Here is a 72,089-nt window from a genome sequence, read left to right as displayed (position 1 = left end):
CAAAGGAAATAAATTCAGTTCTACCTCCTGCTTTTCCAAATAGCATTCCATTGGCGATGTGCAAATAAAGTTTTAGAAATTAGGCACTTAATGGCTGAATTTGAATCAAGATGCTCCTACTGGGTCCATATGTACTGGCTTTAATGTATCTTGAAAAATCTGAACTCAGAAACCCCATAGCTGCAGCCTTCTCTGGCATACAAATAATACAATTTACATCTTTTTATCACAGCTACAGTTGTACTTATGTTTCTCTCATTCACCAAGGACAAGACAGAGCTAAAATTGAAGGGCAGTTGATCTAAGTACTGGTACTAGACAGGAAGGTCATCGTGTATTCACTATCATCAGGTTCACAGAATAGAAATTGTGAGAACCCCTAAGTAGTACAGCACACACTTAATGTGCACAGAATCCTGTGTCTCTCCCAAGCAGCAAAGAAGCAAATACATAGAAGCTCACAAAACACATGCATGCCTCAGAATATTGTGTATACAGATATTTTTGTAGCTCTTAAAAATATGGATAAACTTCTTTGGGAAGTTCAAAGGCTCCCAGAGGTCGCTGAAGGGGGAGAACAGAAAACACAGGCCTTTAACAAGGTAAATCCTGCTATTTGAAATAGGGCTTTGTCAAAGCTAAATAGTGAGATGAGAATAAAAGATTCAAGATGTTGGCAGGGCTCTTTGCTTTTCAATGACATTGAATTCAAAAGCCTTACTCCACAGATGGGTCTGGCTATTTTAGTATTAATTTTAAGAAGGACCAGGATGGCATGCCCAGTATATTCATATTTACATCACTGAAAAACAGGGCAGTAGAGACCCTCTACCACACTCTGCCTTCAACTTTTATGGAGAAACAGGACGGCAAATTATTCTGTCCTTTCAACATTTTCATTAATGAGCTGTCCAGGTCACCATTGTAGAAATGACTGTATTAATTGGGCTTAATTAATCTCCTTCTGAGTTATCTGTTGATGGGACAAAGAGCATTCCTTCAAGGTCAGAGGGCATCAGCCATTAAAACTTTTGCCAAGAAAAAAAATAAATAGAGTATTTTGTCTGCCCTAATTACAAAAATTACTGTAATTCACAGAATAATCTGAAACAACTGGTTGTATATTTAGGAGACAATGTCACACTACCACATAAAACCAGGGGGCCAAGATCTCTGCATCTGCATTGACTCCAAGTTGGAACAGCTAGGAGGTCGCTGTTCATGTAGGAAGCAGCCTGCTGGTGCCAATTTGTATACCTCACAGGAGGAATGTTTCAGACTTCCAGACAGTGAAACACTGGAGCAATTTTCAAGGTCTTCCTTTGAAAATCTCTACCTCTTTCTATGACCAGGAAAGACAAAGTAATCATTCTCGGTGCCTGCAAATTGAGGGATGAATGATTACTTTTTAAGTATCAGCCAAGAGGGATTAGACTTTTTGCCAAATAATCTTGGGTTTTGCAGCTTCTGAGGCCCTTGAACTCCTTTCAGACCTAGGGATCTCTAATGAAAGGATGTCACTTGAAAAGTTACTGTGCCAGAGTAGGCAACTCTAGTAAGTAAAGGCTGCTGTTTTGTACCACAGTGCTTGTGGGAACTATACAACCGTATTTGGACAAGTATATCCATTGTTGTCAAAAAGCTTTGTTCTTGACACCAAAAGAAAATGCCAATTAGGAAGTTCATCCCCAGGGGAGACTTATTCTCCTTCTCTGATCATTCCTTAGTTGCCTGTGGTTCTTCATCTAGGGATGGGATGCCCTCCTGAGGTTTTCTCCTTCAGTGTCAGGATGTGTATTGATGCTTTCCTGTTCAGGTCTTGTTTATGCATCCATATCATTGAACTATCATGGGTCATTCCTAGAAAATAGTATCTCCCAGCATATCTCCTGTCCTGACTCTTACAGTCTTTACACTCTCTTCCTGATGTTCCCCCTGAGCCTTAGGTGCAGAGTTGTGCTGTAGTTGTATCCACTGGGGCTGGGCACTCCATTATCCCTTTTTTTTTTTTTTGTTTGTTTGTTTTTTGTTTTGTTTTGTTTTTTCTTTGTGTTTTGGGGTTGGGAGGTTGTTTTGTTTTGTTTTGCACCCGAGTTTATCTGTTGCAAATAGAGGCTTCTTCAGTGAAGCTATACTTGTCTGTGGGTATAAGGATAAGTATTTAGCATGAAGTTTAGGAATTATACTGACTTAGAAAAGTTGTTATAGTGGGTTCTCCTCTGAGGTTCATGACCCCACTAGCCTGAGGAAGGTGGCTAAGTTTCTAATACCAGGCATTATTTCCCTCCTGTTGAGCAGGCCTTAAGTGCAATTGAACAATATGTGAGAGCCACTATTGGGAATATCAGTGCTGGCTGTTGTTATTTATATATGCATGGCAACATTTTCAGTGTGTGCTCAAGGTTTATAAAACAGAATAGAAATGTAGAACCACCTTATTCCTATAACACATTATAACTCTTGGCATCCCTATAGCTCACTGAGGAGTTACTTAGATGAACTCAGAGCAAAGGGCCATACAATTGCTTCATTTAAATCTTCCACTCTAGAGGAACTATCTGAACAGGTACCATGACCATCTGTGCTTTAACTTAGTTCTGTTCAATTAAAAAAAGGAATAAATTTATATTGCAAATAATAGTTCATTGGAAATGGACTCTTGTCTCAGACTCAGCTTATTTTTTAATTGAAGCTGCTGCCTAACTACAGCATGTCATCCTTATGGCTTCTATGATGGGGAAGAGCTTCACTTAGCTACAGAGAAAATAAGCAGGGTTCATTACTTCTTAAAAATCTAAACTTCAAAGCAAAGGGAACAGCCATGCAAGTTTCATGGGCATCACATGACATACTAGACAGATGATCCTTCAAGGCAGAAAGATCAAATGATTACACGGGACACATAGGTAAGATTTCATATACGTGAATAACAATGATTTTTTGAATTCTAAGTTTGGTTTCAATGTTTGCAGTGTAAGAACAAATGAGTGATGAGAAGAGCCATCACATGCTGACATCTTATCTGACTTCCCTACTGCATGATGGACACTACAAAGAATCTACACCCTGTCCCACAACTCTAAACACCCCTACTGAGGCTGGATCCCTCAGTCACTTGTGACTAAGAACTATGCCAGCACTAGCAGCTTCCAAAAGCAGCCCTGTTATCACCTGCAGACATGAAGCCTATTGGTTCATGTTCGTCAGCAAAGGCCATCAGCACCCCATATGCTGTAAATTGCCTGACATGAGCAGAGCCTACAAAACTTAAGCACACTAAAAAAAAGAATGATTATAACCAACAAAAGTTATATACATATTCAAAATTGTTACAATAGAATCCATTGTTACATACAAATAATAAACAGCAATAAAAGTAATATTCAGTGAAACAATCAGGTATCTATCTTTTCCTTTCCCTTAGGTTTGATCCTCAAGTCTTAAGTTCTGTTGGGAAGAAAGAAAAAGAGAGGGAAAGGGGAAAATATCTAGAAGAGGGAATAAGAAAAATAATCAAGTAAAGAGGAAGTTTAAAAGGGAGGAGGAAAAGAAAGAAGGGCATATCATAGTAGGCCAACTAGACAGGGAGAGACAGGGTTCAGCTTATCTACTCACTGAAGATAGCCAGCATAGGCCCAAGTCTCAAAGAGAAAATTAGTTTTCTCCAACAGAATTGCACTGGGTATACAAACCACGCTGAAGGGCAGCTGGCCCCTTGCCCAGGAGTAGATGGCCAACACAAAATGAATTCAATGACATTTGCAGAGGTTCTTTGTCTCACAATGCTTTGTCTGGGCTTTTGTTTTTTAATCTTACAGATCTTTTGCTTACATGTTATGATTTCTGGTTTTGTTTTATGAGGGTTGTGTGTGTCTCAGCATCTGCACGTGTTTATTGTAGTTTTTCTTCAGCAATTTTTTTTCTCTCTGTCTCTTTTGTCTTATTCTACTTTGTTTTACTTTGTTTTATTTTTAATCCTTATTTTTATATGTTTGTATTCTAATGAAAGAAAAAAATAACGAATGTGGATTTGAGTTGGTAGGGAAGTAGCCAGGAAGTTGGAGGAGTTGAGGGAAGGGAAATCATAGTTGGAATATATTGTATGAAAAAAAAATCTACTACCAATAAAAAAAGCACTCTTGTATAAAATGCCTAAAAATTATAAATAAATTCCTGACAATATATTGAGTGTTCTGTGACTCAATCAAAGTCTTGAGAAAAAGAAAACTATCTGAGCTGGAGCTAAGAAAACACTGTATGAAGTGAAGTGAGCACCTTCTGAATTGATAAATCACATACAGACAATTTCCCTGTTCTTGAAGGGTAGAAAGGTGGAGGGAATGTGCCCTCCAGTAGTCATTTAGTGACCTCCCATGCTTCCAATGGTGCCTCCCATGATCTCAAAAGTGCCCCATTCTTTCCTTCTTGAATAGATGATTTACTATAAATAATTAATAATAATGATTGAAAAATAATAATTTTTGCTCAAGTGAGCTTGGGAGGTTTTTTTTTATTTACATATTTTTATGGAAAAAAAAGGTCCTTTCCCACAGTTGCTGAAAACACCACTGCAACTCTCAAACATGGTGAAGTTGAGCTGGTGCCTACATTCTAGTGTCTTACAGAAGGTACTCTTCTTGCTACCAAAAGAGAAACACCAACCCAGCCACGAACATTTTGATCTATAGTGGTGTCCTGCCTGCATGAGATGCTATGGCAATGGTAGTTCAAAACTTGTAGGAGTAACCAACCAATATCTGATTTGATTTAAGGCCCACTCCATGAGATGGAACCCATATTTGATACTGTTTGGGTGATCAAGAACTAAAGACTAGATAGCCCAGGGACCTAAAGTAAAACCAAATATTATTGGCCTAAACAAACAAGCAAAAAGTAGCAATAAAATGACTCCTAATGACATTCTCCTATACTCATAGATCAGTGCCTTTTTCAGCCATCATCAGAGAAGCTTCCTCCTGCAGAGATAGGAACAAATACAGAGACTCACAGCCAGACATTGAACAAGGAATGAGAGACCATAAATCATCCAGGTTTGCCCTAAACAGATGACTATCAAATCCCTCCCATCAGGGAAGCCTGTGGAAGAGAAGGAAGAAAAGTGTAAGACCCAGAGAGGATGGAAGACATCCAGAAAGCAAGGCCCTCTAAATTAACATGATCAAAGTTCATATGAACTTCCAGCACAGGGCCTGCACAGGTCTGTGCGAAATCCTCCCTTCCTCTCTCTCTCTCTCTCTCTCTCTCTCTCTCTCTCTCTCTCTCTCTGTGTGTGTGTGTGTGTGTGTGTGTGTGTGTGTGTGTGTGTGTGTGTGTTTTGGCTTTCAATTTAATATTTTTATGGGTCTCCTGAGTGTGTGAACAAGTAGATCTCTGATTCTTGTGCCTTCTCTTGGGCTCTCTTCCTTTTATTTATCTTGTCTGACTCCAGTGTGATAGTCTTTGTTTTATCTTATTATGTTTTATCATTATCTCTTAGAAGCCTGTTTATTTTCTAATGAGAGAAGGAGTGGGAATGGATGGGGGGGGGTGACATCAGGAGGAACTGGAGGAATAGAAGGAGGAGAAACCATAATGAGGATATATTATATAAGAAAATACTATTTTCAATAATAGGAGGGGGGGAAGAAAAGGGTCTTTTCAAGTTGGCAGTAAAAAGATAATTATGGAGATACCAAAGACAGACCCTCTCTGTGCTTGCAATACCCACTCCACTGAAGGCTGAGACCCTCAGGTCAGTGAATAAGAGTATAATAGACTAAACAGCTTCATTAATATCACCTTTAAGGGAGCTGGGAGACTGAGAATACACTTCACCCAGTTTCTAGATTGGCTCCACTAGTTCCCTGGTCTAATTTGCATGCACACACTGAGACAGGCATGAGCAATTGCTAATGGTTGTGGGCCAGCATGAATGTCAAACTAAGTCCCCAGGAAAGCACTATATTAATGGCCCTTCACTGCTTAGGCTTAAAATAAGATACAGAAAGGAAAACAGGATAGCCCTGGTTCTTCTGGAGGGACATCCAGCCCACACTCCAGGCCTGCTCCTAATGGAGACCATGATGGTCCTAAACACTAGCCTGTTGTTCCTAAGGGCAACCACTAGCAGAGAGGCAAGGAAGCAAGAAGAGAAGGGAGGACAATACTTTATGGAAAGTCTGTGAAATTAGCATACAAGAAAACGGTTGCCAGAAAGGAACATTGAACTCTCCCAGGCCCCTAGAAAACACCATCATGAGCCAAACAACCCACAAAAGGTGAATCAAAGTCCCTATCCTTTGCACATCATTGCCACTGACCTTCTAAACTTTCTCCAGCTTTGAAGTGCATCTTTTCTAATAAGCTATTCCTGTTTCTGCCACTATCCAGGTGCCTCTATCCAATTAAGTTTTGCTGGGACACAAAAACTTAGAGCCCCTCAGGGGATTCCCATGGAACCCTGATACCAGCCAAAATCTGAAACATCTACCACAGCCCTCAACTCACATACACCAAGTCTTGAATCTAATCCAGCATGCTACCTAGAGCCAAAATAATGGCTGGAGTTTGAAAATGTAGCAGGACATAAGAAAGGAAAAAACGCAAAGATGTCCAGTTACAGCCATCTCTCATAAACATTCTGGGTGTTTTCCTAAACTAGTATACTAGTAAAATTTCAATATACTTCTCTCTGTTTAGCCTTTTAGGCAGAAACTATTCTGCTGTCATGCTGAAGTGTCTTCACTATTCCCTGATTCCTCTTCCTGGTTGTGTAGGTCTTCCAAACATGCTCCCCTAATCAGAACCTGTTTTTTTGTTTGTTTTTTTTTTTTAAATGCAAATTCTCTGCTCTCCTCCAGGTCTCCTGAATCAGGAATGCTGTGTCGTATATTAGACTAGAGAATACAGAGTCTCTTTTGCAAGTTAAAACATGGACTCAGAAGGAAACAAATGGACAATTCTATGAGAGAGAGGAAGAGGAAGAGGGAAAGAGGGAGAGGGAGAGGGAAAAAGAGAGAGAGAAGAGGAGGCAAACTGTAGCAGATCTTGATACCATCAGGTAGTAGCATCTTGGTAGAAGCTGAGAGGAAGGAGGAGTCAAAGGTCCAGAAAACAGGCAGGCTGGACAAGGGAGGTTATCCAGAGCTGTACTGGTTGAGGGCTGAGGGAAAAGAAATTGATGTTTTCTCAGAACTGAAACAAGCGGAGAGACTTAGCAGTGGGGATCTGTAAGCATGCAGAGAGGTAACAGTGGGATCACACGGTGGTCCTAATTTTAGTTTTTGAGGAGTTGCCCTCCTGATTTCTACAGTACTAGTTGGCATTCCCAACTAAGGCTCCTTTCTCCCAACTCTCCATCCTAATATTTGTTGTTTGTTTTCTTGATGACTCCCTTTCTGGCCCAGGAGAGATGAACTTCAACTGATTCTGATAGAAGACAAGACAGGTTGGCCTCGTGAGTTTTAAAATTTGCTTTATTTGGGGGAGAAAAAAAAAAGGTCTAAAACTCAGTTCTACATAAAATTCTTAGTTCAACTCTGACTTAAGGTCAAGTGGCAATTTATTAACAATGTGGGGTCAGTGGCTGGAAAGCTATTTAGAGGGAACACGAGGAGAAAAGAGGATTCTCATTAGACAAATGCAACAGCATTCTTGCTGGAGGGCAGTGCTAATATACTCAGCATGGTCAGACACTAGACTGATACAGTGAGACTCAAGATAAAATTGGATTCCACCAGGACACAGAATGAAGTCCAAGGTCAGGTTCAATCAGGAAAGACCCAGGATAGACTGGCAAAGTTTTGTCAAGTAGAGTCTTGTCACCATTACAAAGAGGAATGACCTCACTCTCTTGAGCCCAAGGGTAGATCTCTTCATTAGTGTTCTGTCCTGCTCTGTCATTATGAAAGCAGTTCTGTCATCCAACAGCTAAAGTGAAGCTGTTCCATATTATGTAGGGAGCAGCTTTTCACTCATCACTATATCCACTTTGTCACCCAGGGCCACACACACAGACATCTCTAACACCTGCTGGTGTGAAAGTCCTAATTTCCCAAAATCTCAGACTGTAACTGGTTTTGAGAAGGGAACAGTAATAAGGGGATTGGCTTGTTGAAGCCTTGAGAGCATTAAGGCATTCTGACTGCTGTTCTTATAATAGATAATCAGCCCAAAAACATGCAGAAAGATCATGTAAAGTCTCAGGGAGGAGTGGCTGCCTACAAGTTAAGAAAAAATACTTCGAAGATAGCTGTCCTGCTGACACCTCAGTCCCAGACTTCCAGAATCCAGAACCAGAAGACAATCCATTTCTATTATTCAAGACACTGGACACTGTACCATGAGGGCTAGCCATCCCCCTCATGAGAGAGCTGGCTCTCACACTCAGGAGAGATGGCCCTATCTTTCACCACAGGTATAGGAGAGCTGGCCCCAATGCATGGGCCTAGGAGACCTGGCTCCACCCCTCACCTGAGAAGCTTTGTCCCAATGGCCCAGACTGACTAGCTCAGATACTAGCCAGACCCACATCCTGGGCTTTGGGTTGGCCCATCCTAACATTTACCCCATCTATGACCTGCTGGTGTGCTTAAAGGGCCTTGTTCTATGGAATGATGTCCAAAGGATCTACAGGTCTCAGGGTAATTGCAGGATATCCAAGAGGAGTTTCAGTGAGGGTCCAGTGATAATGGCATGCAGGCCAGAGGCCTTGAACCAGACCAATGACTCATTGCAATAAACATTTTGTAAGTAGGATTGATTGGACAAAAGGTTTTTTGCATGACATATCTCAGCTCCAAATGCCACTAGGGTGAATGTAGAGGTGTTGGAAAGATGGAGAAGGAGGAGCAAAGTTGGTTTCTTGTTTGTTTTGTTTTGTCTTTAATTAATGTTTTTCTTTGGGGGAATTTCTGAGAGGGAGAATGTTACAGGGGTGACAGTGGATATGGAGGAACTGGGAGGTGAGTGGGGTTGAGGTTCATGATGTGAAATTCCCAAAGAATCAACAAAGGGTTATGTTTAAAAAGAAAAAAAGGAAAAAGAAAAAAAGCTGTGCTCACAAGGTTTCAGAGGATAACAAGGAATTGGATTCGAAGTCATTTGGGCAACATTATGGTAAAGAATCTGGCTACATTTTGCCTGAGTCCAGGGAATCTGATTGAGGCTGAATGCAAAAGTAATGGACTGATTTATTTGCAGAGGAAATTTCAAGGCCGCATAGCATTCATGGGGTGACATGATTAATTCTTTCTGATTTTAGCTGTACTTATATAGGAGGGAGCAAGATGCAGAGGAAAAAGATATAAAAAGCATGCAGTAAGAAAGTGTAGGGATGTATGAAGTTGCAGACAGAGGAGGCACAGAAAAAGCAACTATAATTTTTAAAGAGCTCAATACAATTTAAAAGAAACACTGCTCACAGCACTAGGACAATAGGAAAAGTGCCCTGCAGCAAAACATAGCATGGTTCCTGTGGTGCTGTTTTGTGGTCATGCAAAATTCAAGACTTACAGAATCACATCAGCTTGAGTCGAGGCTCTAGAAAAAAAGCCAGCAAGTCCAAGAGTTTAATCCATAGCAGAGCCAGATTCTTTGACTGGAACTTCTTGTCAAGCAAAAATGAAGCCTAAGCTGCAATGGAGATTCCAGGATGGTGGACATGTGAGGAAATTAAGGTGTCCAACAAGGAAATCTCTAGGCCAGGCAGTGGTGGCATATGCCTTTAATCCCAGCACTGGGGAGGCAGAGGCAGGTGGATATCTGTGAGTTCGAGACCAGCCTGGTCTACAAGAGCTAGTTCCAGGACAGGACAGGCTCCAAAGCCACAGAGAAACCCTGTCTTGGAAAAAAAAAAAAAAAAAAAAAAGGAAAACTCTAGGCACCAAGAAAATTGAGCCCAAATGAGAAGCACTGTGTGTACATCCAGTCATAGCACCATGGAGACAGGGCTAGCTGAGCACATTGGAGCACAGATGATGCCACCCTGAGGTCCAGATGCCAGACATGGATTGCCTTAGTTCCTTTTTCATGCTGTAATAAAATACTTGGACAAAAGCAACTCAAGTTAAATAGGTTTAGTTTAGCTCACAGTTCCAGGCTATATCTATCATGTGAAAGTCAAGGCACCAAGACCTTAAAAGAGCTGGTCACGTTATGTCCCCATCAGAGCAGAGCAATATGACTGTATATCTGTGATCAGTGTACTTGCTCTACTTTAGACATCCCACGGTCTCCTACCCTGAGAATGACCCTGATATAGGAAGATTAAAGTAGATTTCCTATATCAATTAAGTTAACCAATACAATCCCTCCCTCACTGACATTCTCAGTGGCTAATCTTAATCTAGACCATTCTTCACGAAGGTGCCTGGAGGCTTGCTTCCTAATTGTCCAGTTGACAATTAATACTATCTATCACATGCACCTACACTGTTTGATTTTGCCCTGCTGGATTTTGGCTTTGCATTAGTCCAATCTTTCTTTACTGTCTTCCCATTATTTCTTTTTAGAATGGACATTTTTATTTCACATCTATTTCTATTAAACTTTACTGTAAGGAACTTTCAAATAAAAACATTAAGAAAAGAGATTAGATAGTGTTTCTATTCTGCACCATTGCATAAGTATATAACTTTCTTTTGTATTGCACACAGTTTCATAGATGTTTAAATTTCTTCTTTTTATTTTACCTTTTTTTTTTCTTTTACTTTTTGAGATTATTGTGTAATTACATTTTACCCTCAACTTTCCTCCCTCCAAAATCTCCAAAATACTCTTCCCTACTCCCCTTCAGATTCATGGCCTTTGTTCATTGTTATCCCATACATTGATGTATATGTATACACACACACACACACACACACACACACATACAAAACTCCTGCTTGGTCTGTATGATGTTGCTTGTATGGTTTCAGTAATAACCATTTGGCACTGAACAACGAATTGATATTCTCTTCCCTGGGAAAGACCACGTCTCCTACTCCCAGCTTTTCTCAGTTGCCTATAGTTCTTTGTGTAGGGTTGTGGCCTTGTGGGATTTTCCCCATCTACTTTGGCATACCTACTGACATCATCATTCAGCTCATGTTTGGGAAGTCATGTTGGTGAGACTTTATGGCTGTACCTTTGATATTACTAGAAGAAACAATCTCACTGGCCCTTACAACCTTTGCGCATAGTCTTCTGAAATAATCCCTTAGGTACGGTAGTCTTTTGTAGATGTGTACATTGGAACTGGGTTCCGATGTATTTTGATCAGTTGTGGTTTTCTGTAGTGTTCTCTGTCTGTTGAAAAGAGAAGTTTTCTTGATGATGGGTGAAGACTACATTTCTTGGTGAGTATAAGAACAAATGCTTATTTGTTAGGGATTATGCTGGCTTAGTCAGTTCTTGGTTATAGATTCTCCTCCAAGAACCACAGCCTCACTAACAATGTGTAGTTAGCTAGGTTTCCAGTATCAGGCATGGTTTCCCTCTTGTTGAATAGTTCTTAAGTCCACTTAGAGATCTGCTGGTTACCACCAAGGTATATGTACCACTACTAAACCCATAACATCCGTAACATTATTGTGCCATACTAATCACAAATGCCATAGCTGGATAGGGTTGTTGATTGCCACCTTAGAAAGTTTGTATGGTGCTTTCTGGCATTGTGAAATCTAATCCTTAGGAGGTGGAATTCAGTACAGTCCCGGCTCAGGGGTCTCTGGGAACCTTCTGAAGTGCATGCCGTTTTCAACAACAGGGACTATATTGCACTTCTAGATGGTAGCCAAGAGAAACAGTGATAGACTGCATGCTTTGAGAGTCTCCTGGACTGCCCTGGCCAACAACAAAAGAGAGATCCTCATGTCTAGTTTTGGACTTTTGTTATGTGGTCTTTGGCTCTTAGAGGGAGCACCATCAACCCAGAAGGAAAAGTTCATTAAAACTATACATGTATACTTAACACTGAATTATGAGTTTTACAGGTGGATTTTTTTGCCCTTAAAAATGTCTCCCTGATTATTTATAAAAGAGGATAGTTTAAATTTAACATTTCTTATTCTTCACAAGACATCTAACAATGTCATATATGCTAAATTTCATGGCTTTATTACAGAACATCATGCAAAATAATTGATTGTCAAATAATAAATTAGTCTTTAAAATGCCTTCCCTTCACAATATCTCTTAAAAAAAGAAACTTTTTGATTGAAAAATACTTTTTTTCATACAATACAGTCTGATCATGGTATCTCCTCCCAGATTCTCTCTACTTCCCCACCCATCCAACTCCATGCCTTATTTTTCTCTTCCTGTCTCTTTTCCACCCTCTCTCTCTCTCCTTTCTCTCTTTATAAAACATACAGGCAAACAAAAAATTCAAAATAAATACAATAAACAAAGAGCACAAGAAACATATACACATACACACACATTCACATACACACAAAAAGGACATAAAAATATAAAATCAGAAACCATAATACAAACAAAACAAAACAAAATCAGAAACCATAATACAAACAAAAGACTGGTAGGATTTTTTAAGTGTCCAAACAAAGCAACATTATATAAAAATAAACAAATAACCATGCAGTGGTGGTGAATGAATGTCTTTAACCTCAGCACTTGGGAGGCAGAGGCAGGCAGGTCTCTGTGAGTTTGAGGCAAGCCTGGTCTATAGAGCTAGTTCCAGGACAGCCAGAGCTGTTACACAGAGAAACCCTGTCTCAAAAATGAAAAGACGATAGGATAGATAGATAGATAGATAGATAGATAGATAGATAGATAGATAGATGATAGATTTACAAAACTACCCTTAAGTTTGTTTTGCGTTGGCCATCTGATGCCAGCATAAGTCCTGCCCTTAAGTGCGGTATGTATATATGGAGCTTTGAGCTTTATCTTTTGCTTCTTGTTTGGGTAAATAGTTAATAGTAAGATTCCTTGTAGCTTTTTCAGACATCCTCATTGTTATTCCACCCTCCTCCCTCTACCTTAAGTTTCAGAAATGACTTTGGACAATGTACTTTTGAAAGGTGCTAGATGTAAGGGACTCTTGAAATTGAACTGAAGCTTTTTGCATTATGAGATAGCCATCAACATATGGGACCAGGGGAGGTGAGATGTGAGGAGGTAAGAGAATAACCCACTCCTGCCCCTGTGTTCTCTAAGTGAGGAACTTCAATCACATGTTCTCACCACCGCATTCTGCCACACCTTCTTCAGTGTTGCAGACTGAAACTGTAGGTTAAAAACGCAGCCTTCCTTTGATGAGTTGCTGCTGTATTTTGTTACACAGATAAGGAAAGTAATATACTAGGATGCTGGCCTTCCACGTCTCACCTAAACAGTATTACTGTACAAAATCTGAATGTAGTATTTTTCTGTTGTCTCATTTAATTGTGTGATGGCACAGCCCTGTATTCCTAGTACTCAGGAGGCTGAAGCAGGATGATTTAAGAGTTCCAATCTGATTCAGGCTACATAGCAAGACTCTTGTCTTTAAAAAAAAAAAAAGTCACTGGCATTTAGAACAAATGGGGTCTAAGCAAGCTCATTATGGTGGCATCATTTGGAGGAATGACCTGTTATCCCTTCCAGATTTCCCATCAGTTTCCAGTTTCCCATCATGCCCTTATAACAGCAAGTTTTTGCAACATCACTGATCAGTTAATCCATTTACTTCCAATTTAAATATAACACACCCTCTTTCTATGTTCCCATTGCTGCTTAGACTCTAAAGTACTTGTCCCATGATCCAAGAACTGGTTAATATTCCTTATTCCCACTTCAGTTTCTAAAGGAGATGTTTTTCCTACAGTGCATGGAATCAGACTCACAAAGGTACACAGTGAAAATGAATTGAATCTGTCCAGGTAAGGTTTCATCGTAATTCAAGAAAATTCACATGCCCCAAATTACTTGCAATAGATTCTGTTACTGTTGTTATACAGAATTCACAAATCATTAATTTCTTTCTGTACAGATTTTAGAAAGTGTTTTCTGGAGTATTCTGTTTAGTGAGACAAAATCCAAAGTGCATTGTTTTTACCTTCATTAATGAAACACTCTGTTGTCCTAGCAAACATCTGCTAAAATATCATTTATAGCCCAAGGGACTGTTCCTATTGGCTGTGGAAGAGCAAAGCCTGTCAATCATAAATGATTAATCTCTAATACCAAGAATAACAATGCAAGTGTCCCTTCACCATGGAAGGAGATCTGACTATTATCACTAAACACATGGCGAGGACATTCCCATCCTCTGCCCTGTTAGTTTGGACAAAATGACATCCGAGGAACTTGGAAGCCATGCAACAAAGATGACATGACTAGGAATACAGTTCCCTTAGGAAGAACTTGCGAGGACTTTCTCTGTACTAGTGTTGCCATGCCCTGAATCTCAGGCCTTCCTCTGTTGCATAAAGAGAAAGTGAAAGGGATATTGTAGCCAAAGAAGAGCTCTGACACAGCTCTGTCACTAAGTGACAACTGCTTTCCCCTTCCTTTGCCATCTAACTATTGCATTCTAGATTACGATTTCTAGTCATTATCTAGGAAGAAAGAAAAGAAAGGAATAATTTTATATTTAATTGTCATGTCTTGAGCTTCCACATTTAAGAAAACAAGTGTCACTAGTTTTCAGATTGAGCCCATGTGTGTCTTAGGAATCAGTTATGCTTGAATATAATCATGAGGCTGTTTATAAGGAGATTTTTAAACATACATAAATACATACATGCATGCATACACACATGTAGATGTACAAATATATTGTTTGGTCCAGCCCACTAGTCCAATTCATACCTGAGAAAGGGAGTACTGTGTGGGGAAAAGAACAGGCTAGTGACAGTAGAGTCACGATGCCATACAGCGAATATTGGGATCTGCCCTAAATTTGTTGCTCAAAGTTCTTATACACTCCAACCAAAAGGGGTGGGGGGGGTAAGGCAAAGGGACTTCCTTACCAATGGTACAAGGAGCAAACAGATGTAACTACTTCCTTAATTCCCAAAGCATCCAGTAACCACACCTTAGATCAAACCTCCTGTTACTTGCCCTTGAGGCTCTAGTAACCACACCTTAGATCAAGTATTCTGTTATCTAGGCAAGACATCCAGTGGCCATACCTTAAGTCAAACATCCTTAGTAGCCACAGCTTAGACCTATAAGTTTTAGGCCTTTAACTTTGAAAGAGCAAGGATAGGTTTGAACTCTCTGACCTTAAGTCAATTTAAAGCAGGGTCACTTCTATGGGCCCGGAAAATATATATGGATATATGTATATCTACTTATATACATATATTTATATATATATGTATGCATATATTAAATCTATTATATGAACTAACATAAAAGTATTAGGTGGATAAACTTACAGCCTGAAAAGCATCTTGGAAAAGAGCTCATCTAACAGAAAGAAACAGAAAGCCAAGGGCACTCTCAAAGCTGCAGGTTCCATACCCTTAATAGTTACATATACACAAACCTCTTAAACCAGCATTCCTCCTTCCAGAGATATATCTTACTAGAACCATATAGAGCTTGACCTCATGCTTGCATTAACCAAGGCATTACAACAGGATGAGTATACTCAAACAGTTGAAACCAATCTTTCTCTCTCCTCTGAGTGCTCGGTAGATAACTATGCCTACACTATGCATTACGATGCAGCCTTGAAATAATTATCATAATGTTTTCCATGGATTAATTTCACATGAGATATTGTAAAGTAATGGAAATTGCAGGATACTGAGTAATTTGTGTGCCCTGGCTCTATAGGCAAAACTGTGTACTAAGCCATGCTCAGATATCTGTGAAATATGTCATTTGTGCTACTGCTCACACAGTTTAAATGCCTAATCAGATATCCATGGAAGATATGTCACTTGTGCTACAGTTTATGCACTTTATTTATTTACCAGGTGTCTCTGTAAAATATGTCACTTTATTTATTTACTTTCAAAACACGGTTTCTCTGTGATGTCATGACTGTCCTGAAACTCACTCTGTAGGTTGGCTGGCCTCGAACTCAAAGATCTGCCTGAATGTGCCTCCTGAGGGCTGAGATTAAAGGTGTGCACCACTACCCAGCTCAGTTTATGTACTTTACAACAATGGGCATATATATTAAAAGACCCAACAAATGGAGGTTGATGTGTTGCATTGGGAGAACACAGAGATGGGAAAGAATAAAGTTGGTGTGCCAAGTTAAAGTTTCATTTTAGAATCTTATGAATATTTTATAAAAATCAAGAAGCAAAAACAAAACTAAATATTCAAACCTTAAAAATTGGAAACAATTGAAAGCTAACTCTTCATTTTGTTTTTTTGTCAATACTGTGAAGTATTATTTTAAGTAGCTTAAAACAAATTATTTTTGACTCAGAAACCTCAGTAGAATATGACATCATTATAAGAAGTACAATCATACTACATTCACTAGCTTTTTGTTAGTAACATTAGTACATTTATACAAAAAAAAAATGTACATTGTGTGGCCACAACAAGTAAATACTTATATCAAGTATCAATAGAAACCATTATGCACATGGAACCAGCTTCAAGTAAAACTCAAAATCGAATAGAACCTATGTGATTTCAAGTTTGCGTGAATGGTATATGGGCTCAGAACACAGACTTGCCAAATGGACCTGTACCTGTATGTACTCATGCCCCCTTGACATCTGGACACAAAATAAAGGGCCACAAGAATACTCAATTAACAATGTGTTAGTTACTTTTTTCCTATGATAAAACACAGTAACCAAAGCAATTTATTGGAGAGTTTAAAGGGAGGAGCTTGTGATTCCAAGAGAATAAGAATTCATCATGGCAGAGAAGCATGACAGGAAGCATCAAGCATTATAGCAGGAGCAGAAAGCTGAGGTATCATACCTTCTAACAAAATGATGAAGTGGACACAATCTAAAGTAAGGAGAGGCTGTATAATCTCAGAACCTACCCTAGTGTAATAATTCCTCCATTAATGCCAAGCCTCCCATACCTCCCCCAAACGGAGTTACCAACTGGGCACCAAATGTTCAAATGCCTGAGCCTACGGGTACACTTCTCATTCTAACCGCCACAGGCCATGTTTGACTCCAACAAATTGAATGTGGGAATATGCTGTGTTGCTAATGAGAGAAACTGAGTGAAATCAATGGAAGTGGTAGTAATCAATCATTAGCAGTAAACCTGACATTGAGAATAAAATCACTATGTATTAAAGATTCCTGCTATTGACTGGAATATAGATGACATTGTTCATGAAAGTTCAGAAGTACTGACCTCCTCTCCCAAGCATTAGCTACCTAACAAGAGAGGTTCATATAGTATTTGTGTTATTGATATAAACTTTACAGGACTGAATCAAAGTTCCAGCCTTCATGTGGCCCTCAGAAGAAATTCAGGTGATCTATAGTGACAAAGCTCATAGCACTTCCTAGGCCCTGCCTTCTATGTTACCATGACAGCAGAAGCAGTCTTTCCTCCATTGTTTGGTGTTGTTTCCCATGAACTGGTGGATAGACATCTGTTTTGGTTTTTTTGTGTTTGTTTGTTTGTTTTTCTTTACTTTTTTGTTTTGTTTGTTTGTTTGTTTCTCAAGACAGAATTTCTCTGTAGCTTTTTTGAAAACTGTCCTGGAACTTGCTCTGTAGACCAGGCTGGCCTTGAACTCACAAAGATCCTCCTGCCTCTGCCTTCCAATGTTGGGATTAAAGGTGTGCACTACTACTACCCAGCCAGAAATCCTATTTGTTTCTCCTTCAGAGTCTACTCTGAAAAGGAACTGACAGTTCTTGACCACAGATCCTCACCTATTGTCATAGTCCAAAGGCAAACCTCAAAACTTCCTAAAATCCCCAAGGTGGTATAATTTTATATTAGATGTCTGTAAAATCCTTAACCTAAATGCACAACTGGAATCTTAAAGTGTTGACTATGGGAAGAGTTACATAATTTTCATGTAGATAAATTTATTTCTAGGAAGTCAGTTGCCTGAGAATTTGAGTTTGAAGTCTGAAATACAGTAATTGTGGGTGGTATGGTGTTGTTTGATAGGTTGATTGACTAAAATTAGAACTGAAAATCTGTCGTACTAAGTAAGAAAAGACACTAGGAGTTTCTAGGTATAATAATTTTCAAAAAGAAAAAAAACCCAGTCATTGGGAGACAGAAATGCAAATCTACTTTGCTTTGCTTTTTATCATAGTGGCCTCATTTCCAACTCTACCACATGAAAAAAGAGCACTGGACACAAAACAGCCCCATATTTGAGACTGAAAAGTCCTCCAAAGGTAGGAATCAGCAGGTGATACCTTACTCATAATTGTATCTGGCCTTAATAAAGATGATAATTTCTCTGGCTGATATAGGCTTGAAACTGGAAAAAAAAGATGGCATTATTGTTGTCCAGGGCAGCCAAATTGGGATGGAACTCAGAAATGACCAACTAAAGGTATTTGGCAGAGGCTGAGAGCGATTGAATATGGTCCCAGAAACTAAAAGCTAACATCAGTCTTGGTGAATGATATTTCCCTTTTATTTGCATAGTATATTCTAAGAGTCTCAGTAAATGCCTGCCTCCACCACCAGCACTGGACATTGTATATCCTTTGCTTCTCTGCATGCATACCTGTAATAAAATTTAATGACACAGCAAAAATAATAACAGATTAAAAATAACTGTAGTGGTTGTGCTAGAGAGATGGCTTAGCTACTAAAGGCTTGGCTCACAACCAAAAATAACTGTGGTAGTTAATCTTGTTACCCTAGTTAGACTGAAATTAGTAAAACACATTTGTAGATGTACATGTGAAGACATTTCCAAGAACTTATTATCAAAGGATAGAAGAACAACCCTGAATGTGGGTAACACTATCCAATAGTCTAGGGCCTTGGATGGAATAAGCAGAGAAGTCAGACAAAGCCCGTGAGTGCAGGCATTCTTCACTCTCTGGATAGGTACCATGAGGTAAACGCCTCTTCCCTAGCTTTATATCATGCCTTCCCAGTCAGAATGAAAAGAGACCTCTGGAACCATGAGTTAAGTCCTTCTTTCCTTAAGTTGTTTTGCTTGCTATTGTGTCATGGTGACAAAAATATTAATAATATAAGGTTGACACAAAAAAATATGAGTTTGACACAAAAAATATGAGATTATCTTCATGATTACTAGATCTCATGGGAATGATTTGTGGGAATAATTCGGAGAATTTTGGATATGAGTTCATGCTAGAGAATCCCTAGAATGATGTAAGTAGAGCATGACAGGAGAGTCTAGAGGGAGCTCACAAGGCCAAAATGTTAATAAGAACAGAGGGAGTAAGGTTATACTCATCCAATTTAAGATAGGAACTAGGACTCTATGGGGAAATAGAATGGAATCCATTTGTATTACATTTTAGCAAAGAACTTGTCTAAAAATTCTCCACACTATGATGAGTCAGGTTAGAAGTGACAGATAAGTTTGGCAAAGTGAATGTCAAGGCAGTCCAGCATTCACCTTATAATATGATTATTGCTATTTCTGGCTGTTTTACACCAGGTTTATAAGAATGACTGTGAGAAAAAGGATTTGGAAAAGTAATTTAGCCAGAAGTCTATGTAAAGTAGGGGCTAAGAAAGACTTGGTTTATAAAAAGATTAGCACCATTAAAAAGACAATAAGTATTGTGCAATAAGGACAATAGAAATGATGGCCTGGTAGGGACAGACAATGTCTGGCAAGGTCAGGATACCTGGAAGCTCCTCCTAAGAAGGCATGGAAGAGTGAAGGAGAACCAAAGTAGGCATGGACATCCTAGGAAGTTTGAGATGCCAAAAATGCAAAACATTTGTTAGGAGAAACTGCAGGTCATAAGCAGAACTAACACAACAGAGGGGACAATTGGGTTACTATCATCAGTCCACAGAGATGGAACTGCTCAAGCCTGTGGAAGTTAAGATCAAGCCACCATATGCCATGGAAGCATGAGAATACAGGGTTTAATGTGTATTGTCCTGGATTCCAATCTTTCTTTGCCCTAACCCTCTTTTCTGTACCCCTATCATTTCCTTTGGAAACAAAAATCCTCGCTTACCTCTATATATTAGAATCACTTAACTTGTTTGGTTTTGCTGGCTTATAATTTCAGAAGTTTACCTTAAACTGCAATAGAAACTTTGAACTTGGCCTTTTGAATAATGCTTGAGCTGATAGAACTATGAGTCTTACATCTTAGAGAAGGATAGTGTGTTGGGCATTATAAGATGGACATGAACCTTTTGGTGGAGTCAGTGGAGTAAAGAGATATTTGGTATCAAGTCAGCAAGGAATGGGTTTGAAATAGCTAATCTTAATTATTGACATAATTGGACTCAGAAATGACTAGAAGGTTGAGAATCCATAGCTTTGCCTCACTTCCCGATTTCTCTCTCTGCTTCCTATGTCTGTTGAGATTTGATTTCTCATCTTCCCGCTTTTGCTGCTTGCTGTCATAAAGGACTATCATCTAGAACTCTAAGTCAAAAATTAACTCCTCTTGAGTTAACCAGGGCAGTGCTGTAGAGCTCACCCTGGTAGTGATTAGGGAAAGCTGGCAGGCTGACAAACCCAGTTACTACCCAGGCTCAGACCAGAGCATTGAGTTGTCTCATGCCAGCATCCACCCCATCTGTGAACCGTTAAAACACCTGAAGAGGCCAGACACACATATCCAAAGCTGCAGGATCTCCATGATACAAGGTAGCAACAACATATCCAAGAGGAGTCCCAGGGAAGGCTCGGCATAGCAGAAGCTGGAGGCCACAAGCCAGACCAATGATTTATTGTAATGAAAACTGGCAAGTGAAGATGTTCTAGCTAAATGGTATAATGTGTGACCCACTATATCACAGCATAGCTTCCACACTGAGATTTTTTGTTTGTTTGTTTTTGCTTTTTTACTTTATATTGTTTTATTTTATTTTATTTGAGGGGGGTGGAAGGTTATAAGGGCAGAGGGCTAATAAGAAGGGGTGGTAAGATGAGTAAGATTGGGATACATGATGTGAAATTCACAGAAAATCAATAAAGAGGTTTTTAAAAGTTAACTCTGATGGGAGATGCCATTATGTATATATGTTTCTCATACTGGTTAATAATAAAGCACTGTTGGCCAATAGGAAAGGAAGATAGGAGGGACTAGGAGACAAGGGGGAAAGAGGAAGTAGGAAGGAGGAGCCAAGAGGGAGAGTCTGGAGAAAGCAGTATGCCGCCGGCTCCCCGGTAAGAGAAATACATAGATCAGCAGAAATGGGTTAATACTTAAGACAGAGCTAGCCGATAAGAAAGTAGTAACTTGCCAACAGTATAATATCTAATACAGAGTCTCTGTGTATTATTTGGGGCTGGCGCGGCGGCAGGACAAGACTGGCGGCAGGCGGAAAAACCATACACGTTACATAACTCCTCTACTGGGTTCTTTTCATCATGGCATTTTAGTAACAGAAAAGTGAGTAATACAGGCTACAGTAACACCATACATTTTTGGCCCTCTTATCTAAATGGAAAGCATTTCCTAAATGGTCAGATATTTTCTCATTAGAAAGATATATGCAGGAGGAAGGAAAAGGTGGTGGGAAAATCTCCATCTCTTTCAAGCAAATCCAGAACTCTTTAGAAGACAGCCTGGGTGAGTGAAAGCAAGTGAAATTCTTACTGAAAGTTACAGTTGGTCATTAATATATGGATTTTGAATGTTCAAATTCAACCAACTGAAGATTAAAATATTTGCTGAGGAAATTGTGATGAACATGAATAGACTTATTTCCTTGTCATTACCCCTTAAACACTACAGCATAATACAGTACAGGTAGGATAAATAGGCTAGTGATGAGTTAAAGTGACAGGGAGCTCTGCATGATAACATACAAGTACTAAGCCATTTATATAGTCCAGAGTTGAGCATCCACAAATTATTTTCTTTGGGTTCTGGAACCAGTTTCCCATCAATACCAAAGTATCACAGCACCATGGATCTTCTTAGCCTTTTCCAAAGAAATATTAGTCACCTTCAAAAGTAACTAGATATCATGATAAGAGAGATAGACAATTCAGAGATAGTTGGAGGCGGGGTCTGTACTGATACTATCATAGGCATATCAGAATATCCTTGTGGCAAATCTATTTGAAAGGACTTTCCATGAAAAGTCATCCATGTGCTAATCTTCAGCATGGAAGGGCAACCCCTCTGCCCTTCACTGATTTGGGAAATAAAGGTATAGAATTAGGAGGTAAAAATGGGAATGGCCTTTGATTTTACCTCCTTTGTGCTCCTTCTGATGTTTTATTTCTGATCTCAGTCTGGACATCTCAGTACTAGAGGGGAAGAATATTTCAATTAACCAATGGAGTCCATCAAAATGGAGACTGAAAATTATTAAAACAGTGGTTTTTGACCTTCTTAAAGCTGTGACCTTTTAATACAGTTCCTCATGTTGTGGTGACCCCCAAAAGTAAAATTATTTTCATTGCTACTTCATAACTGTAACTTTGATAGTGTTATGAATTGTAATTCCTTGCCTCTTCTACATTTTCTTGCATCTCTTCTACATTTTCCTGCCATCTCTTCACCCTTGAATAAAGGAAATTAGTACTGTGATCTGAGTACCAGTCTTCCCTCAATCAGGATATAGGAGTAGTATTGCCAGCTGAGGATCTTAGGACATGACTAAGTCTTGAAAATGGCACCCATATGTGAGACCAGTGCCCTCATAAAAGGTTGAAGGGAGTTGCTTCTCCCCTCCTAGTAGGTAAGAACCCAGAGAAGGTGTCATTTTGGAAGCAGGTCTTCATTAGACATTAAATCTGCCAACATCGTAAGCTTGAGTTTTCCAACTGCTAAAACTGAGATGAGGGGAAAGTCAATTGTTTACATATTTTTCTAGACTAAGCAGAAATTTTCTATTAACTTAATCAGACTTGACAGCCCTTACTAAAAATAATTCCAGTGACAACCCCACATCAATCATCTAGCACATGAGCTCCCTTTAAAACCTAGACAGATCATTTTACTGAAATGGCTTCAGTTAGCAGGTATAGTATCCTTGCTCCTATGCACACTATCTGTTCTTTAGTGCTCCAGTCCATGCTTAATACCATTGGTTACCCACCCCAAGTAAACATCTCAACCTCACAAATTTCTGTGACTGGTCGGTTCTAAGTTCTATTTATAATTGTTATTTTTTAAGCATATTTTTTTTTCTTGGGAGGTTGTGGTGGTTTGAATGAAAATGGCTCCCATAAAGTCCCATATTTTAATTTCTAGTCCCTAGTTGGTATACTGTTAAGGGAAGGATTCGGAGATACGGCGTTGTTGAAGGGGGTATGTCACTGGTGGTGGGCTTTGAGGTTTCAAAGAGTCCACACCAGATCCAATGTCCCTGCTTTCTGCAGATTAGGATATAGATCAGGACATAACAGCTCTCGTTACCTTCCCAACACCATGCTAGCCTACAGTCCTTGTCCAAAACATACACTGAAGGTTAAATGGAAGAGCTTTGGGTTAATGGCTCTAACAAGGAAGATTTCATGACAGCCTAGTACTGATGTGGTCATTAGTGAATGGTCTTATGCAGATCTACATGAAAGGGAGCAAATGGGGCAAACAAAATAGCAAATGCACAGTTTGAGGAGGAAAAGAGCACCCTGACATGTAATGTTAGAGCCAAGAAGCCAAACTTTATCTCCTGTGCTCAAGGAGATAAAGTGTAAAGAAAAGCTTGATGCTAAATGGAATAAAAGAAGTGGTACCCTGGGGCAAGACACTACCCAACTAATCCTGAAACCTGTGAAATTAATAAGCTTAAAGGATTTCCTCAGTCTAGACCATCAACAAGTCAAAGCTTATGCAAATATAAATCAATGAGGTAGCCAATTCCAATCCTAGCCAGCAGAAGAACTTGGCAGCTTTAGCAAAGTTCTGGCTCTAAAGGAAAGGAATAGTGGAATTTTTCCTCAGAGGTTAAAGACAGTAGCAGATAAGTCTTAGCATGGAAGCCCAGAGAAGCCATTGATTGAGACTGTGAAGGTGAAGCTTGGATTGCGTTGGAGACCCCCATATAGAAAAGATGCCAGAGCCACAGGATACCTGCCAAGAGTAATAAACAGGGTGTGGAGCTAGTCTAAGACAGAGAAGTGTGCTGCAGCCACCAAAGCTGGAAAGGAAGAGCCTTATAATACAGATTTTGGAATTTGCTCTGCTGGATTTCAGTCTTGCTTTGGTCCAGTATTTGTTCCCTTATGGAATGGTAATATGTGCCACTGTATGTTGGGAGTATGTGATCTGCTTTTTGCTTTTTTCTTTTACAGGGGATAACAGTTATTTCCTCAAGTCGCAGGAGAGACATGGATTTTGGACTTTGAAGCACTGTTGAAAATATGAAAGACCATGGGGAGTTTTGAAGTTGGACTGAATGTATTTTACATTATGATATGACTATAAGCCTTTGGAGGACAGGAAGTGGAATGTGGTAGTTTAAATAAGAATGGTTCCCTTAGGCTCATATATTTGAAATGTCTAGTCCCTAGTTGATGGACTCATTAGGAAAGGGTTAGAAGATGGGGCCTTGTTGGAGTAGGTATATAACTGGGAGTGGGCTCTGAAGTTTCAACCTCTCTCTCTCTCTCTCTCTCTCTCTCTCTCTCTCTCTCTCTCTCTCTCTCTCTCTGCCTGCTGTCTGTGGATTAGGAAGTAAAACTTCTCAGTTATGTCTCCAGCACCATGTTGGCCTGCTTCCCATGAAGATGTTCATGAACAACCTTCTGAAATGGAAGCGAGCCCCCAGTTAAACGCATTCTTTTGAAAGAGTTGCCTTGGTCATTGTGTCTCTTAATAACAATAGAACAATAAGAACACTAACTAAGACTAGCATACACTATGTTATTGGGAAGTAAGTAAAAGCCTTCCTAAAGAAGCTCATGTACGCATACCTCATGAAGGAGCAAGAAATAGAACAGAAAGAAGGGAAGGAAGACAACATTTTTGATAGAATACATTTTTTGAAAAGTTGAAGAGTATGTTTATATTACAAGTAGTTAAAGCTTGGTAAAGCATCTACTTCGAAGCAAAAATAGATAACAGATGTAGATGAGTACAGGACATACAGAGTTTCCAACCACCACACTATGTGCATTTCATAAATAAAGTGATAAGTAGTAATGGGGGGGGGCTTACAGCTAGGGGCTACTAAAGGATACAGTTTAAGAAAATCATACTTATTATCTTAGCTAGGGTTTTTATTGTTGTGAAGAGATACCATGACCCTGGCAACTCTTACAAATAAAAACATTTAATTGTGGTTGCTTGCTTACAGTTTCAGAGGTTTAGTCCATTACCATAAACATGGTGCAACATGGTAGCATACAGGCAGACTTGGTGCTGGAGGAGGAGCTGTGAGTCCTACATCTTGCAGGCAACAGAAAGTCGACTGAGACACTGAGTGGTATCCTGATCATAAGATAACTCAATGCCTGCCTCCACAGTAACACACTTCCTCCAACAAGGCCATACCCACTCCAACAAAGCCTTACATTCTGATAGTGCCACTCCCTATGGGCTTATGGGAGCCAATTACATTCAAACTACCACACTTGCTAAAATGAGGGAATGGAAAACCTTGGTCAAAAATTGAAACAAAAGTACCAACATGGAAGCTCATGTGGCTACCTGGGAAGAAGATGGTGCCAGATGGATGAGAGTAACAGAATTCTTGTGGTACACAGATGTTAGTACCTGGAAGTAGTCACCACAGAAGGAATATGATGAGTATATTAGTAGTGTTATAGAGGTATCCACTACAGAACTACATGACAAGAGCTGGCACTGTAGAAACTGTTACCACAAGTAACAAAAGAGCTGTTTCTGATCCAGCCACAAAGCCACTTTCTTTACTAGCTTTGTTCTTTGCTTTGATAGGTGAAAGTGGAACACTTATCCTAATGATGCTTTCACAAGCATCAGAAAAAGAGAAGACATTTTCTCACACAAAAGCTGGATGGTATCCCGTGTTGTTTATTCAGTGACATTCTATTCCATATCACTATGTGTCAGCTCTCAATACCCACGAATTCTGCATCCAAGAGCTCCTTATCTCTATGTTCAATTACCCACAGATTGAACATATTTAAAATAAACAAATGGTACCAATACTGAACATGCACCAACTTTTTTTTCTTAAATATAACAGTAAATGGCTCTTCACAAAGCATCTCTAGGACAGTAGATATTCCTGGCGATTTGGAGATAACTGAAAGTATGCAAGAGAGCTGTGTAAAGTCTGTGCAAATACTATCCTATTTTACAAAAAGATGCAAGCATATGTAGATTCCAGAGTCCATGGAGGATCCTAGTAAGGATTCTGAGGGTTGATTGTATTTACAATTATTCGAGGCATCCTTAGTAAAGAAATGCTCCTAGTCAAAAGATCTGCCCCTTCTCCCCTTAAAGCTCCAGCTCTGGGCCATTTTTCCCCGGCCACCAACCAATTGCTTTTGAAATTCAAATTCCAATAAACATCATGATACAGGATTGTGTCTCCCTCCATGGATTATTTTATAATCTGGAGACACATTTGGTTGTCACAACTAAAGAGTGAGAGTTATCACAACTAATGAGAGGGCACCAGGGGCAAGGGAGACTGCCAAATGTCCCACAGTGCACTTGGCAGCCTCTTCTCTCAATATCAAATCATTTGTTTCCAAAATGTGAGTAACATGAACTGTGTCTTCAAGCTTGGACTACTCGCTTAGATTTTAGGTTACACATATGGAAGAAAGGAGCCATTCAACTTTAATGAAATCATTCTCAATTCACAGGGGGAAAAAAGTAGTTTAACACAACCAAGTACTTTACATACTTGTTAAAAATGCATCTATTTAGTTTTGGTCTCAGATTCTTTTCCTCGGCTTTTTAAAGCAATGAGATGCTTTCTGTGTGGAATCCAGGCACTGCAGTGTGTCTCATGAGTCTGGGATACATCTGCAGCAGAGCTGTGATCATGAGGTGCCTGTCTCCTTCCCATTTGCTCATGTGGCTGCTAGTTAGCTTGAAAAGAAGCCATATTACTCCAGAAGTCAGCACACAAGCTTTCAAGGCACAAGAACGCATTTCAGCATCCATGGGCCTTTCTTTTTACTTTATTTATTTGTTGGTTTTCTGAGACAGGATCACTCTGTGTAGCCCGGACTGTCCAACTCACTTTGTAGACCAGGCTGCCCTCGAACTCACTGAAATCGCCTGCCTCTGCCTCGCAGGTGCTGGGGTGAAAGGCGTGCACCACAACTGCCTGGCAAGGGCTTTACTTTTTATCCTATGTCGTGCTGCCTATCAGGTTGCTTCAAAATAGCTTGAGAAACAAGGAGACTATATTTGTTTTGTACAATGTTATAAGCAAGACACTGTTTGACATATAAGGAATCATGCAGGCACAGGCTGTTTGAGTTTCTTCTTTCATTGCTTTATGGTCTCATGTCCCAAACTGGGTTCTAGGAAATGCCTTTCAGATAAAAAAAAAAATGAGTGCCAGAAAGAGGCTGCAGCAAAAGTAAAAGTTACAAACACGTGTATGAAATTCGCTGAGAGAAATCCAGAAAATATGATAGCTGATTACACTCTCTAAGAACCCCAAGCATGGGCAGGCAGATGGATAATTATGCCTCTTCATCTAGCTCAGGCTTTCCTGGGTGACTTGATCAGCAATCCCATTTTTTTTTTTTTACAAGAATTAGCAACCAGAAACCTATTGTTTGACAGTACATCACAAATGCTACTCAGAGACATAGGAAATGCAGACATTACAATCTTCCTTCTACAGCTGAGAAATTTTGGACTCAAGCCACATGACCTAGCTCATTGTCACTTAACTTATTAAGATTTTCACTGTCTTCCATTCAGCATTTCTAGATCCAGAATTCTCTCACCTTCCACAGCTCATATTTTTATTACCCGTATCTCACATTTGCATAGATTCTCCTCCATGAGGGCAAATCCACACACTGTCAGGGTCCCTCTTTCCTTAAAACTTCCAATCACAAAACCCTGAAACCTTCTGATTGCAAATCTGGACACCAGAGATAGACTCACCCATACTATAAAAAGCAGACTGATTCTTGGTTTGCTCCTCAAGAATCACTTTAAGATGAACATAGAGAGTGAGGAGCCACCTGTAGAAGTTTTAAGTCTCAACAAGTTACCAGGGCTCTTGGTTAAACCTTCCAATTCTTTCCTCATTGAAATCACTGTTTTACTGTTATGTGACAAGACTCAACCTAAAGAGACTCAACACACACATCTACTAAATCCAGATAGGGAACCCATGATGTAATTAATCTTAATAAATTCAATTGAAGGAATAAGGGTGAGGGGAAACTTATAGGATCAAAGACAACTGTTTCATCAAAGGCTACCCCAACATTGATGACAAAAGCCTGGGGCACAGTACACAGACTGCTGCATGGAGTGCAACAGGCTGGAGATGACCTTTCCAGGTGGCCCACTTGTCCTTAACCTGGCCTCTGCTTCTTTCATCTGTTTGGCTGTTCTCTTTTCTTCTCTGTAGCATGGCTTGTCTGAGAATGACTCTCACTAGTCTTTACTTTTTACTATTGGGAGTCAGGTACCTAGCAAAAATCTTCAGTTTCAGGGACTTCTTGAAACTTCTTGTTTACTTTCTTTCTTAAGGAGTTGGAGGATGTGATGCTTCCATCTCAGAAGAAACACAACACATTCAGGTCTATGGCAATGCTCTTGCTTGCCTGAGTGTCTACTACACATCCCCTCACTAATTCCCATTTCAGAATTGTCAGGTGATTCTGGGGCAATGCAGGAATTCTGCCAGTATTCTTTAGATAATGAATATCCACAAGATACCAGATTATCAAAGGTGTGGTCCTCTGGACTATGGTGTTACAGAAGGGTGATTGAAATTTTAAGAAGTCTTGGTTGCCTACCACAGCTAGATGTTTAAGAGCTGTTGCTGAACATCCCCAGTACTGCAGTTTCAGAACATAGAGAAATCCAGTTTGAACTAGCCTAGAAACTTCCTTCCTGCCAGCTAGATTTAATAATACCAGAAGATGCTATGTAGACTACTTGAGGAGAAAAGGCATCAATGGGCTGACCCAGAAGTGGGGCCCTGCTTACCACATACCAACCTTCCAGGCAAATGTGCTTACTGGTACAACAGCAATACTGTTATGGGGGTAACAAGCCACTTAAAAATTTCATTTGAGGCCTGCTTCACAGAACTAAAAGCCAGGTCTAAAGCTCACATCCAGAGAAGTCTTAAACCCAAGGGAGGGTTTTATTCCTAATGTTTCACTAAATAGAAGTATCAGCAGACTGCTTTGAACATCTATTTATTTCCATAAATTAGTCCTGCTCTCCACCTTAGTTAAGGAAGCTTCTTTGAGAAGTGGTTGGTGGTCAATGAAGAGACTCAGAACTGGTCAAAGTGCTGAGAATGAGTGACTGTTAAATGCTCAGCCCTAGATGCAGCATCTGTTCCAATCCACAGACCCTCAAGCTCAGGAACACCTCGGAATAAGGGACAGAACGAGTGTAAGAGCCATTAAATGGGGAGAGTGCTATGAAATTGTGTCCTGTGGATGTAACATGACTATTGTATTCATGAAGTCACAGAAGCTAGACATAACCTGCACAGGATCAAGCCAGTCAGCATTCTTATATGGATTTATATGGATGGGGAAAGATGTCATGAGGTTCCACCCTCTGGCTAAGGAGCAACTTGCAAGAGATTGATGCTGGAAGAGGGGGCTCATTTTTTTTCTTCAGGAGTGTGAGTGCTGGTGAGTTGCCCATGCTCCAGTGGATGACACCATACCTATGTGTATGCAAACCACACTAAATGCTCTGACTCAAAAGAGGACATGAAGGTGTCAGAGTGAAGTTGTGGATGGATCTGATAAAGATACATTGTATACACGTATGAGCATACAAAATTGTCAAATAATAAGTGAAGATGAGCTTAAAAAATGAAATGAGATACGGGGATAGGAATTTAGGTACATGAGTGCATGCCCTTGAGAGAGATTCATGAGGAATTAGGATCCTGTCACGTTTTCCACTCTCTGTGTTTGTGGCTGCTATGAGATGAGCAAATCCCTCCAATACTCATTCGTGTAATGTCTTGCTGTACCACTGCCTCAAAAGCAATGAGCAATTCAAAACTATACTAACATCTCTAAAAAACAAACAAACAAACAAGCTTTGTATCCTTAAAATTTTATCATCTTGAGGGTTTAGGTGTAATACTTGAAATATGATCATGCCCAGACCAAAAACCAGGACATAGTTCATACCTTCAAGACTTTCTATGCCAAGGACATTCCAATTGCTGCTCACCCATGTTTTCTTCATTCATAGTCTCCTTTTTATTTGTTTTTATTAATTTTAAATGATGTGTGTGCCTCTGTGTATGTCTCTCCCTTCCTCTCTCCCCCTCTTCCTCTCTCTTTCTCTTTCTCTCTCTCTCTCTCTCTCTCTCTCTCTCTCTGTGTGTGTGTGTGTGTGTGTGTGTGTGTGTGTGTGAACATGAGTGTGAGTGCATGCAGAGGCCAGAAGCATTGGATCCCCCCTGGGTCTGGAATTACAGTTGGTTGTTAGCAACCCAGTATAAGTTCTGAGACTCAACATTGGGTCCTTTACAAGTGCAATACTTGCTTTTAACCACTGAGCTATCTCTCAAGCCCTTACACATGGTCTCTTGTCTACTAATCTACCTACCACCATAATAGACTGTGACTTTACTTGACAGCCACTGTTCACTTGAGGAAAGAGAAGTCCAGGCATGAACAGGCTAAACAGGAAAGGCTTGCAGGGAAATATATATATATATATATATATATATATATATATATATCCTCACTGTTATTGTTTTTTATAAAATATGTATTTTGTTATGTATTATGCATGTGTATTTGTGTACCTGTGTAGATTTATGTGAACCACATGTATGCAGTTGCTCACAGAGGTCACAATGCATTGGAATCTCTGGAACTGGAGTTGCACGTGGCTAAAGGCACTTGATATGAGTACAGCAAGCACTCTTGATCTCCAAGCCATTTCTCTAGCACCTGTTTTTTAATGTATTTTATTATTTATCATTCATTCACATGTATGGGTGGATTTATGTGTACCATGTGCATGTAGATGCCTGAGGAGGCCAAGAAAGGGCATCAGATCTCCTGGGGCTTAGGTAGAAGTGCATGTAAGCCATCCAGTATGGATGCTGGGAACTAAATACAGGTTCTCTGCAAGAATAATAAAAGCTTGTAACTGTTGAAACATCTGTCCAGCTCCTCACTACTCCATCTGAGACCTGAAATGCCTGTCCTCCAATGACCCATGAGTTTAAGTGTTAGTCTTTGCCTGAAGAAAGCCATTTCCTCTCTCTTTTTCTGGGACTCTTAAAGGATTCCTGACCATGGGACTCCAGGACTTATGCTGGATCTCATGCCTTATACCTTGGGCAGGTTGTACTATGAGATCTCCTAATTCTGAGGCCATCTATTTTGAAGTAGGATATATTGTCAGGATCCCAGCTCCTCCAAGAATAGATAGCCTATTGCAGGACTTCCCTTCCCCATGATAACACACACAATTCCCCTAATAACTTCCAAATATACACCTATATATCCTATTGGCTCTATGTCTGTTGAGAACCCTCCCACATTGGAGATTAAACAATCTCCAGAGTGTGCAATAGGAGGTAGGAGGAGGTCTTCCTGAGGGTGAGCCTGTGCCCACTGACCTACTTATAAGAGACCACAAGGCATGGGACTCTGTGATTTGCAAGCATTTTACTTTTAAAAAGGGGTGGGGGATGCCTTAGGACCAAAATATAGGATTCTGTGAAAATGAATATAAACTTTGTGTGGATACATTTCAAATGGTGCCAGTAGAAAAGGCAGAAAGAAAAAAATTAAGGACAGCATGTATTTGACATAGCATAGAACAATCTAATCCTCCTTTTTAATAACCCCCATCTATTCTGCATTCTTTTGGAAGAACACAATAGAAGAAAACAAACAAAAAAAGCCTTATTACATTATGACTATGACTAGCACGATTCAAAGTGATCAGGGCAGAATGCTTGCCAGGCATTACAAACATTTAAAACTATGCATTTGTGCCAAGTGAGAGAGGCTCATTCTATTCTTTCCCAGCCTCACAAGAAAATATGCACTTGCTTAAAGGGGTCATTCAGCTGCCAAGGAAATAATAACCTCAGGTTTTCAGAATAAATAACACTTTAGTCTATGTTCCAATTCACAATATCAAGATCAGCAATGTGTGCCCTGTGTCTACAGAAGAACTCGCAGCGCTTACACACAAGGTCTAATTTACCGATGTAATAAAGCAGGAGTGGGCGCTTCAAAGTCTGCTTTGCAGGTGGTAAAGACATGAGGCAGAAGGGTGTCGGTATTGTTCAAGGTCACACAGACCCTCCCACTCCCAGTGCACATAAATGCCTGCTCTAGCAGGAATCCAAACAACAAAATAAAATGGCTCTTTAGTCTGGAACCAATCATTTGCTGGCCCTTCACAACATATATCTCTGTTCTCTTTCTGCTAGAGTAATTATTTGTATTTATAAGGTAATTTTATTTCCTTATCAATCATAGTTCTCACACACATTTAAGAATTCCCTTGAAATGGTATTCCACTGCCACAGAGAAAAGAAATTGATTATGATTTGTTTGAAAGAATTAGGTGGCCAATTTAAAAACCAATTATTCTCATTGACATCTTATTTGGCAGAAAGCTGGGAGATGGGGCCCAAGGCTGTGGGAACAGAGTCCTAGCAAAGACAGGCAAGGGGAGAGTTTCAAGACAGGAGGCAGCTAGTATGCTAAAGCAAGCCCTCCCTGTGCTGGTGTGTCCTGATCCAAATATATACACGTTCCTGTCCACGTCCCACGCTCCCCACAACACAAGTGCCTGGGGCTTCAGATCAAGGTGATTAGTTCTGCTGGATTTTCAAGAGAAACAAGAAATTAAGTTGTCTACAGGGAGTCTCCAAACTTGTTAGTGCCAATTTTCAATTAATTTTCAGAACATCCTTTGGCCAAACCAAACCCAAGGGCAGATCAAATCTTACAGGTCCCCAGTATGCAACCCTTGCCTGAGATCAAGTCCCAGCTCAAGCTCACTGATTCCCACTGTGGTTGATGCTGGAAAAGCAGACTATTGGCTTCTCTCTATAGGATGTCTGATGTGAGGATAACCCTTTAACAGTAACAGAACTAGAGAGTCCCCTTGGTGATCCACAGGGCAGGTGACTGATTTGTCTCCTATAACCTTAATCCCTTAATTCAATGGTCCTTATCTGGCTCCCCTCCTTAACATGGGCATGGATGAAGCACTCTACAGAAGAGACCTTGCCATTCTCATCAGTGTGCTTCCATTTCCTGTGGTATTAGGTTGACCTTTTCCAGCATGGTACAATCCGACTCTGTTCAGCAGGTTACAGCAAACTTCAGATGAATGTGTCTTACTCTCTTGTCACCTGGGCCACAGAAATACCAAAGATAGGGCATGCAAACAAGAAACACAAGTGTCTAGAGGCAGCAGTTAGACCTGCCACAACCCAGCCTAAGGAAATGTTCTGCTCATGTTGCCAAGCAAGTGACAGTGTCATAAACTCACTCTTCCCATTTAGACTCAAGTAAGCCAACGCTCTTACACTGGACTTGGTCAGCTACCCTGTGACTCCACCCACCGCCACTGCTGCTTCCTTTGTTCACTGCAGGGCCAGTTTCACAGGCCCACACTCTGTCTTCAATTTCTTAATTCCCTCTTGATCCCATCTTCTTTGCTCTAAGTGAAATACACCGGGAAAACAAAAGATGGAAACGAGCAGAAAAGTCATGTGGAAAAAAGAGAAAACTTCGTATTTTTGTACCTTTCAGAGGGGAAAAAATTTCTGTTATATATGCAAGCTAGGGAGACCTAGTTGAAAAGAAGCTCTCCGAAATGCCTTTTCCTCGTAAGCTTAGTCTAGCCTTGAACTCCCTATGTAGCCGAGGATTACTTAGCGTTTCTGATCATCCTGCCATTACCACCCAAGTTCTGTTATTACAGGCACGGGCCATGTCACCCCTTTTTTCATGGCAATTCTCCAGTTTCCTACAGACACCAACTGGCTGTCTTACCATTTAATCCAACTCTGGCAGAGCTGATACCAACCCTACAGGGAACGGCCAGATTTGCCAGACTTCCCCCGTTTCAGGTGTCAAACACAAGGAAGACTTTGTTTTTTTACATAAGGCTGAGGGAAGCCAGGCCAGGAGTTCAAGGCAGCAACCTGAAAATAAGATTTTTCCTTTTGGTATTTTTTTTATTTAAATTTGAAACAAGCTTGTTGTACATGTCAATCCCAGTTCCTACACCCTTCCTTCATCCCCTGTTCTCCCCACCGACCCCCATCCCTTCCCCCGCTCTGCTCCCCAGGGAGAGGACTTCCATGGGGAATCTTCAAAGTCTATCATATCATTTGGAGAAGTACCCATGTGTCTAGGCTGAGGGAGTACCTCTCTATGTGGGATGGGCTCCCAAAGTCCATTTGTATACTAGGAATAAATACTGGTCCATTACCAGAGGCCACATAGACTGCCCAGTCCTCCAAACTAACACCCATGTTCAAGGAGTCCTATGCTGGTTTCCCAGATGTCAGACTGGAGTCAATGAGCTCCCCCTTGTTCAGGTCAGCAGTTTCTGTGGGTTTCTCTAGCCTGGTCTTGACCCCTTTGCTCATCACTCCTCCCTCTCTGTAACTGGATTCTAGGAGTTTGGCTCAGTGTTTAGCTGTGGGTGTCTGCTTCTGCTTCTATCAGTTACTGGATGAAGGCTCTAGGATGGCATATAAAGTAGTCATCAATCTCATTATCAGGGAAGGGCATTTAAGGTAACCTCTCCACTATTGCTTAGATTGTTAGTTGGGGTCATCCTTGTAGGTCTCTGGACATTTCCCTAGTGCATTATTTCTCTTTAAACCTATAATGGCTACCTCTATTATGGTATCTCTTTTCTTGTTCTCCTCTGTCTTTCCCAGACTCAGTCTTCTGGAAGAGAACTTTGGTCTGGTACCCAACAGGAAAGGGATGGGTGGACAACAGTGAAAAAAATATCTTAAACAGAGACCGTGGCGGAATGCATTTTACTGGCTTCCCCCCTTAGCTTGCCCAGCTCTCTTTCTCATACAGCTCAGGCCCACCTGCCTTTGGATGGCACTGTTCACAATGGACTGGGCCCTTCTGCATCAATTAGCAATTAAGAAAATGCCTCACAGACATGGCCACAGGCCAATCTGATTGAGGCAATTTTTCAGTTGAGGTTTCCTCTTCCCAGGTGACTGTAGGTTTGTGCCAACCTGACAGCTGAAGCTAATTATGACACATACCATTACAGGTTTATGATAAAGGGCACAGTTCCAGAGCAAACAAATGGTGGAGATTATCTGGGCAAAGTGGGGGAGGGAGTTTTTAAGGTGCACATGGAGGTTTCTAGTACACCACCTCTTAGCTTAAGCCTTCAAGGAGTTTTCTGCTCTGCTTTGGACATGTCACTCAAAGGCCCATGTGGTGAAACTCCATCGCTAACTGCCTTAGCTTAAGCCTCAAGGAGTTTTCTGCTCTGCTTTGGACATGTCACTCAAAGGCCCATGTGGTGAAACTCCATCGCTAACTGCAGGTACTCGTGACAGGTGGCGGAACCTATAACAAGAGAGGCCTAGTAGAAGAAGTGTGACCTAGGTCAGCCTCATGTTTCTCTCTTTGCTTCTTGGCTTTTGTGAGGCAAGTATCTTTGTTCCACAATGTGTTCCACCCCCTTGATATGCTTCAAGACCAAAAGCAATGAACCCAGCTAAGCAAAGATTGAAGCCTCTGAATCCAAAGTAAACTCTTTCCCTTTCACTAATCTCAGGCACCCTTTCCTGTGTGGACAACTGACTAAGATCAATTACACACAATATGTCAGAAGAGCCAATGGCTACCAGCTCCCAAGATTTTCTCAGTTGCATCCACCCAGAGAGGGTCAAGAGCAGCTTATTACAAATAACCAAAGATGTTTCTCTCAACTCTGCCTACTCAGGGAATCACAGGGGTCTCTGAAGCTATATACCAGGAACCAGGGGCAGCACTGAAGAGATGTTTTATTGGCTGTCACAGCTCTAACAGTTTCCTTGTCTGCTTCAGCAGGAGGCCCAGCATTTTCATTTTGCAGTGAAGTTCACAAATTAGAAATCATGTGTGACCTACAGAAATTGCCTTGTGGCTTTGGCAGGCCAAAAGAGAAGATTCCAGCCTTCTTAAACACAAACTTCAGCCCTTAGACTTCACCATGACTTATACCATACTCACTGGGTAGGGAAGCTTGTTCCAAAGCCATCTGAAACTCAGGATCCTGTACAATGCTCTAACCTTACCAAGTGTCAGAGAACTCTAAGGGCAATATGTCTCCATCTTTACCTTTTCCTCTCCCACTTGTGATCTCTCTCTCTCCATCTCTCTCTCTCCCTCTCTTTCTCCCTCCCTCCCTCTCTCTCTCTCTCTCTCTCTCTCTCTCTCTCTCTCTGTGTGTGTGTGTGTGTGTGTGTGTGTGTGTGTGTCTGAGAGAGAGATATATAGATAGAAAAAGGCTATGCAGTGAAAGACCTGGCCCTTCAGGATCCAGGCCCCTCTCATTGGCTACTACCCAAAGACAGTCATGGCAAACATTTGCTCTGTATGCAACCCTCAGCCTGCTAAAGACACATTCATAAGGGCGAATGTATATTTTAAGGATTTATGGGGATATTGAATTTATTAAATTTGCTTTCCTCGAATTCCCATGCTCTCTGTGTGGGAAAGTACCTGGTTTACTTTGATTACATCTTGTCTGTCACTAAACTCTGCCTCTGAGCAACACAAGAGAAAGCAACATCCTGGGTTACCTCTTGGGTAGCATCTACCCAGCTGGTTGTCTTTATTTTCCCCAACCATGATGGAAACATGCCATTTTTGAAAATTCTGCTTCCAATACTGCCCCCCCCACCACAAGTTCCTCAAATACTCCTGGCACTTCAGCTATAGTCTTGGAAATAAGCACTTTTCTGCAGCACCCAAACACCCAACCTACACGCTGACCCACCAAAGAGCCTCAGGGAACTTTGACACCTACCTGAAATGTGTTTGTACAATTTCCCACGTGTGTATGCCCACTCACATGTTGTTCTAGAAACAAATGTTGCTTGAATACGGAAGAAAGAAAGAAAGAAAGAAAGAAAGAAAGAAAGAAAGAAAGAAAGAAAGAAAGAAAGAGGGAAAGGAAAGGAAAGGGAAGGAAAGGAAAGGAAAGGAAAGGAAAGGAAAGGAAAGGAAAGGAAAGGAAAGGAAAGGAAAGGAAAGGAAAGGAAAGAACTAGTCAGTACACTCTCCATTCCAGAAACAACTACAATCAATTCTGCCACAGGGTAGAGAGAGTCAGGGGCAAAAGGCTGTTACAACTTTCAAAGCTAAATTGTCCTCATGAATGCTCAAGTCCTCAAAATACTTAGGAAGAGACTCCCATCTGCTGCCCTGTGGTAGTGGGAAAGTTAGATTAGCTCTCTCAGCCTATTTCCCCATCAGTAAAGTGAAGCCATTAGCACATTGCAGGGAATGCTGTGAAAATGTAATGAGACAACATTGTATGTGAGTCACCCTCATCCCCAGGTCAGGGCCACCATGGGCTTGATACATGCTAAGTCCTTGACCCTCCAAAGTGGGGATTCTTCCCTGATTACAAGTCCTCACCACCTATGTTCTCCATGCTGCTGTGCTTTGCAATTTCCAGCAGTTTTAGCAGCATGATCCTCCAGCCCAGAGATTAAGATGCCATGGAATTGCCTCTGCTGATGACCCATGGTCCCAATTTGATATATTACTAACATTCAGCTGCTTTGCCAATGCTAGCAGTCCCATCCTATGTACACTTCCATTGTGTCCCACAGCTGTAAGCACAAGTGCTGTCCTGTCTCGTCTGGTTGTGAGTCCATACTACACAGCCACAAAGACACTCAAGTAAACTAGCTCTGCAGTTAGCCAGCTCCTTGCTGGTCCTCCTGCCCATCTATAGCCCCACAAGAGTGTTTGCACCCTAAATAGCAGACCCTCGGCTCCTGAGATAGAAGGTGCCTTTCCATGAGTCATGCCTGACTAAAGCTATTCTGGGAAGGTCCATTTCTGGTCTCCCATGTAAAGGTCTTGGTCTTGAGAAAGCCATGGGAAAATGGATTTTTCACATGAACCAGTCTCTTGTTATCAGAGAGCTCCACATTCAGTCCCCTTTAAGAGGTGTTGCAGGACAGAAACATGCAGGTCCCTCCCTCTATGAGACCCTGGCTCTCAACTTGAAAACACAAAGTACTGGTTCTGGTCAGGCCTCCTGATTCAGAAATGCTGGGCTTGCTCAAAGGGTCAGAACAAAGGACAATGGTCCTAAGTTAGCTTCTAATATGTCATCTGGGTCTACTTGGCATCTCTCCCTTCCTTTCCCCCACCCCCGGAATCTGTAACATTTCTTCAAATATACTTTGTATCCCTTTTCACAGATGCAGGACATTCACTTACCAACTGCCACCAAGACCTGGAAACCCACTGAGATTCTCCAAGGAGGCAACTTGTTCTATTATCTCTGGTTCTTAGAGAGTGATGCTATGTTGACTCAAGTCACACACAAAAACTAGAAGCTTGTAGTGAGATAGTCCTTCTGTGGCACTGACCATGCCCATTGGGGGTGGAGCCATGGACGGAAGTGACCTGTGGAAGGAGGTTGGAGGAAGAGCCGGGAAAAGCTCTCTTGATGGCAGGACTCAGACAGGAGAGCATCCAGTGGAAATTGCTGGTGTTCATCTGTCTAGGCTGTAAGTTATTTCTCCCTGAATAAACATCTATTCGGCCTATTTGTTTATCCTGATCCTTATTTAACTGCAATAGAAGCTCAAAGAGTACTGCCCAGGCAATACCAGTTTAATCAACAGTAGATGGCAGAGAGAGATCAGATGTGTCATTGATTGGCATGCTTTAGAGCATATATATATTTCCAGTGCTGCTGCAAACGTGTTGTCACACATGTGGTGCTAAACAGAATTGGATTATACCACAGATCCAATCCCAAATTGTATCTATAAATCACATTACCATCTCCAAGTCACTAAGAATTGAGCTTAGCCATGGCTGACCATTTTGGATTCCAGTCTTAACAAGCATAGGCCTGGTTTCCTCTTGTCCCTAGCACAGCCTGGTGCCTTTATTTGCTTCGCTTCCCTATTATCTCTTTACTTACCTGCTGCCTTCATGCCAAATGTGTACAAGCTGGCACATACTCTAAGTAGCATGTTCATATCTTCTCTGTGTGTTTCTCTGTCTATCTCTGCCTCTGTCTCTGTCCGTCTGTCTGTCTCTCTGTCCCCATCCTCCAACCCCAATCATACGCTACGGCTCCAGAAGACAAAGAATCTTATAAGTTCTATTCATTCCTATTCTTCCAAACCGAGTTCATGATTCCTTTCAACAGATACTGGCTTTCTGGAGTCTACAGCTTCTCTAACTGGTGGGGTACCCTCAGGACTAGGACCAGGGCAGATGGCTCATATCATCCATCCTTAGGAGCAGTGGCTTACCCACAAGCCTCATCTGGATGAATTGTCTCTCCTCCTAGTGCTGCTGCATGGCATTGCTGATCACAGGATACAACAGTACAATTCAGACTTTCCACATTAACATCTTCAGTGTGCTTTGGGTTTTGACAGGGACTTGCTATGTAGCCCAGACTTGCTTTGAACTTGTGATACTCCTGACTCTACCTCACTTCTCTCTCTCTCTCTCTCTCTCTCTCTCTCTCTCTCTCTCTCTCTCTCTCTCTCTCTCTCTCTCTCTCTCTCCCTCACACACACACAGAGTCACAGTGTGTTTCATATTGTTAGTGTGGTCTACTGATTTCCTAATGTGTTACCCTTTGTATCTATTGCAGATCGTTTTATGATTAATGCCTCATGCAATGGGCTTATGAAACCTTTCTGAATTCCCTTAATGTGCAATCCTGATTTAGCAAGTGTTTTGCCACTGTAATTGCATAATTATTACCTGAGACAGTTTGGGTCTTTTCAGCCTGAGTTCTTCTATCTTTTGTTCTATTCTTATTCGAGCATTCCAGGCTTCTTTGGATGCCTGTCCTCTTTTTTCTACCCCTTGCTTTTGTTCTCAACAGCATCTAACACAGTGTGGAGCAAAGAGCCTAATGTCTGACTGTCTCACTCAGAACATTTGCCACTGTGGAAATGCTGGCTGGTCCTGTTCAGCCTACACATCTGTGAGCCTGGGGAAGGTCTGATGAGACATGCAACACACCAGCACCTTCCTAACTGGCCACCAGCTTCCTGCAGACAGGGCTGAGTCTAAGTCCACATCTGATTGTCTGGCTGGGAGGGGCAATGCAGTCACTTGTCAGGTACTGGCTGTATCTCTTCACAGTGGCTCCCTGCATGGTGACTACCCAAATAAAACAGTCTTCTATTATGTTGTGCTTGCTTGCCAGGGCCATGAGCAAAAGACACAAACCCACTTCTGAGAAGCTGTAGTCTGCTTGACCTGAAACCTAAAGATAGGCATTTCTAAGCTATATTATGCTCCGTTTGTACCTCGTCTCTCTTTTATGTTCATGTTTCTATTTATACATTTCACCTAGTTGTATATCATAGACACGTAAATAAAGAGACATACACAGGAATTCATTATCATTGTTCATAACAATTTCTCCAATAAATAAGATTAAAAACAGGCTAAAATTGGTTGGTAGTACATACCCGTAATCTCAAAACTGAGTCCAGATGATCAAGAGTCCAAAGTCAGCCTGAGCTGTATAGTAAGATCTTTTCACAAGCAAACAAACACAGGAAGGTAAGGTTGGAGGAGTTGGAAAGAAACAATAGAACAGTCAGCAAGCTACTTGCTTCCCTCTGACAGCTCTCCACAGATACACAGCTCTCATCTTCCAGCACATAACTGGTATTTCTCCTTTGGTGCAAGGATAGAAACAATCCATTATAAGATTCCAGGATCCTCAAGACAAGAAACATGACTTATGCTGACATTTAGACCTGAGAGAATTCCTTCTTTGGGCCATTATGAATGGATGCTGTGCAAAATAATAGATGCCTCTAGCCTATATTCATGTATTCATTACAGATTTATTGGTTTACAGTTTTTTATTCCTTATCTGAAAATATTAAAATGAAAATAATAACACAGGGAGATTTTCTTTCCTCTAGTCTCCTCATAATCTTCAGCATCTCCCTTTATGCAGTGGAAGGTTTTAACCCGAAAGCATATTTTTCAAATGAACTCGACTAGTCATTTTTTTCAGGTCATGACTTCTTTTTGTGCTTCTGTTAATATTGTCCATATCCATGCCCTGACAGCAAATGTGCTGGCTTGTGATTAGAAGGTTTGGGGGATTAATGCTGTTTGAATAAAACAGCCTTTTATTTCAAATGTATATGGACATCTTTTCATGTGTCATTTTAGTAAAATACAAACTGCATGGATCTGAATATTCCTTTTTCCCTTGTGTGCTTTTCGACCTTCATTTAAGTGGATTCTCTGAAGGAACTGCCATTTTCCAGAGCATCAACACCTCCTGCTATGTCTTCCCTTTTCTCATTTGCTTTGGATTCATTCAACCCCAGATGTGTGAGAAACATGCACACATGCATGCGCATGCCTGTGAGCATGCCCAAATGCACACACATCACACATGCATCACACACACACACACACACACACACACACACACACACACACACTGACTGGAGCAGGACTGAGTGCCTCACAGTGAGTCAGACAAAACAAAACAAAATAAAAAGAATATAAGAGATTTGCCCTTAAAGGATTATTAGTAACAACAATCTAGAGCCATTAGTGGTTTTTAGCCCTGACAATAAGTAAGGTTTAATCTGATGGCCACAAAATTATTACCTCCAGGACACTACTCATTTTCAACCTTCTGTCTCCGTAGCAGCACAGACTTAAGAGTCAGGAGCATACAAGTGCTAGAGCTTCATTTCATGATGGAACTTCCTGTCCCATGGTTTAGGAAAGGCTATTTCTATTGAACAAGTGATTAAGTATTTCCAAGTGAAACATTTTTGAAAACGTAAGTGTGATGTTCTTTCCATCTTAAGCCTCCTTTGCTCAGTTTCTGTGGTTCAGCAGCACCACCCAGTGGTAAAGCATTTCCGTATGGAAAAAACACTCCCTTTTGCCTTGTGAAAGTGTACCTGGACGTGTGATTGAGCATCACAGCATGGAGTAATCTCTCATGAGAAGGAAGTGGACATTCACAGAATGGATAACAGTATGTCTGGGCAGTTAAGAGAAGTTCTTACCTAATGCCACCATGGTCACACATTCCAATACAGTTAATAACAGGGAGCAAGCCAGAATTATCCCAGTGTCATGTACTCAGTAACAGCTAGACAGTGAGAGCCATAGAGACAAGATCATCTGGATGACAAGTCACTCATTGCTGGGCCAGATGCCAGAGATGATGTCTTTCACTTCACACATGGAACAAAGACTAAGAAAAACTGCACACTACCCACAAATCCACAGCTAATGACCTCGTAGCTTAGATAAAAGTGTATACACAGCCAGGCGGTGGTCTCACATGCCTGCCTTTAATCCCAGCACTCAGGAGACAGAGGCAGACAGATCTCTGTGAATTCAGGACAGCCTTGTTTACAAAGCTATACAGAGAAACCCTGTCTCAAAATACAAAAACAAGCAAACAAAAAATTGTGCACCACTTACCTCCTAGGTCATCATTCTCCACCAAAATGTCAAAACACATGATGACCTAGTTTGACAGTGCATAAAGAAGTATATGGGGAAAGGTAAGAATAAAAACAACTGAGAGGCAGAGGCAGGAAGACCTCAAGGAACCAGCCTGGGCTACATAGTCAGATATTATCACCAAAAAATGAAGAAGGAGGAGGAGGAAGAGGAGGAGGAAGTGTAGGAGGAGGGGAAGGAGGAAGAGGAAGGAGAAGAAAGTTCAGAATTAGCAGAGTTCTATGTATAAGATTAATTAGAAATAAAATAATGTTCTAGAAATAACTTGATCTGATGCTTAAAATGAAAGTAGAGGCCATGGGTATTAAACAAATCAAGAGATGCTCTGGATACTCTCAGGCTAGTTCCTTGTTCTATAATAATCTTGTTTTTGTATAGGAAAGACAGCCCTTGATCATACCAGGGCTTAGACATTTGCTTTCCCAACAGTAGTTAAATGTGTCCCACTACAGTTTTCCATAATGCTCAGGGGGTGTTTTGTTTCCTAATTCGTGAAAAGCAAGTGTTGTAATGGAATCTAGCGACATGGATATGAATGGAAGCCTCTATTGTTCGTTACTTGAGTAGGTGGTCAGCTTCCTTAGACATCCTGTTTCCTGGTGGCTTTAATCTTTTAACTATGTGGTGTGTGTGTGTGTGTGTGTGTGTGTGTGTGTGTGTACATACATGCAATGCATGCCAGAGAGTGTGTATGTAGGTAAGAGAATCAAATCTCTTTCCACCCTGTGTATTCTGTATATAGAACTCAACATGTCCAGCTTGGTAGCAATTGTGTTTACCACCAGAGTCAAATCACAGGCCTTCTTTCTGACATATCTTTAAATGTAGCAATTAATGAAAATAAGAGCAAGTTCAAGGTACCCAGTATTCAACTGAAAATTGTTTTTCTGAAATTACCCTGAAAATATTCTCTAACATCTGGGAAAAAAATTAAAACATTTTCCTATATGCATATACCATCTCATTTCCACAATTATTTTCACCACACTGGATTTAAAACAATACATATGTACCTACTGTACCCATTCACTGATAAACCTATGTTTTTTTAAGTGTACCTCAAAGGCTCAAACATGAGTTATCTTCTAAATAACATTTTCTTTTGCAGATAAAATGTACATGTAAAGAAAAACTGTGTGTGTGTGTACATGAGTACATGAGTGCATGTATGCATGTGCACATGTGTGAAGATGGGAGCCAGAGGTCATTCCGCAGATCTGTCCACCTTGGTCTTTGAGACAGTCTCTTACTGGAGCTTACCAATAAAGCTGGGCTGGTTGAACAACAAGTTCAAATGATCCCCCGACTCTGCTTCCACAGCACTGCATGATGGTAAACTCTTACCACTGTGCCCAGTATTTTCCTATGTGGGTTCTGGTGATAGAATCCAGGTCCTAGTGTTTGCACAGCAGCATTGTATGACAGCACTGTCCCCTCTTCCACACAAATAACTTATGTGTGCCATCTGGAGAACTCTAACAAATACTCATACTCTGCAACCCAAGCCTCTGTCATGGTACCTGGAACATTAATGCCGCCCTCTAGAATGCTTCCACATGACCCCTTCTGGTAAACTCCTGGCCCGACAACAGAAGCACAGTGGCCACCTTCATCACACATTACTTTTGCTCTCTTCAAAAACAGACCCCATGGGACTCTGAGCCTGTGTTCTATTAACTGAAGGCTCTTATTCATTAATCAACAAGATTATACGCAGACAGGTGCAGTCTCCATTAGTGGTGGCTGCTATCTTCCTAAGAAGTGTCTCATCTACAAGATGACAAATGCAATCCCACATATAAATCAAGACTCTTGTGGAATAGTACATCAGTCTGTCTTTTTTTCTTTTCTTTTCCTAAGATATATAGATATTGATATGGATATAGATAGAGAAAGAGATAAATATAAATACGATATGGATATGATAGAAATAGAGATGATATAGATGTAGTATAGATATGGATATGGATATAGATATAAAGATAGAGATAGAGATATACATATAGATATAGATATACATATAGATATGGATAGATATAGATCACTACCCTTCCTCACTACCCTCCACTCTTGGTGATTCTCTTCCCAGTTTGTCCCTGTTGTTATTTTCATGTGTTCTTTTCAACCTATCATTTTTGTATTGGCAATGAATAGTTCAACCACTAGATGGCAGGAGGAATTCATTGTTTCCTATCGGCTTCAGTGTTTGATCATTCCCTGTTCACCTATCTTGACATTTAATTAAAAACTTAGATGCAGACAACAACCAAGAGTGGCCATATTGATGACTAGAATTTGTGCACGGGAAAACTAATAAGCAACTGAAGAAATCCACAGAGGAGGCTAATTAACAGATGAGAGATTCTTGAGTGTCTGTGCACCTGTTCTAGGGCTCTGGGCAGCTTCAGATGGGGTACATGGTGTGCTATAGATTATATGCCTCCGAGGACTGCTCCTGGAGTGCTGACTTCAGTCAGATGGTGGTGGCTAACAGTGTTCAGAGAAAGGACTTCCACATCAGCTTTAAAAAAAATACTGTGAAAAGCTAGCATGCTCACTCCATCTCCACTCTCTCAAATAATGTTTTAAATTCCTAAGAAAATAGACAAAGAGTGAAAGGCTTGTATTTGGACCATCATAAATAACATTAAATACATACAAAAATGATTGAAGAATTCAGAACACCCAGAGAGAAGTTAGGGGAAGGTTCAGGGGCCAACTCACAATTTGTGACATTGATAATCAGGTTTGCAATATAGGAAAACTAGTTTTAGCCACCAAGGACAGGACTAATGTGGTGGTTGTCAACCTTCCTAATGCTTCAGTTCCCTTAGTACAGTTCTTCATGTTGTAGTGACCACCAAACATAAAATCATTTTCATTGCTACTTCATAACTAATTTTGTTACTGTTATGAATCATAACGTAAGTATCAGATATGCAGAGAGTCTTAGGCAACCCTTGTAAAGGGGTCACAGGTTGAGAACCACTGCTAAGCAGAACAAGAACATATTCAGAGGGCAAAATGTCTTGCCAGGATTAGAAATGTGTGTTCTAGTTTGTTTTCTGTTGCTGTGATTAAACACTATGACCAAAAGTAACTTGGAAATAAGTGCTCTCTTTCATCTACAGGTCAATGGAGGAAACTCAAGTCAAGAGCTTAAAGCAGAAACCATAAGGGACCTCTACTTATTGGATTGCTCACAGGTTACCATCATTATATAGCTCAGACCCAAGTGCCTAGGGGTAGGAACACCCACAGTAGACACACTATCCCACTCTTGGCCCTCAGCAGCTGATGAGCCTCAAATAACAATCAGGAAAATGCTCCCACAGACATTCCTGAAGCCCAAACTGTCGGAGACAATTCTTCAGTTGAGATTCTTTCCTCCCAGGTGTGTCAAATTGGCAACCAAGATTAACTGTGCAACAGTGTGACAAACTTCCTTTCCTGTATTGCATTTCCTTTCCCTGAATCATTCAAGTGCAAGGGAGAGAAAAAGAAAGAGGTGGTTTATCATGAAAGGGAAAGCATCTCACCCAATGGGAGTAGTAACTCTTAGTGCAATTTTGATTGCATGAACAGTAAGTCCATGAGGTGCTCATTGCTCAAGAAGGATGACTTATGGGCCTGTCTTCTTAAGCAGGGAATCCAACATTAAGGAAGTCAGCTCTGTGACCACCTCTGTTAGAAAGGTCTGCATTAACAAGACCCTGAACAATGGAAATATCAATAGATTTAGTCACATGGAAGGAAGAAAGGCTCACAGGGTCCCACCCATAGACAAAGTACTATAGGCAATGAATGCTGAGAGAGATAATCAGCCTTTTCCAGAAATGAGTCCCCTGGTTGGTTAACCAATAGGGAGAGGTCAGCTCTGAAATCGTACACACACAGCTCTGAAACCAAACAACAAGAAACATAGACTCAGCGGGTTATGTTTATATATTTTGCCTATAGTGCAACAATAATCATCAAATAAAAAAGCTATCAAATCGAGAGTGATGGAGGCATTGGAGGAAGGAAAGGGAAGGGAGAAGTAATGTAGTTATATTTTTATTCATTTTAGTTGAATAGAATTATATCAATTCCCCCTCCTTCCTCCAGCCCCTTTCATGCCCCTACTGTCGAGTTGATAGCCTCTTTTTGTTGTTGTTACAGATATGTCTGTGTGTGTGTGTGTGTGTGTGTGTGTGTACAATGTATATAAATACAACCTGCAGAGTCTGGTTTTGTTTGTTTGTGTTTTCAAGGCTGACTATTCTGTATTGGACAATCAATAATGGGCTCATCCCTGAGATGTCCTAATTTTCCTCTTTACAGCATTCGCAGCTGCCTGTAGTTCTTGGAAAGACCCCATGAATCTTCCCTCTTCTACATTAACTTGCCCATTGATATCACCAGTGTCACAGTCTTGGTTTTTAAGCCATTCCTAGCCGAAACTACTTCAAGCAGACTTCTTGCTATTACAATCTTCCGGTATCCATTGAGGGTATGCTCCCCACCATCCACTGATCTTGCCTTATATCCAGTTGTGATTTTCTCTCATGGTCTCAGCTTGCTGCAGAGAGAAGCTGCTTTGATGAGGAGTAGCTACACTTAGCTGTGGGAATAAAGATACGATTTAAAAATTAGATAAAGAATTATCCTGTCTCACTCATGGGCAGTTCTTAGCTCCGATGTAAGTAACCTCAGAAATCAGGAAAGTGTGAAGGAGCCGTGTGGAGGGGAGACTTGAGGGAGTGATAGAACAAAATACAAGTGACATGAAAGTTGAAAGGGGAAAATCAGGGCAGAGACTCTAATTGGGAAGATGAAGGAGGGACAAATAATACTGAGGTCATTTGATAGCACATCACGGTTTTAATGGTAACTCCTTGTTTGATTTATGCTAGACACTATTTCATATTTCATAATGAATTATGAAAACTATAATTTCAGTTCTGTTAATATTAGAGATCTTCCCAGGAAACTTATTTACAAAAAAGTTTGCCTTCATTGGTTCTTTCCTTTTCTTTGGTCTTAAGACATTTGACAAGATTACCTTGCCTGTTGACTTTGTCACTGCTGACAAATTTGATAAGAATGCCAAGAATGGTCAAGCTACTGTGGCCTCTGGTATACCTGCTGGCTGGCTGGGCTTGAACTGTGGTACTAAGAGCAGAAAGAAATATGCTGAGGCTGTGGCTCGCGCTAAGCAGATTGTTTGGAATGGACCTGTTGAGGCTTTTGAATGGGAAGCTTTTGCCAGGGGAACCAAGTCCCTCATGGATGAGGTAGTAAAAGCCACTTCTAGGGATTGCATCACTATCATAGGTGGTGGAGATACTGCCACTTGCTGTGCCAAATGGAGTACAGAGGATAAAGTCAGCCATGTCAACACTGGGGGTGGTGCCAGTCTGGAGCTGCTGGAAGGTAAAGAACTTCCTGGGGTAGATGCTTTCAGCAATGTTTAGTATTTCCTGCCTTTTGGTTCCTGTGCACAGCCCCTAAGTCAACTTAGTGTGTTTTCCACATCTCCATTTGGTGTTAGCACAAGATTCAGCTAGTGGCAGAGATGCAGCACCAGGAACCCTTAAACAGTTGCACAGCATCTCAGCTCATCTTTACTGCATCAGGATTTGTCTACATTCTTCAAGATCCCATTTAAATCCCTTAGTGGCTAAGTGCATTCTAGAGTGCATCTATTTATATTATGCCTGTAAACGAAAGTGAACTGTAAAAGCTTTGACTAGCTTCTGGTTAGCTTGGTCACTGTTTATGATGCAGCATGGAAATAAGATGAAATTCCAGCTGCAGGTTTGGGGAAGTGGATTTACTGATTCTACCTCCGTGATCTATTTCTGACAGTCTCAGCACCATTATAGTCATCACCTTAGAGCCCTGACTGGCCTTCTCACACCCCCTCCCTAAACCCAGGCCTTCCCCTCATTGCCGCTAAACAAAGCATTATATAACACTTGTCTGACCAGGCTCTTTGCTTAAATATCCTCAATGATTTCTCTTTGCCACAAGGTGGCACTAATAATAAAACATTTATGGTCACAAAACAGAAATAAGAAGTCATTAATAATAATGCATGGTGAATTTACCAGTTAAGATGTTTTAACGTGGTTAGGACTGAAGACATACAATATTTTTTTAATGGAACTCAGTATTGAAGGTTTTATTCAACTGATTAATTATTCTAAACCAGAATGTCATCTTTTTATTTTTTCCTTTTTAATTTAAATTCGAGACAAAGTTGTTTTACACACCAATCCCAGTTCCCTCGCCCTCCCATCCTCCCCTGTTCCCCCCACCAATCTCCATCCCATCCCCTTTCTGATCTCTAGAGAGGATAGGGCCTTTCATGGGGGGGGTCTTCAAAGTCTGTCATATCATTTGGGACAGGGCCTAGGCCCTCCCCCATGTGTCTAGGCTGAAAGAGTATCCCTCTATGTGAACAGGCTCCCCAAAGTCTTTTTTTATTTTTTATTTTTTATTTTTTTTTTTTTTTTTTTTTTTTGGTTTTTTGAGACAGGGTCTCTTGTAGACCATGTTGGCCTCAAACTCACAGAGATCCTCCTGCCTTTGCCTCGTGAGGGCTGGGATTAAAGGTGTGAGCCATTACCTCCTGGCCCCAAAGTCCATTTTTTTTTTTTAAGATTTCAAGTACTTTTTTTTATTTAATTTTATATAACAGTCCAATTAAATGAAAACAAACATTTATACACAATATTTGGGAGTTTGGGCATCGTTCTTTCCAAACTACTTCCTGCTGGTAAGGGGCGCTGTCTTGGGGGGTTCGAAGAAGATTCAGATATCCTGGCTGTAGTCTGTAGGGCTGTTTTGTCCAGCTGTTTTGAATGTAGGATCAGCTTGTACTCTGTTTCAGGCGGTCTGGCGTGATCAAGCCACATTAGTCTGGAAGGAATCCACATCTTTTCATTTTCTGTGGAAACAAAAATAGAAATCCATTTCCCCAGTAACTTGTCCTTCAACTTAAACCCAAAGTCCATTCTTATACTAGAGATAAATACTAATCCATTACTAGAGGCCCCCGCAGACATACAATCTTTCAAGTTCAGCATATAGAGCAATGTATACCCAATTGGGTATGTATGAGGACTGTGAAAAGTATGGCAAGGCAATAAAGGTGAAGGCAGAGGCAATGATGGCCTGTGATGTCAAGTTAAGGTGAAGCCTGAGTATCCTCAAAAACTCAGCCTGGTACACCCAGGGATAGGGAAGGCCCTCCTGCAGCTCCCTCCCCTGGTAACATATGAAGACAACAAATACCATGTAGATGAAGTAAAGAGCAATTTGGACAATAAACATGCTTCTGCCTCTGGGTTTGAAAATGCTGAGAGCAAAAGACAAGGGTATGGTAAAGAGCTCTGGCCTTGCTATCAACTGGAACAAGATCACCACCCACAAGCATAAACCAAGAAAGCAAACTCCCTGTGCTCTGCCTCTCTGCTAGGACATGCCCATGCCTAGAGTGCTCTCCTGCTGATGGTCTAAAGTGATTTGACTTGCTGTTGATGTCAGTAGTTTGCTGCCTTTGTTCTTCAATAGTACTACCATAGTTTGCCCTCAAAGTAGGAGATGAACCTCTATCTTTAGGGCAGTCTATAATCTTAATTATGGTCTGTTCTTCCTTCTACTTCCATCAGAATCAGATGCTGTCCCATCATCTCCCCATGCTCTGTCATTCCCCACCTCCGGCTGTTCTGCCCCTCTCAGCAAACCTTGTGGCTTCAGAATCCTTGCATGTGCTCCTTATGGAGCCAGAAATGGCCACTTCCGTTCCCTCTTCTGAGACTGACTTTTAGAACCAATAATTTGGAATTTTAGCTTTATATCATCTTAGGAAAGAGGAATGGCCCAAATTAATTCAAACATTATTTGGATACCTTACTTTTTCCTAATAACCATCATCTTTATAATATTTATAGTATTTAAAATTATATTTAAAAGTGTACTTGATTACAGATGCATTGAGTTGTCATTTAACTTGGAGAATAAAAAATAGAATTTGTTAGCACAGAAAGAATGTACTAATGTCTTTTCCAATTTGGGCCCAGCAGAATGGCTCCCACGAAGAAGGGTGGAGAGAAGAAGGGCCGTTCTGCCATCAACGAGGTGGCGACCCAAGAGTACACCATCAACATCCACAAGTGTATCCACGGTGTGGGCTTCCAGAAGCGTGCTCCTTGGGCATGCAAAGAAATCTGGAAATTTGCCATGAAGGAGATGGGGACCCCAGACGTGTGCATTGATACTAGGCTCAATAAAGCCATCTGGGCCAAAGAAATAAGGAATGTTCTGTACCATATCCGTTTGTCCAGAAAACGTAATGGGGATGAGGACTCACCAAACAAGCTGTATACATTGGTAAACTGCGTGCCTGTTACCGCATTCAAAAATCTACAGACAGTCAATGTGGATGAGAACTAACCTGCTGAATGTCAAATAAAGTTGGAGAACTGCCAAAAAAAAGTACTTATAAAAGGTTTATATACAAAACAATGTTTGAAAATAATGAAAAAATAATATAACAGTATCCTCTGTCGTAATTAAGCATGAATTTCAAAGACTGGCAGGAAAGAATTTTAAAAATATAAACAAAGCACAAGAAAAAGAAATCCATCTTCTAGATGTGCTCAGCAGGGAAGGTGAGAAGAGAAAGGTTCAAATTAAGTTAGCTGTCACTTTTTGCTACATCTTAACATCATAAACGAAGTGTCCAAAAATTTATCGGTGTCTGGTTCAAGGAAAATCCAGGCATAAAGATGACACTCTCATCTGCTCTGCTTCTGGCGAAGAGAGGCCACAGCAGGAGACTGACAGGTGGCATTGGCAGTCCTCCAAGGCTGGGGTTTCAGTACCACATCATGGCTGTCTCCTTGCAGTGTGTGAACACAGAGAAGCCCTCCCCTACCACCTCCAAGAGGGTCCTCTCTAGCTGCGTTAGGCATGTGGTCCATGTTCTGTAGTCACTCAGCCAGTGGCAAGTGGCCAGCTACTTGAGATTGAATCCAAAAGAGATCAGAGTGTGACTTCACAGCAGGATCACACCAAGAAGAGAGGGCACTTGCTTGGAGAATTGAACTTGCCTCTCACTGTAAAAGAATTTTAATCCCTTTAAAGCCTTGATCCAAGGAATTTATTATACATGTTGTAGCAAAATTAATCAGATAAATGAAATGTTTGGGTTTAAGTAGAAAGAAGAACTTAGTTGTAAAGTCCCTGTGACAATTTGTAAATTTAATATTCTACCACCTTGCATCCACTAAAAGCTGCCATTAAAGAAAAATTAAATAAAATGATATACATAGGCAAGGTTGTAGAAAAATGAGAACTTTTGTTTACTGCTAGAGGTAATAAAAAATGACATAGGTCCTAACTATATGATATCATAATGTTACTTCTGTGTCTATTTCTAAAATAATTAAAAGCAAGAACATATGAAGATCTTAATACACACACACAACAGCTTACTCAAAATAATACGCACTGAGTGTTTAAAAGACAAATGGAAAGTTACATTATGCAATTTACAGCTTTGAATGTTGCTTAACCTACAAAAGAGGAAAATGCTGGCAGCCTGACAATGGTGCTACAACATGGAGCTATTTGGAGGACAAAAGGCTAATTAAAATAAGCCAGTATCGGAACAAAAACTGTATCATCTCATGTATTACAAGTGTCTAGATCCGTCAATTGTCTAGAGACAGAAGGCAGATGATAAGGACCAGCAGTGAGTGACAGGAAGAAGGAGAGTTATTGTTTAAAGGTGTTGTATCAATTACTTTTTGGTTGCTGTGATAAGACACCACCACCAATTTATGGCAATTTATGGGAGAAAGAATAAATTTTGACTTACGGTTTCAGGTGGATAAAAGTTCATTATGGGAGGAAGGCATGGCAGCAGGAACAGAAAGCTGAAGGCTTATATCTTAGTCACAAGTACAAAACACACAAGGGAAAACAAGGAAAGTCACCAGACTCCTAATCTCAAAGCCCTCCCACAGTAACCTACTTCCAGCAGCAAGTCTGCACCATCTAAACCTCAGCAAAATAGTGTTACCAACTGGGTATCAAGTGCCTAAATGCCCAAGACTATAGGAAGCATTTCTTCTCTAAACCACCACAGGTATAAACTTTATCATGGTGACAACTTTGGCATATAAATAGGGTTGATGGTAACACACCTAACTATGTAAATGCTATTAATGTCAGTGAAATGTATGTTTCAGAATGAATAAAATGCTGTGACAGTTGGAATTATCTGAAGAAACAGAAAGAAAAAAAGTGTGTATGTGTGACCGGGATGAAAACATCATGGAAGCTAAGTCCTAAAATCTGAAGTTGTCAAGTTGGAAGGCTGATAATGTAAATTTCAACCCAAAGGACACAGGCAGGCTTCAGACCCAAGAAAAGCCTATGTTTCCTTCATATGTCACCACGCAGGAAGAATTCTATTGCTGGAGAGCAGGGGAAGCCTTGTGTTCTCTTCTGCTCTCCTGCTGATTAGATGAGGCCTGCCCACAACCAAAAAGGAACATAAACTTCTCTCATTGTCATCATTTAGATGACAGTCTCATCTAAAAACACCCTCACAGAAACATAGGCCAAATATGAAAGCCCTACCTGACGTTGTCAAGTTAACACACAAAGTTAGCTGTCACAGATAGAAACTTCTGTTACATATATGTGCTTTATCACGATTAAAAACTTCTTTTAAAAATAAGTGAAGCTGCCAAAAGAAAATAGAAACCAACCAAAAGACAAGACAAAGAAAGTATCACATAATGGAAAGGCTAAGAGACAATGTAATTTTATGTAAAGATTTTACTAAACAGTCTCTCAGTTGCTTTGCTCTGCTTTCTTCAATGTCGTAAGTTCTAGTTTTGCTTCTATTACTATAATAAAATTATACTCTGACAAAAGGCAACCTTGGGTAAGACAGGTTTATTTGGCTTGCAATTTCTCCCATGAGGGAGACATCAGTGCAGAAAACAGAAGCAACTAGTGGAAGTCAAGAACAGAGAGAAATGTATGTGTGTATGCTTGTCGGTTTGCTTATACTCATCTTAATCTCTTCCTCCAATGCACCTGCTGCACACACCCATAATAAGCAAGGTCTTTTCAAATCAACTAACTAAAAGAAAACAAGAAAGAACCCACAAACATTCCCACATGCCAATCTAATGTACACAACCCTTCACTGAGATCTCGCCATAAATGATTCTAAGTTGTGTCACGTTAATAATTAAAGCTAACAATTATAATGTATTTATGTCTTGGTTGCTTGGTATATTTGAACAAATCATACAAGTCAAGTTAGAAAATAACAAGCAATCACAAGAATCTTCTCTGCAGTTTGGCTTGTCTGAGAGTGAGTCTCAGCAGTCTATTGTTTACTCAGGACATGAGGGCCAGAGAGGTGGGTAGTAAATCTGCTCACTTTCAGGGACTTCCTGGAAGTAAGTTGAGTTGTTAACTGCTTTTTAAGGTGCTCCATGGACAGTTTAGCTGTAGGCATGTTGTGACTCTGCTGAAAGAATATACCAAGCATGATTTCTGTTTTTCCCTCCATGCTCAGCTGGCATTTAGGTAGTCTTATGTCACAACCACTAGCATTCTATCCTTGTTCTTGAGCCAACCATAGCTACTCAATCCCAAAGTCATATGGTATTCTGTACTATTGTTACATAAATTCTGTCATGACCCATAATTTCAGGCCTCCCCTATTCCTCCTCTCTAGCACATTTTTCCTGCCTGTCTTCCAGGCTAACATTCTGCCACAAAGTGGATGTGGGTATGTATTCAAAATCAGATACTATAGCATGAATTCTAATTCATTTTATTAATAAAAAAAATCCAGAGTCAGATATAGGGGTTAATGCTAAAGATCAAAGAAGCAAAACATCCAGTCAATAGAGAGTTCTTATTTCTACCAATGCTCAGATAAAATGGGTGATCCCATCCTCAGGCTGCATCCTCACTGATCTGTTCCTCAGACTGCAATGCCCCTCACACTGCTATGCTCCTCAGACTGCCTTTTATTCTCTCTCCACACAGCCATATTACTCCTGTCTCCCTAGTGCTGGAATTATATGCGTGGGATCCCAAGTGCTGTAATCACCTTTATGTTCACTTTGTTTCTCTTTGAGACTGGATCAATTTTATGTAACTCAGGGTGACCTTGAACTAACAGAGATCTGCCTACCTCTGTCTCCCAAGTCCTGGGATTAAAGGTGTATGTCATCACTGCCTGGCCTCTGTGGCTAACTAGTGTGTCTAGGTTTGCACTCTGATCTTCAGGCAAACTTTATTTGGTAGATCATAAACAAAATATCACCACAAGACATAAAATGGGAGGAAAGGACACGTGATCCAGGAGCAGGCCTGGTCTTTCACTCTATCAAGGTTGAAAGCATCACCAGGGACCAGAGTTGGCCTTAAAAGAAGGCATCCAGCCAGCATGTTCCCATGTTCACTGGAATGCCCTTGTCCACAGTACTAGCTGGTCTTTGCAGTAATTTTTCTTCCAGATGTTTGACTCCAGAGCACAGAAGCAGAAATTTCCATCCCTTTAGTAGCAGTACTTGGCTGTGTTTTCTACACTGTCTCTGATATTCTACTTGATTCCAATATCTCCCCTTCTTCCAGAGTCCTTGAGATGAGAGTTTTCAACTATCTTTGATTCCCAATCTAGAAAGTCAGTTTGTCTATAGAAATGGTACAATGAATAATGACTACATGAGGAATTAGTAGCAGGGACAGCTTTTAAAGAATTCATGACTCACTCTTTGGAATTTTAGGAGACTTTTCTATCATTTTTCCATTACAGAGTCAAAGATTCTAGGACATTTTAGCATAAATTATGTTGGTCATGCCATCTGCTCTCTATCCACTCTGTTCCAACCATCGGTCTCTGGGGACTTGGTCACCTTTGCATCAGTTGCTTATGTTTCGACTTTGTTAATTAAGCTGTTTAGAAATGAATTCTTCTGCTAATCATGGATGCGTGGAAGAGAACCCAATGTCTCAGAGGAGACGCCAGCCCCATCCAGTATCTTAATTGTAGCCTTCTGACATCCTTAGCTTAGGAAATGGCTAAGCCATTCTCCATTTTCTGACCCACAGACACCATGAGATAACAAATATATGTTGTTTAAGCTGCTAAATTACAGCAATTTGTCACATACAATAGAAAACAAATACAAGCAATGAGCAATACTGTATCATTATAGTAGAGACTTTTATTCCATGAAACTCATGTACAAAAGTGTAACTTTACAAACTTAATCTCTATTTGAAGTACCTCTATTTGAACAATGATAAATTGTTCAAATTAAACCTGAGTCACTCGAGATTTCTTGTTTATTCCCTATATTTCAGTGTGATAGTTAACATTATGTTTAAAGTTTAATCTTACTATGCTTGGGGGAGCAAAAAGCAAAATGCCTCTATCATATACAAGACCCTGGCTTGTACAAGGTGTACCTTAGTAGCCATCTTCTTTTTTCCCAAATGTTGAAGACTATTCCTAAAATTGACTGATCCTATAAAATTTGCTGGTTTTGCGAGATAGTAGTTCAAAAGTTTAGCTGCTATTTCTGCTTTTGTAATCAAGCTTGTTTTCTCTGCTTAGAAAGATAACTAGGACAACTGCAAGACCCTGCCTACACATAGACAGAATACATGTAATCTTGTAGGGTTTGCCTATATAAGCTGCACTGGGCTGATAAGGTTAACTGCTGCATCTGGGGAGCATTCTCAGGTGCATTCCTGGCACCATTTGAGCAGGAGGCAGAATCTAAATAAAAAAAAACCTGTCATTAAAATATCATTCATTGTCAGATTCCTGGATCTCTGAGTCCCCAACCCAATAATGCCAGTAGCACTGGAAATGGGGCTGGGCCTATGGGTAAGGTATTGGTATTTCTGTTGGATAGCTGATCATGCATGTTCTAGAGGTGTCTGACCTCCATGATGAAAGCCAGAAATGGTGCACTTTCTCCATCACACCGCCACAATGTCCCCTATCACTGCCCCAGACCTCACACGTGAAAACTGTGGCTCCCTCCTGAGTTTGGGGCCAAGCACATTCTTTTTGGCCTGTGCCTCCCAAGCGGAACATCTGGGGTTCTATTCTTTGACGGAACCAATGATTAGTGAGTAATCAGCAAAAGACTTTCTTTCTGCCTCATTTAGTCAGTTTAAAGAGCAATTACAAGTATGAAGGAGACAAGGGAGATCTCTCTCTCCCTCCCCCCCCTCTTTCCCTCTCTCTGATGGGGCAGGTATTTCTGCATGGTGTGAATATATATTGCTCTTATAGGTTGGTGAATAAAGCTGTTTCTGCCAATGGACAGGCAGAATTTAGCCAAGCAAGAAATCCAAACAGGGATAGAGAAAAGTAGTAGGCAGAGTGAAAAAGACATCATGTAGCTACTATAGCTACTGGAAAGTAGGACTTGTGGGCCAGTAAACCAAGACCATATGGAGATACATAGATTAATAGAAACTGGTTAATAATTAAGAGAGAGCTAGGCAATAAGAAGACTGTGCCACGGGCTAAACAGTTTATAATTAATAAGTCTCTGTGTGTTTATTTGTGACTAAATGGCTGTGGAACCACGCAGGACAGACACTTTTGTCAACATCTCTCTGTGGTAGGGGCTGTGTGTGTGTGTGTGTGTGTGTGTGTGTGTGTGTGTGTGTGTGTGTGTGTGTGTAGCTGGTTGCTGGAAATTAACCTGAAGGCCATGCCCGTGGTAAGCATGCGCTCTACCACTGAGCTACATTCCTAGACCATGACATATTTCTTTCAGTGTTTGCTTTATTCCAGACCAAAACACTTGTAGAACAAGGGTTTGATGATATGTTCTCTAGCCTTTTAGAACACTGGGAATCTAAAATCCTGTACCAAATATTGAGATTATAATCAATAAGCCCTGCTTGCCCTTCAGCAATAAATACAATCCCTGAGGTTTAATACATAAAAATTTGCTTTCACACATATAGCATCTGCTCTTAGCAAGACAAGTCTCATGGTTGCTCCATGCTGTACCTCTGTATTCAGATAACTTGATTTGAGGGCTCTGTCTCCAATGCTGGCTCATGCTGGCTTGCCACAGGGGGTCTTCATATCTCTCTCACCTCCATACTAACATAATGTTGGGAGAGCCCAACATGTTGATTTACACTTATCAGCACACTACCAATGATGATTTAAACTCGTAGTCAACCCTGTATCCAACACAAAGGAATATGTATCTTGAGAGTACATTGCTAGGTATTATATGACACAATCTGCATAAAACACATGTGAACTCCAATATTAGCCTATTAGTCAGTACATACCCACTGTTATGTCCAATACAGAGAAGCAAAGAAATGTGACATAGCATCTGAGTATTCTATGGGAAGTAAAGGCCCATGGAACACAGTAGAAAAGACATTATCAACTACTAACATAAAATTCCTGGCTACCACTCTGCAGAAGAATCTGGATGCCTTACTTGGAAACACAGATGAAGAGACATCTCACATAGAAACATCAGAGGAATGCCAGCTAGTTCAAATACAGAATGTTTTTTATAAAAAAGAGGCTTCAGAAAGTTGTCATGTCTCTCCATTCTTTCTACCATGAGAGCACACATTGTTGTTCTCCTCCAGAGGATGCAGCATCACCATGCCATCTTGAAAGCAGAATGATTATATACTGACCAGACTCCAAATCTGTTGGTGCCTTGGTATTTGACTTCAAAAAACTAAGCAACTTTGAAAAATAATTTCTATTTTCTGTAAATTATCTAGTCTGAGGCATTTTGTTACAAGCAGCAAAAATAGAGTGGGTTGGTGTGATTTTTACTTGATAGGGGTTCACTTTAAAGAATTAATAAACTGGGTCTTCAGAGTTAATTAAGTAACTGGACATAACTAAATGCTAAAATGAAATGAATCAGAAACAAAGAGCTGTAAGGGAATGTGAACAGAGGCATTCCCGCTATTTAGATTAGACAAAGAAGACTACATCCTGATGATATTAACAGCAATGGCTAATCACAAAAAAATTGAAGTGTGTGCAAGCCAGTCTAAGACACTCGTGAATCCATAAAATAATGTAATAATAGTCAAAACCACTTAGCCAGTTAGGGTGCATCATGTCCAAACGTCTCAATGGTGACTCACTGTTGTGTTGAGATAGTAACTTACACAGATGTTCTTCAGGTTCCAAAGTTCAGTGATTTGGAGGTGAGTGTTGGGAGAAGGATAACAGTTGATGTCACTTGGAAAATAAATAATCTAAGAAAAAATGGGGGAGGGGAGAGAAGAGAACAGAATGTCTTCCTTTGGAGAAAGAGGAAAGATGAAGCCCCGGGGCAGCAGGCATGCTTTGCACGAATGCTTGTTCAATGAGACTGTGCCTCTGCATCCATGATGCAGTCTTGGTTAGAACTACTGCTACTTGGGGTAGAATGGAAGGAAGCACAGAAGTTCCCCTGGCTGCCCTTAGGGACTTTCCCTTTAGGGAAACCAAAGTAAGTGAATTAACATAAACATTATTCTGATGTCCTCTTGACCAAACAATCATGGAATGCTGATTCTCCCAAAGCAATGAAAGGAGAAACTGCGCAATGAAAACAAAGCACTGTGGACCGAACAGATTTGGCTGTATTATTTAGGCCTCGCTCACTGTTTAATTCTAAATAGTTGCCCGTCTGCGGTCTATTTGTTCACTTGTTTACCTTTTTCTTCTCTATCTAGACACTCTTTGCATAGCTTCTTGTTTCTAGGGAAACATTTGAGAGGCCACTTTGCCTCCCCTTGTGTGCAGGAAATGGCTACTTCGAGCAGCCAGAGAGCACAGGAAGCTGTAAATCCCCCGAGTTTTTCACTTTGGGTGAAGAAAGCCGATAGCTTTCATTTCAGGGCCAGGCTGCTGATCTGGAAGGTGACTTGCCCTTGGGGCGGGGGAGGGGGGCGGCGGAGGGATGAAGGTGGACAACAATGCTTCCTCAGCTAGGTCTGTGGCTTGTTCCTGAAGCAAATCATTGCAATTTGTGGGATGTATTTTACCTCAGTTACCACTAGATGGAAGTGGTTCCCACAGATTTGTTTCCAAGGGTTCTGAGGCAAGCCTTTTTACTGGCTCAACTTCAGGCAGGCTGACGAGCTGCCTAGGGAACCCCGCTGGCTTCTTTCAGATGATTGGATGCAACCTTGCAGAACATCCACTGAGTGGCTCCCTCTTTTCCTCTGCCCCACCCCCGCCGGATAGAGCTGCCCTGGAAACCAAGCTCAGGAGCTAATAGCTCGCAGCCATCCCCCACCTCCGGAAGCATGCTGTTCCCATGGTGCTGCTCACACAGGACAGCATGCTGCCCTTCAGAAACCCTCCAAAGATGGTGCATATCCTGATGGTCTCTAGGCTTGGGCATGATTGTGGATAACACTTCCTGGGAGAAGGCCTATCTGAGCCCGTGCAGGCAAAATTTATTCATGAAGGTGCTGCCCACAATCTCGGCAAAGTCTCTGCTCCAGTGTCAGACTCTTTTTAAATTACATGGACCTCATGTCTTTCTCTCTAACTGCCAACTCCCAGCATCCCCTTTGGCTGCATAGTCGCCTTTCTTCCCCAGTTCGTTGTCTTTCTGTCTGTCCATCATCTACACCTCTAGACGTTGGCCAGGGTTTCCAACTTTGATCCTGGTTCAAACTTGCTCGTGGAGGAGACAACTCCCAAAGCCTGGTCGACTATGTATAGTTGGTGAAGGACATAGCTGATTCCTGTGTGTGTGTGTGTGTGTGTGTGTGTGTGTGTGTGTGTGTGTGTGTGTGTGTGTGTGTGTGTGTGTGTGTGTGTGTTGTATTATTGGGCCTTGCATATGGACAAATGCTTTACCACTTAGTTATATATTACACATCTCCAATTTTTACACTATCATGGACCAATTATGCCTCTCCGATTAAGTCCACTTGAGCATGCTGTTCTAGGCATCTGTATACTTATTTTGAAGGGTGTTGAAAATAGGGGCTGAATGTTCGGTGCCCATAGCGGACATTAGTAGTGACTCTTCACACAGCCCAGGAGAGGCTTCACTGAGCCCAAGTGGCCTCATTAATCCATTCAACAGTACTTGATGCCAGTGACTGGCTATTCCAAACTACAAGCACTTCTTAGCTAAAACTCCTGTTTCTCTGATCTGAAAGTGGTTTAATCACCTCTGCTTTGATAAATGTGTTTCTGATGACAGCTTTATCAAAAACTGCAGGCATGTATTTCTCCCCCAGAACAGTTTAGTCACATTTTCAGGGTGTCTTTTTAAGACAATGCTCTATTTTAATCAGCCAGTTTAGTAGGTGCATATACTAAGCTTAGAAACAGAGAGAAGCGAGTCAGAAAAACAAAGGTATACAGTTCTGGGAAGTGAGAGTTGCCAGAGTGGGAAATATGATGACAAGCTTCTTTTGAGAGTCTCCAGGGAGGGAGCAGTAGAGATTCTGGGTGTCCTTGTTGGGTATGGAGAGGGCACAAGGCAAGGGCTCTGTCTCATTGGATGTCTTGCACCTAAAGCCCAGTTCTCACTGGTTTCCAAACGTATCAACCCATGAATTCTGTTATATGTAAGTGAAAGTTATTTAATACATTCTATAATTCTATAATGTATTCTATAATGTATTCTATAATAATGTATTCTATAATACATTCTATTATTTAGAAGTGTAACATCATGTAGATGCTTCTCTGAGTACCAGTCATCGATATCCTATAACTCTTCATTTGCACAGTGTGAACATCCCACTTGTTTCTTGACTGGGCTTGTCTTCAGTTTCTGAAGTTCTATTAGGCTGTGGGTGCCTTTCCTAGCTACATTTTTGTTGTTTTGGGCTTGTTCATTTTAATATTGTTATCTTACTTCCCATACAGACAATGTCCTCCATTACTCTAAATTATGCATTTGACTCTCCCACATTCAGAAAAGTCATGGGAATAGCAAAAGTGAAACATCATGGACCTAATTCTGGAAAACGAAAGTCTTGATCACGGCATCTCTCTTACCAGATAAACATCATCATTTTACTTTTAATGCGGATACTCTGGAACAGAGAAACGGAAGGAAAGGGTAGTGGTTCCCTTACAGCAGGCACCCACTTCATCAGCATCTCCCTCCATCTATTCAGATTTTGATGAAGCCATTTCCCAGCATCAGGTATCTCATCTCAAAACACATAAATATATTTTCCTAGATGGCAAGTATTATTTGTAAAAAGTATACTCAGTCATTCAAAAACTAAATTATCGATTATTCCTAATATCAGCCAATATCCAGAGGATGCTTGAGTACCTCTCTGAATGTCTATTTCTGTGTTTATTTTTCAAATAAGATCTATGATAATGCTTGCTGATAATAGTTTCCAATGATCTCTTTTAACATGAAAGGTTTTCTTCTCTCTCCATCTTTCTTTCCCATAAATGGATTTGTTAAAGGAACAGAGTCATGTTTCCTTTTCCCTGAGCCACTGCACATTCCTGAAGATAAACATCTGCAGTAGTATTGAATACCATCTTCCAACCATACATTTTCTGTGGCTCAATCATTGAATCGAGGCTATGTGTGATTCAGAATTATTTAGTAAAACTACGTAGACAGGGACTAGACTTTAGGTCAGCATGTACTTCACATGTCCGAAGGCTCAGAGTCAACCTTTGTCAATAGTATTTGTCAATTTGATACAAATCTTACATGCTGAGAACAGGGAACTTCAGCTGGGGAATAGTTTCCATCAGCCTGGACTGTGAATATGTCTGTGGGGCATTTTCCTAATTTGTGATTGATATTGGAGGGCCCAGCCCAGTGTAGGCAGCATCACCCTGCACAGGTCTGTATAAGAAGTGTAGCTCAGCAAAGCATACAAAGGAAGACAGTAAGCAGAGTTCCCCGTGGTCTCTGCTTCAGTTCCTACCTACAGGTTCCTGTTTTGAGTTCATCCCTGGCCTTCCTCTATGAATGACTATAACTGGTAAGCTGAAATAAACATGTTCTCAACATAAAGCATAACTAGGATGATCTCCAACAACAAAAAGTAAACACATCCCAACAAACATGAATAGTTTTGCATACTTCTATTCTAATATGACTGATTGTATCCCATGATATCTGTAGTAATCAAAGATTACTATTAGATCCAGAACAGTTATTTCATGATTCTGTAATTAAAAAAATATGACTATAATTATATTTTGGTTGATTTGCTTAAGCATCTGAGTTTTAAAAAATATTTGAGGCCAATATGATACTACATTGCTCCTGAGAACTCCATGGGGTCACTATTTCACTGTCATTAGCAGAAAGAAATGTCAATCCAGAATGTTCTGTTTGGGCCTTAATGGATGTTAGCCTTTTACATTTATTCCCAATAATGACCTGTAACTCTAGGGTCTGTGTGTAGGGCAACAGAGGAGGTAAACACAGCTGGGTGGTGGTAAACACAGCTGGGTACATCTGTGAAGAAGGGTCAAAGGGGAAGAAGCAGAATGGGACAAAATGAGACCTGAAAGGGGGAAGAAGGGTCAGAATCGGTGAGTACAAAAGCTGACACAAGAAGGATTGAATTTTCACAGTGGGCCAACCTACTGAGACCAGCCCAAGGGAAAGGAAGAGTCTGTGATGATGAATAAAAGCAATTCTTGGAGGGCATTACACAGGGGTGCTGGGGTGGGTCTCCTGGACAAGAGCCCCATCCCCCTGTTCCTCCCATGATATAGTCAAGAGGCTCTGCTCACTCAGTAGGAGTTCACAGAGGGATGTGGGTTTCCTCCACTCCTCATTTTTCCACCCCAGCCACTGCAGGCACTGCTTTCTCAGGGACCACCCTGGAGCTTCAGAGAGGACCTCCCGGCTCTAGTCTTCAACCCCCCAACCCCCACTCGTGGACAGGGCAGGCTGCTGAGGCCCAACTAGACCGCAATGGCCCAGTAGGATCAGATAAGGCACAAGAAAGCAAAAAGGCATACATATGTTTATAAAGGCAAGAGCTGGCAGTGGTGGTGATGGTAGTGAGTGTCAATAGTGTTAGTGGTGAAAAGGTGGTTGTGGTAACTGTGCAAATGGTTATGGGAATTATAGTAGTACACTATCTACCTCAGTCAGGCCAACCTTATACAGAAATATGTTTATCTTATAGCTTTGGAGGATCAAGAACATGCAGCTGGCACCTGCAGCTCTAATAAGGGTCTTCTCAGCTATGTCACATAGTGGTGAGGTTGTGTATATAAGGGAGAGATGCAAAACAAGAAACCAGAGTCTGGGGTCACAGTATCCCCTCTGAGAGCATATCCTCAATCAACCTAAGGACATCTTACTGTGATCTACCTCGTTGCAATTCCAGTACCAAAACACCCGTGAATTAAGCCTGCAACCCATGATGCCTAGAAGACAAACCACAACAGAGATGGCATTGCCAAAATTGATGTGGGCATGGAGGTGATGATGACTGTGGAGTTGCAGGAGATGATAGTAATGATGGTGCTGATGATAGTAAGCATCCTAGTAATGCAGGAGGTGATGTAATAATGGTGATGGCATGGAAATGATTCTGGTGACAGTGACAGTAGGCAAGACATAGTATCTACTGAGGCATTACCATAAAGCACCATAAGCGCACCATATGGTTAAATCTACTTAATCCTCATAATTCAGATCTGAGCAGTACTCTGTCCCTAAAGTGAGTGTCCTAGATGAACACCCATGGCTCTTCCATCAGAATACCAGCATTATGAATAATTTGCTAGAACCAGTTAGAAAAGAGCTTGGTGATACTCACCAGGAGTGTTCTCATTATATAACAAAGTAAGGGAAAAAAAGATGCTAGAGGCTTTGAAAGTGCCCAGTGAGAGTACTCCATCTAAAGTTTGGAGCACACTTGGTATCTAAAGGGCAGACAAACAGATATCCCAAAGCCTCCATCCACCATTGATCACCATATATGAGTTTAAGAAAGTGTAGCAAGTTAGAAACTGTGTCAGTCACTGTCTGCATCACTTCCTCGGGACAACATGAATTTCCGTGAGCAATTGCACCAGTGCAGACGTGTTTTCCCAATCTTCACAAGTTTCTGCTAGGAAAGAAGCGCTGTCTAAAACACAGACATACTCAGCAACACTCTTGTGCTGCACCCTCTCATTTGATCATAAAGAAGAAATCTCATTTCTTATCTGAAAGAGACTGGAATGGGTGAGATGAGAGTTGCCACCAAGGTTAAAATAACACAATATGCAGTGAAAGATCTCCAACCAAGGTATTGAGTGTAGGAAAAAACAGCCCCATCCTCAAACAGATAACGAGATCCAATGCTAAAATACTATAGGGAAGTGATCAATGTCCAAAGGCTATGTATCTGGACACCCCCCCCCACACACACACAGAAGACAGCATTGTTCAAGGATGTAATTCCCAAGACACACTAGGGAGACAGTAAGTCAATTAAAGAGCAGTACCCTCTTATGATCGTGTCTATGGTAGGCAGAGGAGAGGAATGGGGTTAGAAGCTGGATGCAGTCGGAATACTGGAGCAGGTGCAATATTTCATGACCTCCCACCCTATTATTTACCCAGAACACAAATATCACAAAAGGATATCACACAGAGTCCCACAATACAATGAACTCAGTTCCTGAGCATAGGCCTCCAACTAGACTCAAAGCTGACGCTGTCACATAACATGTCTTCTAGTTTCCCTCTTCCCAAAGCCTCTAGATACATTGCCACTACTATAACTGAGGATGTCCCATTAGGTGGAAGAATACCTACAGCAGGACTTCACCAGATTTGAACATTCACAAAATGTCCAAAATAAAATTCAAATCACCTGCCACCTGCCCTGGCCAGATGGGAAGAGAATTTCAGGGTTTTTCACAGTGGCCATGTCTGTCAATAAAACGTGACCCTCTGATGGTAAGGAATTACTATTCCCACACAGGTTGTTTCATGGATTGTTTTTTATTGTGATGAAGATCCCAAGAATTAGGCATGGAACCGGAGGTCCTCACTCAGAGAACAGTGAGTACCAGGAAATTACAAAGCATTCTGTACTGCGGAAGACAAGTAATATGTGGTCAGTCAGGTTTTTGTCACTATGGTAAACATCAAAGCAAAACGACTTCAGAGAAGAAGAATTCAGTTGGTTCAAGACAAGCTCAGCTTCAGAAGTGTTATTCAGTGGTCAACTGGTTCAATGATAAGAACATCACAGCAGAACAAGGCAGAGAAAAGGGAGAAGGGCTTTGGATAAGGTATATCTTTCTGGGATACACTTTCAGTGTCTTCCCTTCTGCAATTAGACACCTGTAATGCCACATTAGGAATTCCATAGGGGTTTAACTCATTCACCCTCATGAACCCATCATTTCCCCAAAGTCACTCTGAGCACTGCTTGTATCAGGACCAAGCCTTCAACACATAAGGAAACTTTGGGTGGGGGTGACACTTCATATACAAACCATAAAACAATATGGCTTTACTGGTTAGTTGACAAAATCTTCAGGACCTCATACAGGACCAAATAAGTATTCCTTCCTCTTTAAGGAGATCAGATTCCAAGATAATTGTGGGAAGAAGACTAAATTCAGGCAGTTTTGAAATGTTCTGGAGTCTCCTGAGTAAAGGACATATACATGTCTAGTTGGGATAATGGCCAAGTGCATGCTGTGCACTTGCCTAAGGAAATTGTAGAGTTTTTGTCCAGAATGTCAAGATAGACAGACATAGAACAGGCATGCCTGGAAGGCATCTCCTTTATTTGCCACTTCTGCTAGCATAATTGTTTTGCAGGAATGTTTAACTTTGTAAATGCCTACACACTAAGCAGGTAGAACAAGAGTTAGAGGCCAGACAAGGCCTGTCTCGGATGGTAAATACACACTGGAGGTTGTAATCATCTAGTAGACAGTCTTCATCAGAAGGCCTTCACTGTGCTAGACAAAGGGGATGTCTAGCTAAGTGGTCGTTAGTGCCTCTGCATCATACCTTGACTTTAATCCCAGGGGCTGTGATAGACATGGAGAGCTGATCCTAAGTGCCTGTCCATCAGCTCCACTAGCATAACATAAAGTAGATGGTTTATAAACAATATGCATTTGTTACAGTTCTAGAGTCTGGGGAGTTGAAGATCAAGGCATCACCAGAACCAGCACTGAACAAGGATCCATTTCCTGGTTTGTAAATGGCCATGTTCTAGATGTGTTTACACATGTTGTCTGTAAAGGTAATCACATTTGTGTGAGTGAAAATCTTCTCACTGGGTAGTAGGTTTCAACATGAGAATTTTAGAAGAACACAGCAAACCGTATCAACAACAATATGACCAATTAAATTTAGCTGAATTCCTTCTTTACACACCTGGTCATATACAACACTATATTGAGACACTAAGAATCAGGACTTTAGCATATTAATCACAAGGAGCACAATCAGTCCATAACATTAATAATAATACATTAATGTTATATCAAGTGATGATAAATGCAAGGGAAAATGAAGGACAAAGAATAAGGAAATGCAATTTTGATGTTTTAGTAACAGATCTCTCTAATAAGGTGACTAGAGGAAATGAATTTTCAGAGAAGAACATTCAGAGCAGGATAGAAAGATGGAAAGTCACAGAGCAGAAGGTCTCTTCTCTGTCCCATAGGTAGACGACTGGTCTCATATTCCCAAGCTACTGCCTTATCTTCCCTAGTGCTGAGACTCCTTTAAAATGTTTATCTTAAAGGGAGGTGCCAGCATGAACTAAAGGCATATATAAAGGCAGGGATAAGTCAAAGATGAAACCAAGGACTGGCCTTGAGCCACTCACAAGAGGGTTAGATGGAGTACCACCTACAGCTGGCTTCCTGTAGAGAATTAATTTAAGTCCCAGAGACATTCAAAGTACGCATTTTCACAAAATCCACTTTGAATTTTAGAAAAGCTGCCCAGACAAGCTTTCTGTTTCTAACTTGTGTGTTGGGGGAAAAATGGGATTTTAAATACAGTTTGATATCAGTAAACACTTCAATGATGAAGTACTTGCCATCATTAATCACTACAGGGAAACAAATTAATTTTCCTCTGCTTATCAGTAAAAAAGGACAAATCTGATAAAATAAAAAAGACTATAATGCTCAAGAGTCACCAACTCTTCTAAGAACAGTGTATGTGAGAGACTGAATCTGAAGGGGTCAGCATTTGCCATTAGAACGTTCACATCGGGCCAAGCAAATAGGGAGATTAGGAATCTGATGTGTTCAGAATGAGTGGGAAGATTGTCCTTCACTTGAGTTTGAACCACCATTTACTTACTGTTTGCTCAAGCGATAGGCAAAGTATATCCTATTGTTTCTACAGGAGTCACATGCCTATCTGTAAATCCCATGAGAACAAGGTCAAGAATGATCCTTTTTTCTTTGAGAAAAAGCAGAGTAAGGTCACACACAGTATGACGAAGGCCCCTGACACCTTTTGGTGCTTTCTTCACTCTGTTATAATTTGTTACAGAGGATATGTAAAGCAGATAAGAGGAACCAAATTTCCACATACACATCATCTCAGAGGTCACTTGGAGGGAACGAACAAGCAGACATAATTATATAAAATGACAAGTGAAACATGAGTGGAAAAAAGGAAAAAAAAAATAAATGAGGAAATCTCACAACTACATTGTGATTGATTATTCATGAATAAAGAGAAGAAACTGATTTATGCAAGATCCTGGGCCATGAGCGATTTTTCTGAGACAGGGATGGCAGGCAGCCAGGTCCCTCTACTCCTGAGACAGACTCCTGCAGCCTTAGGTAGCTCCAGACTGTGCCCTGCTCATATGTCTTTATAATGATCGCCATGTAGCAGAGGCCTCCAAACACCAGCACCTGTGTTTATTTTTACAATGAATGGAAAGGGCAAGGCAATCTCACACCCAGAGAGATACCCCCACCCTGTCTTAGTGACCTGGGGTGGTGGAGTGTCATTTTCATGAACAAAATGAAACCAGGCAAAAGCACACCATGCATTCCTTCCAGCACATAAGACCTGAGATCAGAGAGTGATAAAATATACAGAAATCAGAGACTCTAACTGACAAATTTAACCTTATTCTCTTGAACGCTTCAAAGATCCCAGTGGGAGCATGAAAACAAATAATTTGTGTTTGTTTGCTTTTCCCTGGAGACTCAGAGACAGACATTTTGCTTAGACTCTGGACACTTGACCTGGATCTGTTCCCTGCCTTTACTTCCACTTCCCACAAATCCTTTCATATCCACACCCAATTCAAATCCTATACCTTGGGTGTAGCCTTTTCCAAGATGCCTTTTTGCCAGGTGGAAATTTCCAGCATTCCACAAAGCAGAGATTATCTATACATTATCTATACTCTATTATCTATACTCTATACATAGAGTATAATTGCCACTTTTTGCTTGCAGAGATAGTGTTCAAACCTCAAGGGGTGTTTGAGACCTTAGATTTGCTAGGATTTCTCCTGGCTGTTTTTTTTTCCCTATATACTTGTCACTTGGTTTCTGAGGGTACCACTGACTCTAGGATATCCAGCAGTTACTTAGTCAGAGGATGCTTAAGTCTCTTTCATACAATTGCAGAATGTTTTCTTATAAGCCACCAATATCCTGCTATATCCTCTAACTCATCTGTAGATTGCTTACAACATTGAAGACAATGTGTAAGTAGCTGTTAGTCTTATTGTTATAGAATACTGGCAGGAAAAGTCTGTGTCTGTTTAGTATGGATGAGATTTGTTTCAAATATCTTCTATCCATGGTTGGCTGAATCTGTGGATACAGAACATACAAACAAGTATGGAAAGTTGATTATGTGTACACATCTATTAAAAGGTTTAATTTATAAATTTGGCATAGTAAGAGATTTGTTACAATAATAAAAGAAACCATAGTATAATGACATTCTAGAAGAAAGTATTTTATTATTAGTAGTAGTAGTAGTATTTTACATATCGATCCCAGTTCCCTCTCCTTCCCTCCCTCCTTCTGTCACATCCCCCCCCACCACCCTCCCATCCCATTATCCCATTCCACTCCAACACACTCCACAGGGAGGGTGATGCCTTCCAGGAGGGATCAACAAAATCTGTCAAGTCATTTGGAGAAGGGACTAGGCCCTCCCTCCTGCCTCTAGGCTAAGGGAGTATCCCCTCCATGGGGAATGTGCTCCCAAAGTCCTTTCATGCACCAGGGATACATCCTGGTTTCACTGTAAAAGGTCCCTTAGACTACCCAGGCCTTTTAACTGAGATCTATGTTCAGGGGGTCTGAGTCAGTCCAATGCTGGGTTCCCAGATATCAGTCTGGGGGTCCATTAGCTCCCCCTTTTTCAGGTCAGCTGTAGAAGAAAGTATTTTAAGCCTATATGGATTATTATTTCTATAATGTTCCAGATATATAGTCATATAATACTCTAAGTGACTATGGCTTACTGAAGCCACAGAAAGCAAAAGCATGGGTGAGGAGAGACCATTGTACTTACATTATATTCCCTTCAAAACTCCATGTGTGTTAGCAAGTACTCTGCCCCCGAGCTATATCCATTGTGGTGGTATTTTTGCTGTTGAAAGATACTGAATCTTTCAGAATTAGATAAATATTTCCGATCCATCTCAGGATGTACTTCAGCTCATTTTTAATGGGTCTCATCTTAAACACAAAAGGTAGAAATTAAAAGTTGGAATCTTTCATAGTTTGTTTATTTGAGGAATATGCAGAAACAAAGCTGAGGCTCCATGCTTCGAGATCCAGTGGTGACTCAAATGCCAACAAAGCTAAGGTCAGTGTTGTCGAGGGAAGGCGTGGAAGCCGGCTTTCTGTACCACCATTCCTCCATGAGCAGAGTACGGAGGCCAAGGATGAATGGGCAATATTGAGAATTTAAGCCAAGGAAGCTTGGCCCTATCGCAGGTGTTTGTTCCAGGTTGAAACAGAGGAGTGTTGAGAGAACTCAGTCAAATACCTGCCACACACGTTGAGGGCCTGAATTTGATCCACAGAAGCCATGAAATGAATGAAGGAATGAATGAATGAATGAATAAATAAATAAATAAATAAATAAATGAGGCTCAGGAGCACTCATTTGTAATCCTAGCTCTAGATGGGCAAAACAGGTAAAAATCCTTAGGAATCACCAGCCAGCAAACCTAGAGTGAGCTCCAGGCCAAGGAAGGCCCTTGGTTGAAAAAGCAATGTAAATGTCCCCAGAAAAAACAATATCTAAAGTTGCTATCCCATGTAACCCCCTGTAATCACACACTACACATACACACACACACATATTTTAAAATAAAACAATAAAAGAAAAAATGTAAAAGTCATGCATTTAGCAGATATTCTACAGCTACTTTTTGTGATTAGATAAAATTTGAACTTTTAAATAAAAACATATTTCCCAAAAACTGATCCCAATAGAAATGAAATGCTTAATCAAGACCAATTACCACAGGAAAGATGTGTAAAAAATGCTTCTTTGTAATAAAAACCATGATCAGAAACTTCCTTTTCTTTGTTAGACACACACAAGTGTATGTGTGCGTGCACACACACAGGCATGAGCACAAAGAAAGAGAGAAAGAATGAGTAAAGAAAGAAAAGAATGGACAATGTGGTTGACTTTAGGTAAACAGGGATACAAACAGCAAACCCACTAGTATCTAGACATTCATGTGTCCACGACAGAGGACAGAGACAGAATAAAATGGAAGAAGAAAAGAATGACCAGTACGACTGGGTTTAAGTAGACAAGGAACCACACAGCAAACCCACTAGGATCCAGACATTCACTGCTGATGAAACTGGTCAGCAAAAGGAGGGAATTAAGATTTGAAAATATAGTTGATCAAGCATATAGTTCTAGTAAGTATAACCTTTGTCTGTGATAGCAATCATAGCCACTTGCATATGCCCTCTCACAGTTGCCTGATTATTATCTGAGTTCCGCACTTCAGGTATGGCCTACCACAGAGTTGATCAAAGACAATGATTTGCATTAACTGAATTCACAAGAGCTACATGTAGAAATTAGACTGTGCTCTGCCTTAGTTGCCATGAGCAGGCATCATCGGGAAAATGGAATGAAATCTACAGTGAGGTCTCTGTTCACACATGCCATCACAG

At 40.8% G+C, this 72,089-nt stretch overlaps 1 protein-coding gene across 1 annotated transcript; it reads left to right on the top strand.

The window, feature by feature from the left end:
* The first annotated feature begins 50,977 nt into the window (after positions 1-50,977).
* On the top strand, positions 50,978-51,394 carry LOC127233879 (60S ribosomal protein L31-like). Its single transcript, XM_051200551.1, has one exon. It carries the CDS (start codon positions 50,984-50,986, stop codon positions 51,350-51,352), a length of 369 nt encoding a protein of 122 aa, XP_051056508.1. The 5' UTR covers positions 50,978-50,983; the 3' UTR covers positions 51,353-51,394.
* Positions 51,395-72,089: the final 20,695 nt, after the last annotated feature.

This window comes from Phodopus roborovskii, unplaced genomic scaffold (assembly GCF_943737965.1).
Source record: "Phodopus roborovskii unplaced genomic scaffold, PHOROB, whole genome shotgun sequence".
In the NCBI taxonomy this organism is placed as follows: domain Eukaryota; kingdom Metazoa; phylum Chordata; class Mammalia; order Rodentia; family Cricetidae; genus Phodopus; species Phodopus roborovskii.
Note: the sequence above shows the minus strand (reverse complement) of the source record. Positions and strands in the feature narration are given on the sequence as shown.

Bases quoted from the DNA above. Each gene is read 5' to 3' on its own strand.
- LOC127233879 (XM_051200551.1), top strand. From the start codon at position 50,984: ATGGCTCCCACGAAGAAGGGTGGAGAGAAGAAGGGCCGTTCTGCCATC.